At 50.4% G+C, this 69,908-nt stretch overlaps 2 protein-coding genes across 18 annotated transcripts in view; both read left to right on the top strand.

Moving 5' to 3' along the window:
• Positions 1 to 4,280, top strand: part of SRRM1 (serine and arginine repetitive matrix 1) — a 16,630-nt gene extending 12,350 nt beyond the window's left edge. For 15 of the 17 annotated variants that reach the window (XM_062628727.1, XM_062628726.1, XM_062628733.1 and 12 more), the window contains 5 exons: positions 742 to 846; positions 1,197 to 1,658; positions 2,516 to 2,702; positions 2,920 to 3,114; positions 3,312 to 4,280. In XM_062628727.1, coding sequence (XP_062484711.1) covers positions 742 to 846; positions 1,197 to 1,658; positions 2,516 to 2,702; positions 2,920 to 3,114; positions 3,312 to 3,416 — 1,054 coding nt within the window. In that variant the 3' untranslated portion in view covers positions 3,417 to 4,280. The remainder of the gene's footprint in view (positions 1 to 741; positions 847 to 1,196; positions 1,659 to 2,515; positions 2,703 to 2,919; positions 3,115 to 3,311) is intronic. The other 2 variants (XM_062628725.1, XM_062628724.1) reach the window with 2 other exon arrangements.
• A 14,160-nt stretch (positions 4,281 to 18,440) lies between these two features.
• On the top strand, positions 18,441 to 45,451 carry CLIC4 (chloride intracellular channel 4). Its single transcript, XM_062628722.1, has 6 exons — positions 18,441 to 18,611; positions 34,229 to 34,338; positions 38,746 to 38,871; positions 39,137 to 39,243; positions 40,392 to 40,573; positions 41,360 to 45,451. The coding sequence occupies exons 1-6, from the start codon at positions 18,540 to 18,542 to the stop codon at positions 41,522 to 41,524; spliced, it is 762 nt and encodes a 253-aa protein (XP_062484706.1). The 5' UTR covers positions 18,441 to 18,539; the 3' UTR covers positions 41,525 to 45,451.
• Positions 45,452 to 69,908: the final 24,457 nt, after the last annotated feature.

The raw sequence follows: 69,908 nt of genomic DNA, 5'->3' as shown, positions 1-69,908 counted from the left end.
TTTTGAGCAAACTCTTTAACTGTAAAAAAGGGTTAACTCATTGCCCTGGAGAACAACCACCAGTGTATTTGAAATCAAATAATTTATATAGCTGAGCTGCTTTGCGTTTTCATTACTCTTGTTTTGTGCTTTATCCAGTCATTTTGTCTTAATTGTGTTTTTGAAAAAGGAATGTTTTACTTTACAAAAAAATAATTTCCTGGACTTTCAAATGGAAGAAATATTTTGTATTTGATGAAAATGTCTCCTCGCTGAAGTTTGCTGTAAACCTTGCAGAGCAGAAAATGCCTTGTTTTATGCATAATCCAGATAGCTGCACTTTAGCAACAACTTTGATTTTTTTCCCTCTATTTCAATAAGTAATTTTGGATCTCAGAGCCATAGATACAGGCTGTGTCAAGAGTACAGATTCACACTGTCTAATCTGGTCCAACATCAAGACTGCTGCTGAGGGCAGTTCTGTGCTGCTGGACACAGCTGGGCATTCCAGGTTCTTTTCCTGGGGTGGGATATAGCAGTCACATCACTGCGTTACAACAAAGAGGTGGTTTTGATTTTTTCCACTCGTAGTTCTAATAGAATCTCATGTTGAAGTGCATGCACAGAATCACTTGTACAGTGAAAGCAGAACAGAAATAAATCTCATGTTGAAGTGCATGCACAGAATCACTTGTACAGTGAAAGCAGAACAGAAATAAATCTCATGTTGAACGTCACTGAGCCATCCTTTTCTCTCTGCAGCAGGAGGAGGAGAAGCCCCTCACCCCCGCCGGCACGGCGGCGACGCACCCCTTCCCCTGCCCCTCCACCCCGGCGCCGGCGCTCCCCTTCGCTGCCTCGCCGAAGGTAATGTACTGCATTGTATCACAGAGTGGGGGCTTCTGCTTTTTTGACTGCCAGCTAGGACATGGAAATAGAAATGCCACCATGGAAACCGAAATGCCAGGGTAGCAGTTCCCTGATTCCCAGCTTAATGAGGGGAGTGTAGTTTTGCTGGTGAGACTGGCTGTGGTAGGTGTGTGGCCTGGTTATCATTTGATTGCTGTAGCAGATACTGAATAACACCCATTCAGGTGATTCTGAAAGTTTGGTATTAAATGAAGTTTTAAAGGGTTTTTAGAGTTCTTTTTCTCTGCAAGGCACTTGTAACTAATTCACATGCTCATGTGGCACCTGAACATTGGTTTTTTCCATAGGTCTCCATCACCACCCCCACGCAGACGCTCACCTTCTCCACGGAGATACTCTCCACCAATACAGAGGCGATACTCTCCTTCACCACCGCCGAAGAGAAGAACGGCCTCTCCTCCTCCCCCACCTAAACGGAGGGCATCCCCTTCTCCACAGTCCAAACGCAGAGTCTCCCATTCACCACCACCAAAACAGAGGTGCTCACCCACTGCTAAAAGGCGTTCTCCTTCGCAATCTTCCAAGCACCGGAAGGGATCTCCTCCCAGTAGGTCCAATCGGGAAACACGTTCTCCTCCACAAAACAAAAGGCATTCACCTTCACCACGGCCTAGAGCTTCTCATACCTCTGCAAGCCCACCACCACCGCGAAGGGGAGCTTCAGCTTCACCCCAGAGAAGACAGTCTCCATCTCCAAGCACTAGACCCATCAGGAGGGTTTCAAGAACGCCAGAACCTAAGAAGACAAAGTAAAAGAATCTATCTTTGGTGGTGGTGGTTTTGTGAGGGTTTTATTTTTTTTTCTTTGGTTGGATGGGTTTAATGCACTGGGACTAGCAAAGAATTGTGATAAAAAGGTTCTCATGTCTTTAGGTTCCTCAAGCATTGGTGGCTCTGTTGGGTTCCACAATCATAATGCTGATTTTCAGAAGCTTATTAGGTTGGAAGCATCTACTAGAATAAAGTGCAGCACAGGGAGGGCACTGAAGAGGCTTTATGCAGAGTGAGAGGGGTCTTTTCATAGCACAGCAAAGCACTGGGATTGAGCAGGCGGAAAGAAGTTTGTGAGTTTTGTAGCTAGCTTTGTTTAAAAGTCAGTAATGCTTCTCATTAGCTCAAAGCCATTTCAGAATTGGTCATCCAAGATAAACTGCTAAAATTCTAATTCTACATGTTTTTATTTTGGTGTGTTGCTGTTCTTACAAGCAGGCAGTCAAAAGTGCTGCTGGCCTCTTAATTTGTTCAGAACGACAACGTAGCTGCATGGGATATCTTGCACTCTTTCTCCATTGGATTAAAAAATAGTGTTGCTTTTCTCTTGACTTAGTGAGGTTATAAATTAGTCATGTGAAAAGAAAGGGAGTAATCATTTGTAATAGTATTGTTTGACAAGCTCTCAAGTTGCATTAACCTTTTATATTATGGATCCATGGTGGTATTAGATTATTCTGCCCTTTGGAACACATGCTAGTGAAGGAACTAATCGTGTTTTGAAGTGGCAGCTTAACCACCTCCTAATCACATACGTTCATTTCACATTTTCGTTACTCTTTATTTTCTTGGTTTGCCTCTTAACATCTCTGATTGTGGCTCTTGTGTTTTGAAGGGCTCCAACGCCAAGTCCGCGATCTGCAAGACGGGTGTCTTCATCACGGTCTGCATCAGGATCACCTGAGCCAGCACCCAAAAAACATCAAGGACCTCCATCTCCCACTCGGTCTCGTTCTCCTTCTGCAAACTGGTCACCTGAAAAAAAGGCTAAAAGCCCAACTCAGAGCCCATCACCTGCAAGGGTACTTGTTTGTTAATAAAAGCAGTGGTGTTTTGGGTTATGTGACAAGTTACTTTCATGAAGACTTAGCTGCTGAACACCTCTGAGGTTATTCATGGGGTGGGGGAAATAATCCTTGGAATAATTTAATAATTTAAAACTTCTTAAAAAGACTTTGTAACATGAATTTTTCAAAGCTGAGGACTGAGTTGTAATACCTGTTGAATTGTTTGTTACAGAATTCAGATCAAGAAGGGGGTGGGAAAAAGAAGAAGAAAAAGAAGGATAAGAAGCATAAAAAGGATAAAAAGCACAAGAAACACAAAAAACATAAGAAGGAGAAGGCTGCAGTGGCTGCAGCAGCTGCTGCTGTAGCTGCAGCAGATACCACCTCAGCACAGGACGACCAGGAAGCTGAGACAGAACCCAAAAAGGTAGGAATTTGGTACCTTGTTAAGAGTCTGGTATAAGAGGATAGATGGGGGTGGATACACCATGCTCTTCATGTCCTAAACTTGTTTCAGAAATGGAGCTTGGTGTCTCTTGGTGCTAGGGGATTTGCAACACGGGGTGGGGGGCTGCAGCCTGGGTCGGCTCTCAGTGTGTGAAGAAATGCTTTCTCTATTTGAAGGAAACAGAAAGTGAACCAGAAGACAACCTTGATGATCTAGAAAAACACCTGCGAGAGAAGGCACTGAGGTCGATGAGGAAGGCGCAAGTGTCCCCACCATCCTAGGCCGAATCCTTTGATATAATGTACATTTTATTTGGTTTGTACTCAGAATTCAATTTCAAATTGCTAAATGTGTTTGAGCTTTAGAATATAACATTTGTTGTAATAATTGCTAGGTTGAGGTTCACCATGTACAAAGGGCATGGATTTACATTACAAGAGGTGTCCACAGTGTACTAGTGACATTCTTTCATTGGCAGTCAACATAATTTCATTTAGAGTGAGACTTTTTAGAAGCAGTAGGATTTTGTTTTGAAGGTTTTAAACATGACCATCGGTTCCCTTAGTTTCTTTGAAATTCAACAAAGCCTTTAGTGAGGGTCTCATTTGACTTCTTTTGTATCCACTTATGTTATGCTACTAACCTCTGTGGTTTGTAAGCTTGCCCAGAAGTAAAACCACTGCAGAATTACCAAGGAAGTACTGATCTTTTAATGCTCTCTACTGTTGCCTGTGTAGTCTCCATGAAAGCGTATCAGGAGTAGCAACATAGAATGGTACATAAATGAAAGCATGTTGTTTACCAGGACACTGTGGGTTTATACTGATGTTAATTTGGAACACTGGAATTTCATTTGTATTTTTATGTTCTTTTTTTTAAAGGGCAGTTTCCATGATCAGCAGTCCCAGAAAAAATTCCTTCAGTTCCATGAATTTTGTTTGTGAGCTGTCATTGCCCCACTCATAAATCTTGTCTCGTTACGGTTCTTCTCAATGGTATAAGCAACTTTCAGAGTGCTCTTTGAAAGGCTGAGGAACCCAAACTTTGGATATTGTCATGTTTTCACTGTTTTTTTTTGTTTTTGTTTTTTTAACTAAAGCTATATAAAGCTTGTGGATTAAACAAAATAAATTTCTAAATTTAAACAGATGTTGGCTATTTTTATATGAACATTTACATTTGCTAATCAGCTTTCTTTTGTACAGGGTTAATGAATACACAGATAAGAAAAAGTATTTGATCCAGTATGCTGGCTTCTGAAAAACTGGGGCTTTTGGTTTTTAAGTGCCCTGGGGCAGCAGAAACAGCCCTTGGTTAATTCAGCGATGTTCCTGTTGTGTCTGCACCCGGCCAGCTCTGTGAGGATGGATAAGCTTGAAGCAAGCAAACAGAACATTTGCTGGTGGAAATTGCTCATTGGAGCAAGTGAAGTGTTTCAAGGTCTTGCACAGAGTTCATGGCAGGTTTGAGTAATGTAGCTGAGGAGCTTTAGATCTGTCCGCACTGGTCTGAGTCCTGGTGCCTCGCTGCCTTCCCATAACCATGTTTGAAACGCACTGAATTGCTGCTGTTGGATTCTTTTAAAGTTTCAAGCTCTGTTTCTGAAATCCAGTCAATTCTGAAGTCTGAGGTTCCTCTGGAAGGAGGAATGGAACGTGCTCTTGGAAATTTCTGTCCTGCATCTGAAGTAGACATGATATGCACAGTGAAGTGTAGATATTTGATTAGTCTTTTTACTTGACATCATGTAGGGGTTTAAAATACAACAGGTTTATGTAGATACTGGATGGAAGGGGGGATCTTTAAAGTAGCTTCCTTCTGCACTTCCTTATATGCTGAATTCTTTGTTTCTTAGCATAAGTATACATTGTATGCTAAAGTGCTTGTAAACTTAGTTCAACACTTGAATGTTGAGTATCAGCTGTTATTAAATGTGTATAATAAATTCCAAGAACTTTCTGGACAAACACATTTTTAAAAGTACATCTGAGTGGATTTGCTGGTTATGAAACAACACAACCCAAACACCGCATTGTGCTGATCCCTTTGCCTCGGTCCTTGTTTGCCCATGGTGTTCCTTGGTAGCACAGGTGATTCTGGAATTCAGACTGGCATCCAGTGGGTGTGCAGCCCTCCCAGGGAGCTGATGCTGAGTCTTGCTGTCATCTGGTTTTGTGAGCTCTGTGCCTTCTAGTCTTGGGACTAACAGAAGTTCCTTAAACACATTCAGTACCTGACTGCATTGCTGCTTGTGCCTGTTTTCCTTTCCTGCTCCAGGACTTCCGTTGCCCAAGGACTGTGCCGCTGATGTGGGCAGGTAAAGGGAGCTCAGCCCAGCCCCAGACCAACGTTTCTATTGGTAGGTGCTCTTTCCTCTTTATTTTATTACATCTACCCATAAAGAATGGTTTAGATTTAAAAAGAGGAATTAAATACACTCTTCAAAGAGTGTAGCTTGTAAATTGTGTTCCTCCTCAGCCGTTCATTCAAATGTTAACACTGCATCCAGATACCAGCTGAGTGATCATAATCCTTGTGAGCTGTTGCACTGTTCCTTGCTGCTCCGCTGCTGTGTAGACATTTTAGCAATGCTGGGGTAACAGCACTCGGTGTTGGTGTCTGTGCTGTGACGCCTGGTCCTGGTGAGCTGTTGATTTACATCACTGGATTTCTGGCCTGCTCCTCTAATCAAGATCCTGCCATCCAGACCTGCCTGATCTGTTCACTCGATCCACTTGGCTAACCTCTCTGCTTCTCGGGCCTTGTACTTGTGGTGCTGTAGTTCAGGGAGTAGCCATGTAGGAGGCCTCGTGCAATGCGGCAGAACCTCTGGTGCCTGATCTCACTTGCTCCTTTCTGAAGCTGCTAATGCCATGTGTTTGCTTGTTAATCAAGGCTGCCTTCCTCAAATGACAGATACACAGTTTAGATAAGGTTTTTGCTGGAATAACTGTATCTAACTACACAAAAAAATAATAAATTGAGGTTTAATTGGGCTGTGTGACTTGGGTGACAGTGAGTCCACAGGAGTGAATGTAAGGATGGAGTGAGTCACTGCAGGGCGATAGCTGGAGTTCACAACAAAGAAAGATGTGTTTGTTGTGTCAACAGGTGGGACAATAGCAGGTGTGTGCTGGGGTTGGAAGTTTATAGAGACTCAGTGTTGGATTATTAATTTTTTCCACTTCTGTGACTCTGGAAATGTGCCTGGGGAGTGAGTTCTGTGCTGACTGGCTCCTGAGCTGCACTGCAGCAGCTCCACGCTCTCAAAGTACTTCATGAAAGATGCTCAGGACAGGGGCTGTTCTGCTGCTGGTTCAGAACGTGTGGTATTCCCTGAAGGCTGATGCAGTATGAGGGGTGAACACCAGCACTGAGGCAGTTCTGTGCTCAGAGCCACAGCTGTAAAGCTTCACCCACTAAAGCCAGTCCTTGCTGAGCCCCACCTCACCTAACATGAGCTTATCTCCCCTGAGGCCTGGTGAGTGCAGGCTCTGACGGGGGCACTTGGAGGAGCAGCGGGAACATCACATGTGCTTTTGCCCTCTTGACTTCATTCCTCAAACATCAAACCTGCAAATACGTGGGTTTCGGTGTAAAAAGTGCCGCTGGAGGAGCAGGAGCTTTCGCCTGCACTTGAACAGTGCCTTGATGGAGTTTCAGTTTGACTGGTGTGTGTGTTAACTAGTGTTTTAGTCTGCTCAACCTTGAGTTGTCTGCTTGAGCTGTCTCCTACGTGTCCAGTGAAGCAGTTGCAGGCCCAGCAGCGCTCGGGAGCCTGTAATTGCAGTAGAGACCTTGGTGGGTGAGGGAGAGCTGCTGTGCTCAAAGTTACCTTCCCAGCTTTCTCGGCTTGGCTGAACAGTGACTTGGTTTCCCTCTTGTACAATCTCTTTTCCTCCCCTCTTTTACTCAAAGAGCTCCCCACTGGAATTGTTTGTTCCTCTTGATCATGTCTCCTTGTAATAAATTACTGGGAAAGCAGCAGATCTCTTTAAGGATAATAAAAAGATTGTTAAAGCTGAGAACAGCAGCGTAGGCAGTTGTGTATTTCCAGACTTTAACCAACAGTTTGACTTTTGAACTGTACTTCAGCTCTCCTGGAACAAGCCTTTAAGGGGTTGTAACCACTTGAGTCCATTCAGCTGTGGCATGAAACATGGAGCTGGAGATTGTTCCCACTCTGCTGGTGGAGGCTCATGAAGTCCTGTGACAGTGGCTCTCACCTGAGCTCTTTCTCTCTCAGAAATCAGTCAGCTGCTTGAAGTGCAGCAAGAACTTGCCTCTTCCCTGCTGTAGCACACTTACAAGCGTGTAGCCTGCATACACTGTCGGTCCTGTAACCCTGCCTTTGTCCCAAGCTGGGTTCTCATTGAAAGCAGCAGCTTTTCATAAACATTGATTTATGTTTTCTCTTGTTCTGACTTGACTCAGTGGCATTTCCTTCTAGTAAGAGCAAAGCTTAGCTAACATCCATCATGCATAAAATCTGATGGTCCACTAGTGCTCATTTGTGTGTGCCTCGGTTGCTTGGAGGCAGTTGGGGCACAGAACCATGGCTAAAGCCTTGGGAAGATGGCTGGGATTTAATTTAGCTGACCTTAAAATAGTGCAGCAACCCCACTGCACAGCTGGAGGTGACCTGACTGTTCTGGGGCGTGGGCTGCAGTTATTTGCTGTAGATTTATTATTACCCCATTTGGGTGGAGGGAGACAACACCAGTTCTGTAGGTAACTCAGGCACTGTGCACACCATACAGCTTGGGCATCTGGAGGTGCTTACGAGAGGAGGGATTCAGCTTAGAGCCTCTGTGTGTGTTTTACCTCTGTTTTTGTGCCTTAACACTGCAGGGTTCTGCCTTGTGGCTCCTGGAGGAAGCCAAGTCAGGAGCTGCTGCCCTGGCCCTGCTGGTACCCACAGGGGCCTTTCACCCAGTGGAGCTGAGAGCAGGGGAAAGGGCAGTGCAGCAACCAGATCCTGCCATTTACATCAAAATCAGGTTTAAATGTGAATAATCACTGTTTAAAATTGTATCTGTTAAAGTCTAATTTATAGTTACCTGTTGAGGTGTTACTTGGTGGCTTTGATGGCCCCGTGCTGCTGCTGGAGGCAAGAGCAGATGAGCTGGAGCCAGCCTGGCCCATCAGGATAATTCTTACCTCGGGACTAGCAAAGCCCCAGCCCTGGCCTGGCACAACGAGGGTAGGTCAGTTAGATTTTGTGCCTGCACTTTGTGAGTGGATTTGCCCATCTCACCAGGCTGGGGGTGAACCAAAAGCTGCTGCTTAAGGAGAAGGATCACAGTTTGTCATGGGGCTGAAAGCACTGCAGGAAAGGAGGGTTTGGGTTCTTGTTTGTTTCTGGTTTTTCATTTGAAACCAGGTGCTGCAGCGTGCTTCCTGTGAGTGAGGTTTGCTGGTGTCTTGTATAGCTGCTGGGGGACTGTGCCTGAGGAGCAAGCAGGGAGCCAGGCTGAGTGTCCTGGGGAGGGAAACGCTGCCAACGTGCTTCCTTAGCTGGGAGTGCCGTGTTTTGTGCTGGGCCGGGTGACGCCTCATGATGGGGTGGGTGAAAGTGGGACAAGAGGGCACCGTGACTCACAGCGACAGCAGCCGCCTCGTGCCAGGCCTGTTCCTGTGCTCGGCCCCGTTTTGCTTTTGTTTTCTGCTCAGGGTGGTTTGAACAACCCCAGAAACCACCTGGGTGCTGCAGTGACCCCCAGACTGGGGTGAGCATCAGTGCTGGGAGCACAGCTCCCTGGCGGCTCATGGGGGGATGACTGAGCCTGCAGCGCGAGGTGTTCTAAGCACATAGTTACCTTTGGGGTCTGTGTTGGGGTGGGTTCCTCAAGAACGATGCTTTTTCTCACCCAGGAGCAATCCCTTGGGGGTTGCAGCCAGTGCAGGCCATGGGCAGGGACAGGGGTCATTTGAACTCCCACATGCGTTTTCCCAGCACACGGTGTGCTGAGTCGAGCAGAAGGGATGGAGGGTCTGCCTCCATCCTTCCTCCTGCGCACAGGCAGCTGTGGTGGCCATCACTCACCAAGTCAATGCCTCCTCTGTGTGTGTGCTGCGAGCAACAGGGAGAAGGGAGAGGAGATGGGAACGAGCAGGAGCTGGCAGCGTGGCCCCAGGGAACAGTGACAAGTGTGTGACGCAGCCTGTTTGGAGATAGACCTTGCTGTTCCATTAAGGTAATAAATCAGGGGTGCAGGAGGTGCTCCTGGAGAAATGGAGAAGGATGTTGCTGAGCAGACACTTGAGTGCTCAGGTTGCTTTTTCCAAGTGCAGGAGGAACAGGGCTGGTCCGTGCATGTGAGCCCCGGCCACTGATCCTGGGCAGGCATGGGTGATGCTCTGAGCTCTGGATCCCCAAACTAGGGAGCTTGGAATCCTGCTGTTCTACTTAGCTGTTTTCCATCATTTCTTGTGTCTTAGGAAAGCAACAGCAGGGGTGGGGGAGAAATGTTTGATTCCATAGCAGCTCTGTGCTAAACCCAGGAGCAGAGCTGCAGCTTGTGTCAGTTGTGGCTGCACTGAAATAAATGGAGGTTTTGAAGCCAACATCAGCTCAGGGACTGGCCCTAGAGAGAAATTGCAGCTTGTGGGGCACTTGTCCACTTGGCCAGATCTTCCTTTGAGCTTTCTCCCCATCCCTGACCAGGGCTGGTGCTGTGGCCCCTTTGCGTTCCTGCATCTGACCCGGCACATGTGGTGAAGGGGGTGAACATTCCCAGTGGGACATCCAGTGCCTGGCTCCCGGCACTCTGCGGGAAGCTCATGGAAGGGTGTTTGCCCGGGGCAGGGGGCAGCAGATTGTTGTCATTCCTCATTCAGGTTTCAAAGATAACTGTCTCTGTGCTTCAAATGGAACTGGAGTGGCTGTGAAACATTCCCATCCCCTTTGTGAATAACCTCCTCTCCAGGAAGGGGGAAGCTCCCGTTAAAAATGGACAGTCTCCCTGTCAGCTGGGTTCATTCAGCGGCTGGATTTGTCTGTTGATGTGACAAAATCACCTTTGCCACTGCATTGGTGCTATTCTCATGAGACAGAAATGGCTCGGAGCCTTTCCAGCTTATCAGACAAGCCCTTTGCCAGTCCACGTGCGCCAGCATGAGGGGGCAGGGGGGAAACTGGCAAAGCAAAGTTGAGCTCACTCTTATTTATTTCTTTTCACTCTATTACAAGCAAGAGAATGAACCCTTCTATTATTTATGCAGGAGGATAAAGGGAGCTGTGCCAGTGGCTTCACGAGGAGGCAGACTCCACTTTCAACTTCAACTCTTCTTACCCGAGGAGGAAAGCGGACACCTCACTGTCATCCAGGGCAGAGATAAGTGGAGAAAAGGGAGTAATTCACAGCGTTTGTGAGAGAACAGGAGGAGGAGACCGTCCCCAGGGGGCAGGGCTCAAGTCTGAGTCCCAGAGCCACCTCAGGGTAAATCCTTCCACCCACCCAAGGGTGATAAAACCATTTCAGCCGGTGCATCCTATGAGCTGGCTCCCCTATGGGCAGATCCCAAACCTGAATAAAGTTTAGACCGAGGGTGGAAATGGAGCAGTGGAATGAAGCTTTGCACTTGGAGGGATAGGAGCAAGGGGCAAAAGAAATGCCCAGGCTGTGTCGTTTACCCCCAAACCAGTGTGCTGCAGCTCCCTTTGGCCCCGCCACTGCAAGGACTTTCCGTGCGCTGCTGCGGCCCGACCAGGGCTCTGAATGCCCCTATTGTGAGCTCCGAGGCTGCCGCTCGGCAGGGACGGGGCCAAGCTCCCAGCTGCTCCGGAACGCTGCAGTGCTGCTGTGGGCTGACATTCCCGGGATGAGCCAAGGGTGCCGAGCCCCGGCACTCCCACCACGCGCCCTGCCCCGCAGGTCAGAGCCTGCTCTCTGGGCTGTAAGAGGTGCAGGTTCCCCACGGCTCTGTTTTGCCGTGGATGCGCTCCACCCACCTCCATCGACCACAAACCCTCTGGGGTCGGGGTTTGTACAAAAAGTTAGCATCTATTGCTGGAAGCGAGGCCCAAAGGAAGCAAAGAACCCTCTTGAGTCCCCACCGCCCCAACCCGACTCCTCTGCAGTGATTCTGCCCCTGTGCTTTGCCATGGCTGAGAGGGGTGCTGAGCTCTGCCTGTGCTGGACACCAGTTTTCCAGCTGGATGAGCAGGCAGCTGGAGCCTGGCATGGTGCTGTGTGGGTCTCCTGGATATCAGGGAGGAAGCAAGGCAGTGTTTGGATGCAACCGGCAGCGCCGGTTTATCTTGGCCGATTGCAGGTGAAGATTTGGCTGCGGAGCCGTGGTAGCACCCCCTTGTCCTGCTGCTCCCATGTGCGTTGCTGTCGCAGCACATCTGAGCCCGTGTGGCAGCCACCCTCAGCCCCTGCCCCGGCGCTGCTGGGAGATGGAGATGTTGAGGATGCTAAAAGCAAGGGGCAGAGCTCCCCAGGCAACATGTGGCACACAAGAGCTGAGATGGAGCCGTGCTAATGGCTGGCAAGGAAATAACCCCTTGGAGCCTTGTCCTTGGTGGGGTGAGGATGGGACCTCTGGGAGTGCTGAGGTGGAAATCAGTGCATCTGGATGTAACCAAACCTTGTACAGGTTTGCTGTGCTGGAAATAGGGACCTGCCCTGCTGGGCTGAAGCAGTTGGGGATGGCTCCAGCCCTCAAACATCCCCCCCAATTTTGTGCTGGAACTTTTGCCTCTAAACAACTCTTACCTCTTACCATAACTCAGTAGGAGCCTGAGGAGTGTCTTACAGTGCTCATAACACAGAAGAACCACTGGGCTGAAGAGGTGAGTATTATTAACATTGCAAAATCAAACCCTGTGCTCAGAGATCCGGACTTTCAGCCTGAGCAGGCGGAGCCTGAGCTGCAGAGAACCGGCTCCTGCACTGGGAAGGTTTGGGAGAGCTTTGCTCGGGTCCTGCCCCGTAGGGCTGTTGCTCTCCCTGGCTGCGGGGCAGCAGCAGCCGCTCCTGCGGGTGTTAATCCATGACTCAGGAGGTCTGTGTTCAGTTCTCTCCATCCCGCTGTGGGTACATCGGGGCTCTGGGACGTCATTCCCCTGGCACCGCTGTGCTGCCTCCGGCTGCAAGGTTTGGAGAAGGTGGAGGAGTTTCTGCCGCTGTGTTTAGAGAGCTGCCAGCACCGCGGGTGCTGCTGCAATACAAACAGCTTTATCACAAAGATTATTTCTAAGCCCTGGTGGAACTGGGAGATCTTGGCTCCTCGTCCCCACCACGTTTTCTTTGCTTTCTCAAGTCCCTTGGAAAAATGCTGCTCCTTCGGCTGTGACTCAGATGGGTGGAAATAAAACCCACATTCATCATGGCCCTGCCTGAGTCAGAGCAGCATTTGCGCCATCAGTCCGGAGCAGGTTGGCTCCATGCTGGGTGTTCCTTGTGATGAACGTAATCAATCTTGGATGTGGACTTTGCCCCCCAAGAACCTCTTGGAAAGCTCGGGGGGAGAATCCAGATGCCTCTGTCATGGTGCACAGCTTCACCCCATCACCGGGAGGTCCCTCTGTGGCAGTGTGGGGCTGAGCAGCCTGCGCAGGACTTGTGTTCAAGCTGCAGGAACATCATGTAGCTGCTCAGGGATCCAGCCTGGTGCCCCCTGAGCCCATGTGTGGTGCTGCCCTGAGCAGCCCAGGGAGGAGATGGGGAGAAGCAGCTGCACCATAAAGGGCTCTGTTGCCTGCAGTGCAAGGGCCACAGTTCAGTTTTGAGGCTCACAGCATGGCACTGATGTTCTCCTTACCTGGGGAGGAGGTGAGTGATGGGCACACGTCTCCTCCTGGGCTGGAGCAGGGACCTGCCTCCCTCTTGCACGTTGTGGCACGGGGAACGTGTATGTGCTCAGGGCAGTGAGGGGGAGGTGGAAAATCCTCTCTCCTGCAGGAGCATCTGGCACTCACCGTATCTCCCACACCAGGTCCTGGCCACCCACCCCACGGCTGCCCCAGGCTTGGGTTGGTGTTAAGGGGGAGAAAAACGGGGCTGGGAAACAGGGTCTCAGTTTATAGCACAGTAAAATGAGCCGGCGCCTTGAACAAGCTGTTGCTTTGTCCTCACCTTCCCCTTGCAGGCTCCAAACAACATCAGCTGCATGTTTGGCAGCTGCTCACGAGCACAAACCAGCTCCCTTCTCTCCTTCAAGGGCTTTCCCTGCGCTTGAAGCTTTGCTGCGGAGCAGAGATCAGCAGCAGAATCTGTATTGAGAAGAAGTGGTTTGTGTTTTTAAAGGTGACAGTCTTGCAGTAAATTGGGATGGATCAGCAGGTGCCTGCACTGATCAGAGGGTTTGGGACCCCACAAGCCTGCAGATAAAGAAGTTTTGGTGTTGGACTTTGGTGTTTTGATGGGTTTTTTCTTTTCTTTCCTCTGATCTTAGCCTGTCCCCAGAGAGCAAAGACCCTGGCTCAGTGTCAGTGCTTTAATTGGGCTTGATCAGCGGCAGATGCCATTTGCAGGCTGATGAAAGATGGGGAAGGAGCTGGTGCTTTCCTGCTTCACTCACACAATGGAGCCTGCAGGACACGAGGCTGCTTTTGACACCACATCTTCCCCCAGGGTCTCTCGCAGCGCTTGCAGACCATTAAAAACCCACATCAAACAGCTTTTCTTCCATTGGAGCTTCGTGGCAGCAGCCAGTCCGCCGTGTTGAAACCCAGCTGGCAGCTGCTGGGATGGAATGAAAAGAGTTCATTAGGGGAGCCCCCGCTACCCCTGGCTTCGAGGTGATGGAAGTTGAGCAGGGAGCCAGGGGGGTGGCACTTGGGTGCCTCACTTGGCTGCGATTTAACCACTGAGCCAGCCGGAGCCAGGCAAACTTGGGGGTTTCAGTGAAGGAGAAGCAGGTTGTGTGCTTGAACCAAGTCACGTTGTCAGCTCAGCTCTTTGAATCACCCAGACACTAACCTGAATAGAAAACACAGTGAGCTTCAGTTATTGACTTCTGTATATAAGGGTGGGGGAATGGCAGCCGCAGGGAACAGTGTATTCCCCCCCCCCCACACACAGTAACCTCTCAAACCAGCACTGCAATAGATTGGGGTTTTCTGGAGGAGCTCCTGGTGAGTGTGCCTGCACTGTGCTGCTGGAGCATGTGTCCCAGGAGCTTTCCCAGTGCCCAGGCTCAGCTCCCAGCTCCCTTCACTCTTCACTGAGGCTCAACTCAGCCTCTTGGTCCTTTCCAGGTCTCTTTCTACACAAGGGTGAAGCTGGAATCGTTGTTTCCTGATGCTCCCCATAGCAAAAAGGCCAATGTCTGGATGCTGAAAGTAGGGCAGCGAGAAATACCCAGGGAGGTGACATGAGGCACAGCAACAGCCTCTGGTTGAAAGAGGAGAGCAGAGGCTGGCGTTCAGTTACCCGTGCTGTATGCGTGGGCCTGAGAGCCAGCTTTCCTTTTGCCCTCCTTGGGTATCACCTCAAACGCAGGGACATGGCAGCCGTGAATGCTCGCAGGGTTTCAGTGGCACTGAGGGAATCGAGGTGAAAACTCTGCCTGTGTCAGCCTTAAACCTGCCCCTGCCGTGCCCCAGCGCAGGGAACCCCGCAGACAATGCTGGCTTTGTCTGCCTCCCTTCTCCTCGGCGCGGGGAGATGCCGAAGCCAAACGTTTCACCACAAGATGCATTAATTGCCATCCAGCTCCCTGGGGTACGGCCCAGATGCCAGGAAGCAGGGAAAAAGTAAGCACGTTATTGCATGGAAAGTGCATCCGTTGTTAAATGACTCCAAGTTGCAATTACTGCAGCTAAAAGTTCTTGATTAATGTCTCCTAGACCTGTGCTTGGAGCGGTGTCAACTTGGACCGTGCTAAAGAAGAGAGACCCAGAAACTGTGGGGTGAAGTCAGCTTCCCACTTAGTGATACGGGATGTGTCCTCTGCTCCTGTAACCCTGCTCCATCCCTGTTTGTCACCGTGTTCTTCACCCGTGTCAGGCCTCACACCCTGTGTGTCCTCAGCTGCTCATTCAGCGCCTCGTGGGCCCCGCTCCATGAGCCTGCAGCTAATGCTTGGGTTTGGCATCCGCCTGGATGAAAATGAGCGATCCAGGGACAGCTGGTTGGGAGCTACAGCAAACTGCAAACAGTCTGACACAAGCAGCAGTCTGGTTCCCCCGCATTCCCTGTAAATCTGGCAGGCTAACACCCTTGATCAGCTCCAAAAACAAACACTGCTCAGCACGGGGGGGGGGATAAAAGAACATTAGAGTCCAATAGAGCTGTAACAGAATCATCCATCCTCAGTGGCAGGACATGGATGGAGCCCAAAGTCGCTTGGTGTCTGGATGAGCTTAAGGAAACTGGAGCTGTGGAGTTGCTCTGCGGAAGGGGCACCATGGCAGCAGAGCATTAGGACACGCGGTCTCTGGGTCTGCAGTTGCTGCCCTTCTGCTTTGAGTCTCCTGGGAAGGACTTTGCAGCATCCCCGCCTGCGGACAAGCCCGGAACCCAAATTAGCACTGGAATGAGAGCGCTGGTATTTTTAAACCAGGGCGTGTGGTTTCTGCCTTTCTTTTAATAGGTGTCCGGGGGCAGGTTCTTCTCACAGCTCCATCCACCCCTGCCTCCGAGTCCCAATGCACCCCGCAGCACTCGATGGGCCACGGAGCTGCCTTCTGCCTTCCAAGCCCTCCACAGTGCCCTCGAAGCAGGTTCCATTGGGAAGCTGGATGCTCGTGCAGCACACGGTCCCACTGAGCTCCAACATGACCTGTGTGCTGAGCTCCTCCAGCGCCTCAATAGCTTCCTGTAGAAATAAAGAGCCATTTCTGAACCCCGGGCTCCACGTGGCACCGGCTGAACGTGCACGGTGAGCGCTTGCTTTGATATGTTTAACATCTGATGCTCCAGTTTCAAAAGCCCTTGGAAAGTTTGAGATGGAAAATTGCTGCAGAAAGGCCAAAAGCGCTGGAGAAGTGAAACAATAATTCACTGTTCTGCTGCTCTGCCAAATGGAAAGAAACCTTCTCAATACAGCATAAAATAATACAGAGGGAGTGACCTCCTGATCTACGCACAGGTGGGGGCCAGGGTTGCTTTGTTCTGACCCCCTGACTCAGGGCAAATTTAGCTTTGAATAACTCACTTGACTTTCCTGACTCCTTCCTCACAGCTGTGAAAGGTGGGTAATGCTCGTTTCCCTATGGATTGTGAGGAAGACTGGTTACTTATTTTGTAAAGCTTTGACAGATTAATTCTTAGTATAGGTGGAAAAACACAACTCTTCCCACATAACATGAGCAGCAATTACAGAGCTGGGAAAGGCTCAAGAGCTTTCAGCATTCAAACCCCTCCCAAGCCTCCTTAGAGAAAGAGGTTTCACCTGAATGGGGAGGCTGAGGGGTTTGGTAGGAGGCAGCTGGAAACCAGGGAAACGTCATCTAAAAGTCAAATAACTGAAAGGATGTTGAGCACCAGAGAGGGCTGGTGCAGCTGGGTAGAAATGAAACGAACTATTAGCTGCTCTGCAAGACACCAGCATGGGGACTGTTCTGTTACAGGAGAAATTCCGTGGTGGCTCCTTTGTATGGTGGGTACCGCATGAAACGGCGCAGAGCACCTCACAGACCTCAGGGCTGAGGCTCTGCAAGCGGGAGAGCTCTTCCTTTGTACTAAACCTGCTGCTTTTTCTACACGGCGTGGTTCTTTGCCCCGGGGAGGCTGATGAAGCATCTCAGGGTTTACCAAACCCTGTGATGCTGGTGGAGGAGGATGGTGGAGCACAGAGAGGAAGGTTTGGTGCTCGGCTGAGGGATACCTGCCTCAGCTCCAGGGCTCCTGCCTTTCCCAGCAGACTCTGAACTGTCATGCAGTGGAGGGGAACAGCTTTCACAGGGAGCGGCCATGCAGCAACAGCCCCTCGTGACAGGTTCCCCAATCTACTGGGGACATCGGGCCCAGCTGGTGTCAATTTAGACCTCAGGGCAGCTTCCAGTATCTGAAGGGGGCTGTAGGGATGCTGGGGAGGGACTCTTCATTAGGGACTGTAGTGACAGGACAAGGGGTAATGGGTTAAAACTGAAACAGGGGAAGTTTAGATTGGATCTAAGGAGGAAGTTCTTTCCTGTGAGGGTGCTAAGGCACTGGAATGGGTTGCCCAAGGAAGCTGTGAATGCTCCGTCCCTGGGAGTGTTCAAGGCCAGGTTGGACGGAGCCTTGGGTGACCTGGTTTAGTGTGAGGTGTCCCTGCCCATGGCAGGGGGTTGGAACTGGATGATCTTAAGGTCCTTTCCAACCCAAACCGTTCTGTGATTCTGTTTCTTACTCCGTTGTGAACACAGAGCCCCAAGACTGACACTTGTGGAAGGTCTTTGTGCCAGTCCCATCTACGGGATTCCCTCCTCTCTATCCCACCTACGTTGCAGGGGTGGTGTGCTCTGCGGTACAGGCTGCAATTAATTTAAGGGCGATTACTCAGGGAGGTTCCTGGACAGGGCTGGAGCGCAGGGTCCCGCCTGGCTCCCCGCGGTTACAGTGACACATGGATTCCCAGCTTCGCCTGTCCCACCCCATGATCAGCCGGATTCCTTGGACTCCCTGAGCGAACCTTCCCCCAGCTCCCGGGAAGCGTGCAGCGGCGGCAGGAACGGGAATGAAAAGGACTTTGTTCCACGGGATGCCCGGCCCTGCAGCGCCGGGGCTGGGGCTGACAGCAGTTTTTCCTGCTCTGGATGAACAATTCCAGGGCATTCAAAGATGAGATTTGCCTAAAGACATCTGGTTCTGCAGAGCCGGGGGTGCCTGGAGAGACGGGAGGTTTTGTTATTAGCAGCGAGCACTCTGTCGGTAACCGCCCCATCGGGCCTGCATTTGGGTGCTTATTACAGGGCGCTTGGTGCCAGCGCTGGGGCACAGACAGCGTTTGAGCCGCCGGGGCAGGAGCTGGGCCCGAGGGAGCCCCGGTGCCACCCCGGGGCCTCTCCAGCGCCGGTGCGAGCTGAGGCGGTCGGAACAAAGCCGTGGCGCTGCCGGGGGAGCAAACCCGCCGTGCGTGCCATGGCGGGGCCCCGTGCGGGGGCTGTGACCGCCCGCTGCCGTTTGAACGCGCTTTGCAACGGGCAAACGCCCCGAGCTTTCACACACCGCGGGCCTGCGGCCTCCGCCAGGCCCGGGCCCAAGCCGGCCGCTCCCACACGTTCGCTCATCGGGCACCGCTCCGGCCCCACCGGGACCCGCCGCCCCACACGGGCCCCGGGGCCCCTCGGCGCCGACCCCGCCCCATCAGGCCCCGCCCCGCCGGGCTCTGGCCCCGCCCACCCCCGGAGCAGGCCCCGCCTCCCTGGTCTGGCGCCCGGGGCGGGGCGGGCTCAGTCGCGCGCAGGCGGTCGCACGGTGCCGGTGTCGCGGTCCCGGTCCCGGTGGCGGCGGCGGGGCTGGAGCATGGCGCTGTCCGTGCCGGTCAACGGGGTCAAGGAGGGCGACAGGGAGCCCGTCATCGAGCTCTTCGTCAAGGTGAGCCGGTGGCGGCGGGGGGGGGTCGGGTCCCGTCCGCTCCCGCCGCGGCTCCTCTCTCGGCGCGCGCTCCGGCCGTTGCGCGCCGCCGTTTTCCCGCCCGCGGGCTCCGCGTTCGCGCGGGGGCTCCGTTTGGACCCCGTTTGCAGCCCGCGGGGCTCCGCTCAGGGCGGTGCCGGGCCCGGCCGCGGGTGCCGCCCCGCCGCGCACAAAAGGGCCTTTGGGCGGGGAGGGGCCGGCAGGGACCGGCGCGGGGCCGGGTGTGCGGGCGGGCGGCAGCGCGGGCCTCGGGCAGGGCCCCTCGGGGAAGTTGCCGGAAGATTCTTCCCCAGCGCCCGGCGGGACCGGGACCGGCACCGGGCGTTGCTCACCGGCCCCAGCCCCGCGCCCGGAGCAAAGCCGCGAGTTCCTGTCCCCCAGCCCCGCGCTCGGGTGGAGCCCCGCGGGTGGAGGCATCGCCGGGGCTGCTCCCAGGCGGGGAGGACGGGGCTGCGTTGCGCTGCCCTGGTCCGGCGCTGATACCGCAGATCGCGTTTGCCATCTCGGCATGATTTGCGTTCACGTACTGCGGTATGATGCAATGTTTTGTATCCTCCAGGGCTCTAGTGATGCGGCATCTTGCTTTTACCTCATAGCTAAAGTGTGGGGAGTAAGTGGTGTCAGCCTCTGCTCTCTGTGCTTCAGCTCACTTGGAAGAAAGCCTCTAGAGAAGAAGTATTTTACTTCTTCAGATGAAGTTTCTCTCCGTTGCAGTGAGAAAATAATGGGAAATCTTCAGCTGGGATCTTGGGCATCACTTAGTGTAACACGATCAACATGAAAACTTCCGGTAGATTAGGTGGAGCCTTGAAAATAAGTCATTAAATAGAGATTTTATATCTTAAACGGCACTCTAAAAATAGTGAAGTTTTTTCCATTTCAGACCCCTAAGTAGCATTGGGAGGCAGTAACGGGAAAAGCATTACAGTGGAAGATTCCAGACCTGATTTTACTGCGAATATTGAGGTTCTTGGTGTCGAGGTTAGAACTCCCTGGTACAGCAATTAAGTTACACATCGCTTGGAATTATTTATAGCAGTACTTGTTCTGTTTGCCAACTTCTCTTCAGCTGTCCTGAAGTTTGTTGGCCAATTTTTCTTCTTTTTAAACAAATGAGAGCAGTGATTGATGGCAGGAGGATCTGGGGGGAGAAGCTTCATTCATCTGTTTAATGAGGATGTTTTATGCATGAGGAGTAGCATGGAAGAAGGTGTAAAATGAGTTGTGAGAAAGATGTGTTGGTTCTAAATCGGTATTGGACCAATAAACATGTAAGAGGATGTGAAAGGGGAGTTTTTCTGTCTCTCTCAATTAAAACTTCTTTACTGGCATGGGTTTAAGGAGGCTGTATTTCGAATTATCAGTATTACAGCATCTCCCTCAAGGAAGCCTTTTCCCAGTGCTAGGAGTGACTGCTGCCAGCTGTGTGCTGTCTGTCTGCTAGAGTTCAGGTTAAAGAAGCAGTTCTTCTTGTCTGCCTTTGTGATCTTCAGGTAAAGGTCATTTCCCTGTAAATTCCTGCAGAGGAAGAACACTCCCACCCAGCAGACAGACCAGAATAGTTTCATCTGGGTGTTGCTGCCTGTCCCACGCTTTATTGAAGCCGTTCAGTGTTATCAGAACAGGTTGTCAAGGTCTTCTTTGCTGCCTGTCTCCTTGAGACGGTCACTTCAGAAAATGCCCAAGAACATGTATGGTTGTTCAATAGAACTAACAGTGGCTGCTTGAAGAGCAGCAGATTTTGGCTTAGTGATTCCCCCCCGTGTAAATGGGAGGCTCAGTGTCTGCTTTTCAGTTGCATGGTTTTTACTTAGAAAACATCTGAAGTTTCTGAGTCCCTCTCAGAGTATTTCCCCATGCATCCCCATGATCACTTCCCAGAGAGCCCGTGGGGTCTGGCTTCTACCTGTGCACTGTTAGTCAGCAAAGCTCTGCACCGAGAGGTAGTGGAAAGGCTTCTTGACCAAAAAGGAGCCCTCTGCCAAGTGCCTGCGGCTGAAGGGTGGTGACTGCATGACCTGTGTACAAAGGATTGTAGCAGCCAGACCGAGATGAAACAAAGGTATGGATTAAAGCTTGAGAAACAGACCTGTGAAGCAGGAGAAACTGTTTGGCTTCCTGCCCAAAATGTTGGGCTCGAATCTTGTTAAATTGTGATCAGTAACAAAATAGGATGGGCACAGCATGGGGAGGAGTGCACACGTGGTTGGGTTTCAGCTGTGAATAACTACGTAGGGCTGTTTGTCACCAGCAAATTGCTTTGATTTAGTCAAGAGCAAGTGTATCTTGCTGTAAGTATGATCCTCATAGTCTGTGATAACACACGTGCAGAATTCAGGTACTTGGGTAAGAAAATGCATTGCCATGCTGAAATGGAGGTGAATGATCTGTTCCCTGGTCTGCTGTAATGAGCAGCTTCAGCAGGTTTCTCGTTGCGGTGCTGGTGGGCTGCCTGTGGTCTCTTGAGCTAACTGTAAATGTTTCTGAAGCCTTTCCTGTGGGAGCTGATGAGGAGGAGCCGGTGATGGATCCTTTTTCGTTTGGATGCCTCCTGCGCTCACATGTTTTATTAATGAGGGAGGCCGCTTCCATTGTCTCACAGGGATGTTTTTATGTGCCCTGGTGGCATTTTAGAGTGAAGGCTGCTGTTATGAGTGTGCACGTGGAGACATGAGCGTTGCGATCTGAATGCACTTCAGCCACTTGTAAGAGCTGCAATTCAGTTGAGTGTGTGTGGATTTTATTGTAGATAAAACATGTGGTGGACAGACTCGGCCAAATAGAACCACTCATCTGTGGAAACCACAGGACAGAGCTGAGGAAGCTACTCATGCAGGTTCTTTAGGACAGTGTACAAAGGAGATGGGGATGGAAGCTGCTGCAAGCTCAGCCCTTGGTTTTAAAGGACAGTCAGGGTTGTGTTCTCCTGGTGGTAGCAGGGTGAAGACACAGGTATCAACAAGTTAAAACAAGAAACCCCACAAACAAGAAATCCATAGTTGGAGATCTGCTGGCATGAGACTGGCTATGGGAGATGCGGGTAACCATTGAGGAAGCTGCTCTCCCCATATGACATGGGTATACTTGCAGATCAGTTAGACCTTGGATTTCTGGCAGCTTCCAGTAATGTCATTGTGAAACTGAGCACCTGTTTTGAAAATCAGAGAGCATCCACGTCTGATTCCCTGTGAGCGGTGCTGTCAGTAGAAAACCCCTGCGTCTTCCCATTGAACAAATCCCCTGCTCTGAACGCTCCCAGTGATCATCCAGGAGCTTGGCTGCTCTTGTCTCTCTGAACTAAACAGGCATTTGGCAGGTGAGTTGTTGTGGTCTGGGCTCTGGGTCTGCTTTGTTCAGTTCAGGGTTGGAGCCGGGGTCAGGAGCTGCAGGATGTGTGCTGGGGATCAGCTCAGGGCTGGGTGGGAGGAGTGAGTTGTGTGAATCATACACGTTCAGGTCTGCCGTTGTTTCACGGTTGACTGTGTGTCCTTACATTGCTCTGGAGCAGTGTAGCTGCTGTAGGTTGGTTTATTACAAACCATCCCATGTTCTCATTCATCTTTTTTCCAACTACAATATAACTGTAAAATAAAAAGGACCATTGATGTGAGGGAGTAACAGGAATAGAGACACGCAGCATTCCTCCCAGAGCAGTCTTGCCAGGGGCAGGCTTATCGCTCGATAATCCTATTACATCAGTCTCCTCCTTAGGTACCAGGTCATCCTTTTCAGGTTTGAGGTAATAAGCCCAGCACCTGAGAACTTGCTCGGTCTGCCTTTGATGGGTTTTTGGTAGAGACAGCAAACTTCCGTGGGTGGCTTGGTTCTCGTGAGCAAACACTGGAGCATTGTAAAGGATCCCTTTATAAGCTGAGGCGTAACCGTCTTCTTATATCCTGTGCTCAGCTGTTTAAACCCTGCCTTTTCCTCCTTTGGCCAGCAAACTGTATTCCCTTAAATTCTGCCTGGGAAAGTTCTCGTCGCCAGGAACATCCTTGGCTTTTTGATTTGAATCTGATTGCCAATGCAGAAACTGGTGCACTTGGTACGGTGCGGTTTAGTGTAAATGCGCTTTTGCAGCCCATTGGAAAGTCAGCTCCTTGGAAAACTCCTGGCAATCATTTTCAAAGGGATTACACAGATGGGTTAGCTTTTTCTTCAGTCAGAAATTGCCTCTGAGTGCACCTGAGCAGTAATGGTCTTATCCACGGACATCTATCCTCCCCTTTCCAATGCCTAACACATAGATCAGACTGTCAAGAGAACTTGGGGTTTTCTTTGCAGCTGAATTCTGTCTGGCCCAGTGTTCACAGCTGGGAAATGCCTCTGGCTGTGCCCTGAAGGCCTGTAGGGGAGAGAGAAGGTGATGTGAGGGGCATATATGGTGGGATGAGCTCTAGGGGCTGGAACCTGTCCAGTGTCGGGTAAACGTCAATGGAGGATCTGAGCCCTCCGAGTCTTGTTCCTGATGCTCTTGTGTGTCAGAGCGTGATTGTGTGCACGCAGTAAGGAATTCCCAGAACACATCTCCAAAGTTCTCCTGAAGGAATCTGAAGGGAATGAGACTCCTCCTAACAGAGGTGTCTTGTCTGTATGGAAAGATAGCTGCTGGCTGGGAGGTGATGTGTAGACATGGGGAATACTGATGTAAATTCTGTTTCACTGTTTGGAAATGGGTGGAAAGGTCTGGTAATCTTCCAGTGGGCAGCACCGTGGCACTATTAGCTTCCTAAGGAGTTGGTAATCATTACCCTGAGCCTGCAGTGACTCAGTCACTGTCTAGTCTTTCACTGGTTATCCTGACCTAATCTTGTGGAAGGAAACAGTGAGGCAAGAGAGTTCTTCATTTGAAAAGTATGACTGTGTCTTACAGTGTGAACAGGGTGAGCAGGGAAGCTGGTTCTGGAGCTGAGCTTGTGGATGGCTGATGGCCGTGTTCTCTTGCAACGCGGTGTTTGGGAATTCTTTGGACTCCTAGCTAAATAGTAAGCTGTGTACTTTGGAGAATGACTTTTGTACTCTGAGGCTGCAAGTTTGATTTTTAAAGGTGTACATTGGTTAAAAGGGACAGAAAGTGCCCCGGGCTGTCGTTCTCTCCCCAGTATATTCAGATTCTCTTTCAAATGAGACATTTGCTGTGATTGACTACCACAGGGCTCACACGCTTTTGTGACAGCCCTACATCAGTTCCAAGTGCTGGCTGGGCTGGACAGACCGCTGAGAAACCCCCAGGAGCTGCTTTTGTGCCCGGATAACTGCACTTGGCATCAGTTGCTTCATCGTCTCCCTTGGGTTTTTGGATGTTCCTTAATGCCCTGCAGCTGATAGGCCCCTGCGCAGTGCAGTTGTGTAGAACCTTGACTGGACAGTGTGGGGAAAAGCGAGGTGGCTTTGTCTGCCAGTGGGGACGTGGAGCTTCAGCATTGGGCATGAGACAGCAGCCTTCAGGAGGGTGCTTGGGCTGCAGGCTGATTGCCCGCGTGTGTACTTGTTACCCATCTGATTTGGGTTTTATGTTCACAGCTCTCTGCAAGTAACCCACAACCAACCGATTTATTGTCCTGGTGAAATCTGATGGGCTTGTTAGCATGTTCTTCATTTCAGGTACTCACTCTGTGCTCATTTGGTGCATTAAGAGATGTGAACATTTTAACAGCTAAAACATCCAAACCCCAAATCATTATGTTGCCTTGACAGGAATTTAAATGGAGCTTTGGCTTCAGGAGCATTGAATTCTTTATTTAGGATATTCTTTTCCTAAAGAAGATAAGGTTGGGTTTTTTTTAACCTTGTTTTGAGCTTGTTTCTCTGTATTTCAGGTCAGATGTTCATCTGTGACACAATGAGATTTTTAGGGCTCTGAATGCTGTGTTTGTTTATGCTGGGGTGAAAGACATAAGCTAAACCCCATGAACTACAGATGTCTTTGTGTGCAGGTTCTCTGAGAGTTCAGACCTATTCCTTGTATTGTTGGCTAGACAAAGGGCAAGGAACTTTGCACGAGGAAAGGAAATGACTTCGTTCTGTACACTGAATGTCCATATTAGGTATAAACTAAATATAGGAGTGTAATCCAGGAGTGAAGTCATAGCTGTGTATTTTCATGGGAAGAGCTAATGAGATCAGGCAGTGCTACTGGACCAGCCTCAGGTTTTGGCTCTGGTCCCCCATTACTGTTTGGCTGCAGTTTGATGGTCTGTACTTGGGAGAGCTGCTTTTTTAAATAGAAGAAATCGTTTTTTACGTGGTTACGTCTAAAAATAAAATCAAAGCAAGCAGAAGTATATTTCTGTAGCCTTTCAGAGTGATGCATTAACTGCCCGGTGGGACGCACTGTACTGGAGCTGAATGAGATAAGGCAAGATGTCCCAGAGGAGGAAGTTCTACTCTGCATCTGGAGACCTGGGATACCATCTCCCAGGGGATGTCAGGTTCAGTCACAGGGGGTCTTTTAGCAACGGACTTGCGTGTTGCTTGCACTGGAACCAGAAGCAGCGGAGTGCAAGCCTTCCTCAAAACCTGTGTTCTCTAGTGCTCTACAATGAAAACTCCAGTGCCATTTTCAGCCTAAAAGTAACGTTTTCCCTTGCTAGAGCTCTTGAATATGCTGTTAGCAGGGGATGAAGGTTCAAAGCTGCAGCTCTCTCGTGAGTTTTGAGGATTGGAGTCATTTCTTTGTCCATTGGCACGTTCTTCAGTGCCGTTGCTGTTTGCATTGGAGGCAGTTGGGGTTTTAGCTGGATTCCTGATTTTCTCAGAGTTGGGAAGCTCCCGGGTGGTTGCTGTTGGACCGGCACCTTGACATGGCACTCACTTGTGCATCCTGCCCATGGTGGGGCTCAGCCTCAGCCCCAGCCACCTGAGGACCTGGTGGCTGGACAAGGAGCAGTGCCCAAGGTGGAGTTGGAGCAGCTCCTCACGGCTCCTCTCTGCTAATGTGCCCAGCATTGCTCAACAGCAGGAAACCTGGAGAGGGGCTTGGGACAAGGGATGTAGGGACAGGCCAAGGGGAATGGCTTTAACCTGCCCGAGGGGAGACTGAGCTGAGCTCTCAGGCAGAAGCTCTTCCCTGTGAGGGTGCTGAGGCGCTGGCACAGGGTGCCCAGAGAAGCTGTGGCTGCCCCATCCCTGGCAGTGTTCAAGGCCAGGTTGGACACAGGGGCTTGGAGCAAGCTGCTCTAGTGGAAGGGGTCCCTGCCCGTGGCAGGGGTTGGAGCTGCAGGAGATTCAGGTCCCTTCCAACCCAAACCAGGCTGGGATTCTATGATATTACCCCTGGAAATTAGGTTATAAGATGCCATAAGCAGGGTTCTTTATGTCCTGCAGAAGGGATGTGTGTTCAGAGGTTTATTTGATGAACTCTTACATGCCGAGCTGAAAACGTTGCTTCAACTTCCAAGCCCCAGTGACAAGGTTTGCAGTTCTCTGCTGTGATTTTTATAGATGCTTCATTATTGGGTGGGGGGAAGAGGGAAAGGGTTGGAATTAAGTCTGTTGGGCTGTAGCCAAAGCGCCCACAGTACTTTTAACAAATGTACTATCTGTTCTGGGAGAGAACCATTGCTCTCAGGCCCCTGAGCAAGTTTCAACCTCTATAAAAGAAACCCTTAGTACTATATAGTTAATTGCCTGCTTACAGTTTCCTGCTAGAATAGTGCAAGAACGTGTCACGCTGTTACCCAGCAAATTTCAGTCAGTTTGGTGCTGTCTGAAGTTTGTTCCCACCGGATCACTTTGTTAAAGGCATTGCCACTGGTGTAGCAGGGACAGCAGAGAGGAGATGCCAGGCTTCTGCCCTTCCTGAGTAATCTCATTTTCCTGTGTCAGGCTTGGAGGTGGCCCACAATAATCCCCAGTTTTTGTATTCAGGTCATTAAGTTAATTTCTTCACCAGAGAAAATGGTGAGGATTTAATGCATGTTTTGATTCTGACTCTTCATCCGATTCTCCCAAAGGATGAACATGGGGTAATTTCTTTTCTCCAAAGAACTGGAAGCACTTAATTAACTTCTGCTTGAATAGTGAAGTTACTTTAGCAGGTCATGAACATCCCGTAGCTTTTTCCCAAAGATTTACAGTGAGAATTGGGTAGCAGTGAGCAGGAGTTGCAGGAAGTGCAAGACAAGGCCGCAATGATTTCATTAGGAACGGCATCGCAGGGCTTAAAAATAGCATCATCCCCAAATGGTCAGCTGCTGTTGGTCAGATGTCTGACAGTGGTGGCTTATCAGAGCAGTAATGACAGAAGAGGCTGCGTTAGGGGCTGATGACCATTGCTTTCCCTGGTGTAACAGCCCCATCTGCGGTCAGTGCAGGGAGTTCAGTTAAGTTTTAAGGCTTTTGAGTTTCCAGGAATTGCAGCCGAAGTGGAAGCTGGGTTGGTTACAGGCTGCACAGCGACGGGACAGCTCGTCAGGAGGCAGCGGTAGCTGAGGGTGCTGCTCCTTGGGGTTTGGTGTCAGTCAGCACATCGATAACACACACTCGTCATCTAGGGCTCTTTGTATGCGCAGTTAATCCAGGGTGTAAGCAGTGGCCTTATGCTTTTTGTTCTCTGTTTTTCCTGTGTTTTACTTACAGGGTTGGCTGTTCGAGGCAGTGGCGATTACTTAACTTGTTCTAGAGAACTAAAACTGGGGGGGGGGGGTGGTGGTGGTTGTGATGGGAGAGTTGAAGTCTAACTTGGTTCAGTGTTACCAGACTTTTTAAAGTTCCCTTACAAAGGTGGAATAAAGGGGTTACACTAATGGGTGTAGTTCATACGAAGATACAACTGTGCTATAGGTGCTGCAAGCTTAATTTGGAGCTTTCTGAGGTCAGCTGTATCCAGTCCGGAGATCAGTGTACACTCATTTTAGGTGGCACATAATGGAGGGGCTTGCTTATCTTGTCATTTCCTTTAGGAAAACAAGTTCCCTTCTGTGTTTCAAAGCATCCAGAAGGCACTGGGGAAACCTGTGGTGGAGGTTAGTTAATACTGCCATTGGAAACAGGATCTCATAGGGAAGGCTTAATGTGGTAGGAGGGCCCTTCTCATGCTGTCTGTGGGGCTGTAGGCTCATCTCCTGGCCATATAACACAAGGAACAAAGGGAAGTTGGAAGGAAGAGCTGTGTGAGGTGCCGAACTGCTTGCCTTGAGTGATGAGAACGATGTTAGATGCTTTATTTGGAATCTTCACATCGCGGAAGTATCGCAGGAGTTACCTTGCTTGTCAGAGATGTTTAATAGTGTGAGTAAATCTTCTTCATGGTTGCTGCAAGCTTATTTTGTTCTTGGACTGAATCTTTAGTGACTTTTTAACTTACATTAGCAGTAAATGAGGAGGATAGATGTGTGTCATAGGTGGTTCCCAGCCCTTTTTCATCCATCCTTCACGTGGATGTGGTGATAACAGCTCTCGCTGGCTGGTTATTTAAAGCAGGCGGATGTTTCTGTGGTGTTTATGGCTTGAACACGCTCGGTGGTGTATTGGGAGAAGGGAACAGACGTGCTGGAGGAGTTGTCCAGGGTTGCTGTGGGGTTTGTGCTGGCACTGCTGTTCTGGTGATGCGTTTGACTGATGGAGGGGGCACAGGAAAGGGGAGTTGGCCAGTGGCAGTGTCCCTTTCATCTCATCACCCCTTGGGTTAAATCTGCCTGAACCACATTTAGGTAATTGCAGAGTTCAGGGCTCGATTCCAGTTTGCTCCCTGACTTGTTCCTCCCATCAAACCACAAGCCAACTCCCTTCTCAAGCTAACACATCCGAAAGGTGAGAATGAATCGAACACTGTGTATTGCAGACAGCGCTTTCCCAGTCCAAATCCCTGCAGCTTGCTCCCTTGTCACCCGTTCTCTTCTTTTGAATGATGGCTCATGAATATTTCAGACATTGGAACCCTTTCAGATGTTTTGGCTTGCAGAGTGAATGCTCACGCAGAACATCCCTGCAGCTCATCCATCAGCCTGGACAGGAACCCCAAATGGTTGGGAGAGTGGCACCGTACGGAGCAGCCCTTTGGTGTTACCTCACCTACTGCTAGGGTCCTTTCATGGACATAATTCTTTCCAGCTTATTGGCAAATGCTGCTCCACAGACAGCCTGGAATTCTGTTTATTCAGCTTGGCAAGATAAAGGTCTGAGCAGATGCTGCAAGGATTTAGACTGATGTTACCAAGCCGTTTTCAGTATTCATGTGTGGAGCATTAAACCACCCCTTTCTGTATTCTTTATTGTTTCATCTCTGGAGTTTGAACTTGCTTCGTGTTTTTCTCTGTGCTCGTTTACCCTGAACCATTTCCTCTCAAAACAGTCATCCAAGTAGGATTATTATTAATGCCCTCATTTTGGGATGAGTTTACTGTTCATGAAACACGCAGGGGTGCTTGTACCTGCTGGTTTGAGGTAATGGGTGTGTTGTGCTGTTTCTCTCATGTAGGTGTTTCTCTTTTAGCTAGAACCAAGGTGTTTTAAAATTGCAGAGCTCAAAATCTGCCCATAGCAGCCTCCATTGGTTTTCTTTCCCCAGCCTGATCATTTCTTGGAGCACTGATCTTGTAGGCTTTGCAGATTCCTGATTCAGGGAAGCGAGGGCTTTGGCTCTGTAATCAGACAGCTCTAGTGGTTCTGTTTGATGAAAGGCATCCTGGAAGATGCTTCTGGAATGAGTTTTTCCCTCTTCATCCAAACTTTATTTTCTCCTGCCTCAGGTAGGTCAAATCTGGGAGAGATTCCCTTGATAGTTTTGGGTAAATTAGGAAATGGGCTTCTACTGTTCTGCCCTTTGCGTTAGTCTCATTTACGTAGGCAGAGACTGAGCTCTATTACACTTCTCATCAAGTGCACTTTGACTTTACTGTTACTTCTGCAGTCATTTGGGGCAGTCTGGGGAACCTGCAGTGTGTTCCTTTTGCCTGCTGGCTCTTCGGAAGCAGGACTCTGGGAGCAGAGATTTCCAGGGGTCTGTTTTACTCTGGAGTCGCTCCCGTCTCTACTCCATGAGGAGGGCGCTGTGGCCTTCTAAACGCTTCTTTGCCTCCCAGTTTGTCGTGGCTTCATTTCTGCCTGGAGAAATACAGGCAGGTTCTTGGGAGTCCATTTGTGTGCGCCTGTAAAGAATGATTTCACATTTGTTTTCCCTTAGCGTGTTCAGCTGCTTAAACACATGTATGGTCATGTGTTCTCTTACATGTATGATCACTGTCCTCTCACATGTATGGTCATGTGTTCTCTTACATGTATGGTCATGTGTTCTCTTACATGTATGATCACTGTCCTCTCACATGTATGATCATGTGTTCTCTTACATGTATGGTCATGTGTTCTCTTACATGTATGATCACTGTCCTCTCACATGTATGGTCATGTGTTCTCTTACATGTATGATCACTGTCCTCTCACATGTATGGTCATGTGTTCTCTTACATGTATGATCACTGTCCTCTCACATGTATGATCATGTGTTCTCTTACATGTATGATCACTGTCCTCTCATGTATGATCATGTGTTCTCTTACATGTATGATCACTGTCCTCTCACATGTATGATCATGTGTTCTCTTACATGTATGATCACTGTCCTCTCACATGTATGATCATGTGTTCTCTTACATGTATGATCACTGTCCTCTCACATGTATGATCATGTGTTCTCTTACATGTATGATCACTGTCCTCTCACATGTATGGTCATGTGTTCTCTTACATGTATGATCACTGTCCTCTCACATGTATGGTCATGTGTTCTCTTACATGTATGATCACTGTCCTCTTACATGTATGGTCATGTGTTCTCTCACATGTATGATCACTGTCCTCTCACATGTATGGTCATGTGTTCTCTTACATGTATGATCACTGTCCTCTCGCATGTATGATCATGTGTTCTCTTACATGTATGATCACTGTCCTCTCACATGTATGATCATGTGTTCTCTTACATGTATGATCACTGTCCTCTCACATGTATGATCATGTGTTCTCTCACATGTATGATCACTGTCCTCTCACATGTATGATCATGTGTTCTCTTACACATGTATGATCACTGTCTTCTCACATGTATAATCACGTGTTCTCTCACATGTATGATCACTGTCCTCTCACATGTATGGTCATGTGTTCTCTTACATGTATGATCACTGTCCTCTCACATGTATGATCATGTGTTCTCTTACATGTATGATCACTGTCCTCTCGCATGTATGATCATGTGTTCTCTTACATGTATGATCACTGTCCTCTCACATGTATGATTATGTGTTCTCTTACATGTATGATCACTGTCTTCTCACATGTATGATCATGTGTTCTCTCACATGTATGATCACTGTCCTCTCACATGTATGGTCATGTGTTCTCTTACATGTATGATCACTGTCCTCTCATGTATGATCATGTGTTCTCTTACATGTATGATCACTGTCGTCTCACATGTATGATCACTGTCCTCTCTCACATGTATGATCGCTGTCGTCTCACATGTATGATCTCTGTCCTCTCTCACATGTATGATCGCTGTCCTCTCTCACGTATATGATCACTGTCCTCTTACATGTATGATCACTTAAATTCTCTGGGTTTTATGGGAAAACCAGTCACATTTGAATGCAATCACTGCTTCAGGGGAAGCAGTTTCAGAAAGAATTTGAGCTAAAAAAAGCTTCTTGGTATAGAATTAATGCAATTTTGTTGAATTATCTGGGTTTGCTCTGGTGGTGATGAGGATTAGACACTGAAGACCTGAATATTACGGCCTGAATTCAAAGATAAGGCAGAGAGGTTTCTGGCTGCTAAGAGTGGACCTAAGCAACAGTCATTACATGATTAACCCTGGCATGACCGGTCATGGGGTATTTCAGGGTATTCTTGAAGATTTACAAGGTTTCCAGCTCTATTCCAGTGCAGAAAACCAGAGTCAGAACTGGCTCAGAGACACATCAGCCAAAGTCATCTCCCTCTGAACGAGATCTTACGTGATGGAAGAGGAGGCACATGAGCACCACCAGCATGGTTGTAGCAGCTGTAGCTCCGAGTGCATCACATACAAGGAGGTAGAAAATGGGCCTCTCGGGCAAACAGTTACATAGCAGAATTCCTGGGCTCCAGAGCACTGAAGCCAAAAGTTTCTTGGCATTCTGACTGCATTCCTTCTCCAGGATGTGCTCAGAATAACTTGGGACTTTCTGGAGCAGAAGTGGGACAAACGTTTGAATGTAGACGGGGAAGTCTGTGCTCAGTTTAGCTGTTCAGCTGCAGCTTTGGAAGTGCATTAGGTTTCGTTCAAAGTGCTGTATGTTAGTGGGCTGTAACACTTCCCTCTGGTTCACATAATCCCCAGAGCCTGGCTTGCTTAAACAAAAGCAGATGCTGTTTGTTGTTTGCTCATCTTGAGCGTTACACTTGTGTTAGAAGAGAAGCAACGTTTTGGTACAAGTTGGCATTACAGTGTGAGTGCATTTGGCCTTTTTTGGTCCTCACTGGTCACTTTGGTTTTGGCTTAGGAAGATGGACCTCAATGGAAGCCACGGTTCCGTGCTGTGCTTTAAATTCTAAGCAGCTGTTTGTTCTAACTTCTGAGCTGTTGTTGTGGCAGCAGAGCAGTTCCAAAGTCTGTTTGATATAAAAATGTTTAACATCTCTGTCATTGTCATGATTTGTTTTTCCTGTGCCCTTGACCCGTGTTTTGCCGATGCTGCTGCTTGTTCTGATCACCCCAACAGGTTGCAGAGCCCGGGCAGACAAAGGCTTGGTTGCTGTTGTAACTAACTCCTGGGTTTAGGACAAACCCTGCAGTTTCTAATAGGGAATCTTCCTATTTGCTCCTGTTTTGTGCACGGGGGAACCATTTTGCTTTTACATCTGTTGTGGCACTGAAGCTGTTTCAGTAGCTGTTGAAGTTGCCATAAAACTTGAAGACTGAGACAAGTTCTGAATCAAAGAACTGCTTCTGCTTGGAGGCGTGAATTAGCCTGGGCAGGACAAAAATAGATTTTCCTTAGGTGGGATGAAGTGTTGCCTTTTCCAGTATTGTTTTACAAAGGTAGATAAGTGTAAATCTACATTGGCATAATTTACCAGTGTAAACACAGTAATATGACTATAGGCTCATACAGCTATCTGGAGGGATGGCATTGCAGTTAAATATTAACAGCTGTAAAAGCATACAGTTACTGGAAATGGACTGCAGAGGGAAGTCTTTGTGAGGTAGGAGCACACTGCTCCATGTGGTGGGTAGAATCCTTACAGCAGTTAATGTGCTCAGTCCTGTGTACAGCCCTTCCACTTGGGTAGCTGTGCTTCTGAATGCCCTGTGCTTACTGAACATAGCTGGTTTCTGTCATTTCCGAGGGGTACAGCCAGCATATCCTGCAGTAGGTTTTAAAATGGCTTAGGGAACTGCTAATAGAAATAATGAAAGAATTACCCAGGCTTTGATAATTGTACTTACTAAATACAACTAAGCAAAGTCCTTTGAAACTGGTCTGATGTGAAGGGGGAAGATACTGTGACATGTGTGGCTGTTTTAACTACCGAGTCAGTCTTCTTTTCAGAGGATTGAATTTTATAACAAGATTCAAGGTTTCCATGCCTAATTCTAGCCCACTAAAAACTAAAGTTTTCCAACTCAGCAATACATACTTCATTGTCAGAGCAATCATGAGATGCATGCCATCACTGGCTGCCCTGGAGTGGCTCACTGTTGCTCTGTAATGGACCTTTGTTGTGGTAGGACAAAGACTTATTGATCTATTGCCTATAAAAAGTGGCTTTGGAATATTACTTTATTGTCAGTGAAGTCTCTATGTACTTATAGTTATGTCTTTCCTTACAACACCTGCAGTACAATAAAGATCCATAGTTCCTGGTTGCAGTTGGCTCGCTGTAGCATCGCACAATGGGGGTATAAGCAATGAGCTGGAAGATGACTCCAGTTGATTAGCTATGGCTTGTAGAAGAAGGCAAATATAATAATAAACAACAAAGAACAATGCAGACATTGGAAAGCTGCCATCAGAAGGTGTGGCTATTCAGGCTGGTGTCGTTAGCTGCTCTTTCTGGACCCTTGAGAGCAGTTGGATCATCCTCAGTGTGAAGGACAACTTTATTTTGTTGCCTGAGGACTTGTTCTGGTAGATTTTGTGAGCAGCTGCTACAGGCCATGACAAGTAAATCAGTTAGTTGACTTCAGAACTGTGCAGATTTCACTGGTAGGAAACCCTCCTCATGTCTGCAGCAAAAAGTCATTGGAGGGTACAAGTATTTAAGGAAAAAAACCCAAACCACAAACCACTCCCCTAAAACACCGCCAAAAGGATGCAGAAATATGCTGGGGATGCTCATTTTTGTGCATTATATGGAGAAACCTTGGTGGTATCTGGTCCAGGTGCATCAGCAAAGGAGTGCTCCTGCAAAGTGGGGCTGGGTTTGACTGAGCTTGTTAGGTCTTTGGAAGAGTTAGCGATGTGAAGACTGCGCAGGCAGTAAACCCCTGGCTTGTTACTTGTTACTTTAGCCTCTCTTCATTAAAGAGGTTGCAGTAATTGTAAGCATAGCCCAGTCCTACCTTCTAATGAATTATTTGTTCCCTTCTGCAGGCTGGCAGCGATGGAGAGAGCATAGGAAACTGCCCCTTTTCCCAGAGGCTGTTCATGATCCTTTGGCTGAAGGGAGTGGTGTTCAGCGTCACGACAGTTGACCTGAAGAGGTAAGAAATGCTTGGTTTCTTTGACAGGCAAGAGCACGGTGTGCTCGGTGTAATAAATGTTTGTTTGTGGCTTCTAACTCTTGCGTGGCTTCTTTTTGGAGAGTAAAAAGAAAATCTGGCTTCTTGAACACCAAGAGGCAACCTCGTTGTGAAAGGTGCATGCACAGATGGTCGCTTGGTTTTGTAACCGAGGTTGTATCTGTACCCAAGAGAACGGGTCTGATTGAATGCTCTTGTTTGCCATGGTGCTCTTGGGTGAAACTAACAGACATGAAGTCTCTGAGAACAGAATCCTGCTGACTTCATGTTTAGATCCTGCAAGTAAAGACTGCTGAGTGGGTATTTGAGATCAGCCAGTCCTGGATCAAATCTCCAATGATTCTGTGATAAGTGCCATCAGTGATGTGCAGCCTACTCCCCTGTTTAAAGGTTTTGAAATAATACTGTTTATTACGCAATAAGAGCAACCACAATGTGAAACTATCCATCCAGGAGGTAAATATGAGTGAAATAAAGTGAGGTGGACTGTAAAACATTCTGCCTTTGCATAGCATAGCCAGATACGTCCTGATGCTGTGTGGCACCTACGTTGCAACTTCTCCATCAATGAAATGAATGCCTTGGTGGTTGAGAAGGGGAAATGTGAATCCAGGAGTGTTAATTCCCTGAGCTTGGGTGCGCTTTTCTTAGTGGTGTTAAAATGCTCAGTTCAGCAGGGGCCTTGTGTTTGGTTTTGGTGTGAAGCCCTGTTTTCGGAGCACTAATGGCACGTTAGTCATGGAACTCTGTGCAGAGAGGTGGGAGTGCCAGTGCTCACAAACCTTATTTCCAGAAAGCAAGCCAATGGCAATACTCCCAGCGGATCAAGTGTAATAGGTGTCAGGAGGAAATCACCCTGCCTGGCTTAACCTCTTCTCCTCCCTTGAAGGAGGAGACTTGTTTTGATGCTTTTAAATCACTGAAGTTGCTGTCTCAGTGCTGGCCACCAGCGTCAAGTGTTTCCATGTGCAGTAAGGCTGAGACCACTCGGAAGGGGAGGAAATGGCTTTTGTTAACTGGGTGCAGCGCAGAGATCTTCTCTGGCCAGTGTGGGATTTTACTGCAGATACAACTGTTGCTGCCAGTGCACATAAACCAGCTGTGTCACATCTTCCATTCAGCACTGCCTGTGGTTTGGGGAAGCCTCTGGAGTAGAACCAGAGCTTGGGTTCTGCTTGTAGCTTGGGCTTCCTTATAACAATGGTGTTATTTAACCATCTGCAGTTATTGGGGTGGTGGTGGGGGGGTTGACAAGGTTGAAAGAGATATTTTATACTTGGAAGCATTTTTACTGCTGAAACAGCTTGAGATGTACCATTAAAATGCCAAAGATGCCTGCTAGACTTGCCTTTATTTGTGTCCCTTTGGCAACTTGGAGTTAAGTTGGATGGGGAACGGGATGTAAAACTAACTTTTAGAATATAAATTGATTGCAGATGGTTAAAATCATCTTTTCTTACGCAAGGAAAGCTTTTCCCCCTCCCATTTTTTTTTTTTTTTTAAACCTGAGAGGGGAAAACACAAAATAAGTACAAAATAGGTGCTAAATGTTGCCCTCATACTCCTAATGCTGTCACAAGAAAGTGCTGTTATATTATTCAAGCCAGTCACCCCCTCTTCTTTTTGTTCCTGGTACAGACACAGACTTGTTGAGGAAAGGATAGTCACGGATGTAAGCAGCTGAATTAATTTCACTACAAACCATGCTTTTGCCTTCCAGCCCAACTTGTGCCCAGCAGTAAGGCAAGCTCTGTCTTTTGTGAGGCTTAAAAGGTCCCGGTTGGGTACAAAAGTTCACAAGTAACTTGGACACAGGAAAAACTGAGCGTGATCCCGCTGACTGTGGTTTGTGTTTTTCCTTCCATGACTGCCTCAGACATCATGCTGTGCTAACAGAAGAAGCTTTTGCAGTTCTCCGTTCCACTCCTAAGACCCAAAAATATGTGCATAGGCAAAAGGCAGTGGGACGTGCCACCCTTCCAGAGCAATGGTGTGTTTCTTCCTCTGGGTCAGTCACACAGAGGCTTAATTCTTTCCCTTTCCAGAAGCAGGGTTTCAGTGCTCAGAGACTGGACTTGTTCAGTGGACATAAACCATTTGTTGGGCTTGTAGCAACCTTCGGAGCCAGCTTGTGTTCAGTTACGTTTTGAAATCCCATTTTAAACGTCGTGGTGGTGTGGTTTTACAGTTAGGTTGACAGACAAAGATTAAGAGATTAGTCAATATTACAGCCTGCCCAGAGGCGAATGCAGCTTCAGCAGTGTAAGATGCTGCCTGGGGACTGGAGACAGCGGGGTTCATTGCTGGCATCTGTCTCCACATTACACGTGTGGCAGTACTTGCGCAATGTAAATCGCGGTAGAGCACATTGCATTTGGGGCTGGCTTTTGTCTGATCATCAAGAAATGATTTGCATGCTGAGTGCTCTTCTGGTCTGTGGCAAAGCCATGAAACGCTCATACCTTACCGCTGGTGCTAAAGAGCCTGCCCACTTCATTAGCTGGTGATAGCCAGGTATTGATTACATGGCCCTACATCAGGACACGATCGCATGCCCTGGTAACCTCAGGGGCAGGTCCCAGCTGTATGGAGCTGTTTGCAGTGTTGGTTATGGGAGTTGGGGGGGTTTGGTTGGTGGGGTTTTTGTTTTGCCTTTTAAAAAAGGTGTCCAGGTTTATCCCTGGATTAAAATCAATATTTTTAATTGCCTCCTTGTTCAGCTCTTAAGGGAAGTTATGCTCTTAGACTTATAAGGACACCCCTGTGTACTTGTGGTGCTATAAGGGCTGTGGCTTGTATGCGGTAACCCAGGGTTTGCTGATGGCAAGAGCAGGAACTGGAAGTCAAACCCTCTATTACCTTTGAGCTTCGGCTGTGGGGTGTCCCTGTGCTTTCGGGTGGCCAGGCTGGCCTGGCAGGAGGGGTTAATAAGGTGCTCTGGGATGCTTGAGATGCGCTCTGGTTCTTTGGCTCGTTCATGAGACCAGTTTGTTTCTGAAATGAAACCTTTCCTTTGACAGCATCACTGCGGATCCGGTGGGCCCGCCTCTGTTTGCTTTGAACATAACATTCCTTGTGGGGAATTTTATCTGGCCAACAGAGAAATTGGAAGGGAGCCACGATGACTTCCTGTAATTGTTGTGGGTTGCAGAGCTCTGTCGAAATGAAATGTAAAGCTACTTAGAGCATTAACCGATGACAGGCTTTTAAATCCTAAAAGTAAGAGGGCGATGGCAACTATGAGAGAGAAATAACTTCTTGGAAGCTTGAAAATGGTTAAATTCTTGTATTCACGCGACTTGTGTCACCTGGCTAAAGCAGGGGGTTTACTGTTGAGTATGAAAATCAGTTTTCTTACTGTTTCACACACACTGCCCGGTGCTCCTGTCTCCTCAGCGTGCTTTGGCACTACAAGCTGTTGCTGTTTGCCTGCTTAAAGGCTCAGCAGTGGGCAGGAGGTGAATCCTGGCTGGGGATCCTGGGTTTGTAAGGAATTGGGAGCAGCATTTCTAGAGGATAAACCCATAAACTGTGCTTGGTTAGAGTCTGAGCGCTCTCCCTGCGAGTGCTGCTTCCTCATGCTGCCAGAGTGCCTGTGGCTGTGGCTGTTAGTGGTCTGGTTTCTCTGCCCAGTCCAGCCAGGAGGGTTTCATGAACTGGAGGTCCAGCATCCACTAAACCCTGTTCCTGGGTGCTTGGTGCTGCCTCAGAAGCGTGGTCACATCGTGCAAAGAACAAACGCAGTTGAAGGGTTATGGTCTGGTGTGGACTTGTTCAAACAGTAATGAAGGGGCAGCTTTCTCTTGGCAGACTTCCTGCTGGATCAGGAAGCTTTAGGCATCGTTTTTAAACAGGATGTTTAAGCATCTGTCAGCTTGTCTAGAACCAGATTTTGTGTGCACATAGTAAATGGTTTACACATACTGCTCTGTATCAGACTTGCTTCTTTCCAGCAAAGCTCTGTGTAAAGGGGGAGGATTATCACTGATCGCAGATTATGCTATATATAAACTGTACTGCAGATCTTGGGAAGGAGAGAGCGTGTTGGTGTGCTGGGTGTATATATATCCCCCTGCTAGACAATGTTTTATCAACTTGAGAAAAAACATAGCCAGAGGTAGGAGGAAGCAGTGGGTCTTAAGCATCTGAACTGAATTGGTATCAAGTGTACATTCAACATGCTGATCAAGCTGTAAACGTGCTTTTAAAAAAGAAAACTGGTGATATGTGTGTGTATGTGTATATATATGTATGTATGTATATACAACTACAAGGATGTGCAAACCTCAGGCGGTGCTTTTGTGACTGTAGCAGTGGAAGCTGGCCGCGGATGTCCCGTGCTTACTCGTGCCTTGTGTTTCACCCCAGGAAACCAGCAGACCTTCAAAACCTGGCTCCAGGCACTCATCCGCCCTTCATCACTTACAATGGTGAAGTGAAAACGGATGTGAATAAGATTGAGGAGTTCCTGGAAGATGTTTTGGCTCCACCCAAGTAAGTGTTAAAATGATAGTTTGTCCCCTTGGAGTAGAGGGAATGTTCTCAGAGGGGTTTTCTGCACTGGTTGCGGTGTTCTTCGTCATCAGTAAACTGAAGACAGACACTGAAAGCAGCTCAGAGTTCTTGCTTGTCAAATCTTTCCTCCCTTCATTTCCCTCATCTTTATGTTAGAAACAGTTTTCTTTTGCTGGTTAATACATGATGAGCGTCATTCTGCCAGGAACGATGTGCTGTACATCTTCTTCTTTCTACGTTTTAGGTACCTAAAACTTTCACCAAAGCATCCAGAATCCAACACTGCTGGAATGGATATATTTGCCAAATTTTCTGCCTTTATAAAAAATTCCAGACCAGAAGCTAACGAAGGTAGGTTTGGGCAGATACCTGCAGCCCTTGGGTTTTCCAGTGCAGCTTTGCTGTGAAGTGTCTCAGTGACAAATCTTCCATCATGTTGAGGGGCACTGGAATCAGACCTGTGGTTTAATGCTCAAAGATTCCAACGCTTCCAAAGAGAACTTACTGTCTCCAACCACAATTCCAGCAGGGTGTGAATGGTTTGTCAGTGTCCTGGCACTGCAACTTCCCTACGCAACAGCCACTCAAAACTCTTGAACTAAGTAGAAGTGATTTTAACACCCAGAACCGAATTCCATGCCGAGTTTGCATCATGCTGCCGTGGTGGTGGTGTTGCCAAGCCTTTGCTGCAAGGCCTTTCCACACCCTTGGGTGTTTGAGGGTTCCCATTCAGAGTTCTGAGTAAAGTTCATGTTGCTTTATTCAAAGGGTTAAGACCTTTCTGCGTGGAGAGAACATAGAAGGACAGCTATCAATAACAGCAAAAGAATGCACAATTAGACCTTTAATAGTTGAGTACAAATCTTTTGACCTCGATGTAGGTGGAGGGAAGAGAGTCAGGGAATGGGAATGGTCTTCTGCTGTGCTTCGGATGGAGAGGTGTTTGTGAGCAGCTGAGAAGTAGTTTTGATTCCATGGGGTGTGCTGCCCTCTGGTGCTGGATTCCACACAGCTCCTCAGCAGCCTGTGCCTGCTCCGAGCTGGTGGGGGAGCATGAGGCATTAAACAGATTATGTGCAAATGAATATAAACCCTAGCAGAGCTTAATTCCGATTAGCTTAAGCCACTCAGGAGCAGTCTTAAGAAACAGACGTAAGCCACTTTTTAAACCAAAAATAAGCACCTGTGGACAGTTGTATTTTCAGTTGGTGCGAGCTCGTGTATAAACCAGCGTCTAAATAACCTGCATCAGAGTGATATTTCAAGGGATCTAGTTCAGTTTGGGTGTCACTGGTGAGCACGAAGGCAGCTCCGGCAGCAGTGCTGCCACAAAAACTGCACACAGGTTGAAAACCTTTCAGTGTCTCTGCTGGGTCATGCAGTGATTGGGGTTTGGGGTTCAGACCTGCTGCTAATATCAAGATCCTAAATTACAGTTGGCTTTGAAATTTGGGGTTTGGTTCTCTTTCGTGTTTTAAAAACTCTTCCTTCCTCTGCAGCCTTAGAACGTGGCCTCCTGAAAACCCTCCAGAAACTGGACGAGTATCTGAACTCTCCTCTTCCCGATGAGATAGATGAAAATAGCATGGAGGATATAACAGTTTCTACCCGCAAGTTCTTGGATGGCAATGAGATGACGCTAGCAGACTGCAACCTGCTACCCAAACTGCACATTGTCAAGGTAAATGCTTTATATGTTGTTATGTGACAATGAAGGACGAAATGTTGATGTTTATGACATTCTTGAGTCCAGCTTCAACTCTTTGTAAGCTCCTGTGTAAGCTTAACTACAGCATTAACAGTGGGTGAAATTGCACAAGATTTGGGTAATTCCCAAGGGCTTTGGGGTAGAGCAGGTGAATCCAGTGGAGGTGTGAACCAGTCATCCATCAGATGGTGATAGGCACAAGCCAAAACCTGTTTTACTGCGCTGACCAGTGTGGTTCGCAGAGGTTGCAACATGTAGAAGAATGAGGCAGAAGAAGGAAGGTGAATGTTATGTTAATGGTTGAAGTGGACATCTTCTCCTATCTGTAGAGGAAACTGCTCTATTAACAGCAAAGGAAAGGGCACAGTGTGAAATACAAGGATTGTATGTAAAAAAATGAAGTTGGAAGCCTGGAAGGAGGAAGGTGAGGTTAACTGCAGGAGGGAAGATGTGCCTGTGCAATCCTGACTGGAGTTCCTTTCACCATCTCCAGTGATCCTTGTCAGCTCTGTACTGCAGATGGAGCCACAGATTAAGTTTCTGCCTGGGTGCAGCAGTGTTTCCTTTGGGGAAAAGAGGGATAGGAACAAAGGGAGGCAGGGTGCTGCCAGGTCCAGGCCTCTCCCAGAGGAACGTGTTCTCCTGACTAGAAGTGACTGTGTACCATGTTGAAGGACAACGTAATGGGCGAGTGGCAAGGGATGGACAAGTGGTTGAAGACGAAGGATGTAAATTCATAATCTAATTCTTTTGTTCTAGGTGGTGGCCAAAAAATACCGCAACTTTGAGATTCCCAAGGAAATGACAGGGATTTGGAGATACCTGACGAATGCTTACAGCAGGGATGAATTCACCAATACCTGCCCTGGAGACAAAGAAATTGAAATAGCTTACAGTGATGTAGCCAAGAGACTCACCAAGTAAACAGCACTTGCAAAAGAGATGACTTCTTGCATATTCCATAACAAGGCTTCTAACAGACTGCTCTTTTCGTATAAGATAGCAATTTTTTTTGCATGAACTTGCAGTTATTCAAAGTTATGGTGGATAGACCAGGTACAGTAATTACCTAAAGTTTGCAGACTTAATTATAGGCTTGTTTTTCCTTACCTCCTTTCACAGCACGTATGAATATCATTAATGCAGTTATGTTAATATTGCACCGGGGTGACTCTAGGTTCTTCACTATGAAGGGTTCTCTTGCCCCTACTGCTTTCCTTTGCAGACATTTGGTCCCTGTCTACGAATTGGTTTAGGAATCTGTCTGGCTATATGGTACAAGGAGTATTTATGTATTTTGGAATTTATTGCTTTTCCAGAAGATCTACACACAATTGTCATATCTGACACATTGAACTGTACCTGCTTGTCTGTCTGTTTTCCATAGAGGAGGGAACTTGCTGCCCAAAAGAGCCACTTGCAGAATGTTTGGCAACGCTTTTTAACAAAGAAAAAAGTACTCTTGGATTTGAAATCTCAGCAGTGGTTGAGGATAAGCTCAAGTGAGCAACTCAGATTTGAACGTCTTCAAGCACGAGGGAAGTTTGAACCTAGGCTGAGTGCTGTCGCAGGAAGCTCGCGGTTCAGAGTTATTTAGTTGTGTCTTCAAGAGCTTGATGACATTAAAAAACCAAACCAAAAACTTCATTTGTTTTAAAATTGGCAGCTTACGCTTGTCCGGAAGAATGCGTTCCCCTTAAAACTGCAAGTGGCTTTCTTTTTGGTAGTTAAGGGCCTTCATTTTGTATAGGTCTTTCTGGTGATATTTACTGACAAAATCTGTGCTGTGTAACCCAAGTACCTGTAAAAGTTAGTGTTAGTTGGAAATAGCTGCTGTCTGTGGTGAATAGCAGTGCAATGATTAGTGATGGAGGCTGAACCCTGACAGCCACTAAAGTGGGGTCTTTGGGCAGCTTTGGAAAGCTGTTTCTTTCCTGAAGAAAGCTAAAGTGACCTTTAAAGATAACATTTGCCTTAAATTCTAGTATGCATTTTTTTCCTGAAAGCAACTCCATGAATTACTCTTGTAAAGCAATGGTGCGTGGAGTCCCGTCCTCTCCATGGAATCTCTCCTGATTGCTGGTCTGTGCACCTGGACTGCAATTCTGCGTGGTCATAATCATTGCACTACTATAACAGAAGCTTTTTACAGCGACACTGAGGAATAGCACTACAAGTTTTTTAAACACAATTTTCAAATCTTTCTAAAGCAGGGAGGAGTTTTCTTGTTTAGAATTGATGATTTTGATGCATGGATTAAACTGCTAGGTTATTTTTAAAAGACCATCATAAACAGCTCCAAAGAACACTAGACTTATATGCCTATTTTTTTGTAAAGATACTTTTGTATTTAACTGATTTTAGAAGCTGGAAAGTGCTATTCCTGGTAGGTTGTCATTGGAATATTTAACATTCTGCAATAACATGGAAATGCTCACATAAACACTTTTATACACTAATTTTTTTGGTAAGCACTGGCTTGATGAAAACCAGCCTGACTTTTCTAAGCGTCCCGCTTTTGCTACTTTATATACCCATGAAGTTAGTTTGTCGTAGAAGAGGTAGAGTACAAGATCCATATTTGTATACATGGCTTGTGGTGCCTTGTCTCACCTTCCTAGAGCTAGAGTTCCTATATAAAGGCAGTTAGCAGTTCTGTTACGTGTCTTTTGAAGATGACCGTAGATACACTTAGACCCTATTAGGATTTATTACAGGGGTGTTTAGGCACAGGAAGACAATTCTGCAGTGACCACCGTAGCCTTTTAATGATTACTGTGTTCTAACGTCACGTTCTCCTCCTGAATAAACATTCTCGGCCATAATAAGCCTCTGTAGGGGTTCAGTCTTTGCTACAACGTGACATCTAGAAAAGGGAATTACTTCCTTATTTGCTAAATAACGTTTTTAATGACACATTGGGGTAAAAAAACACCCAACCCTGCTCAGCCCCCATTGGTTTGGTGCTCTTTGCCATCATCTAGTTAACCTTTAAAACCAAGAACATAGGAAGCAATGTGATTGTGGCATATCCTTGTGAAGTTTTAAACTCTAAATCCTACATCAGGATGGCCCTTGGAAGCTGTAGGGATTGGGCCTTCCTCCTTTTAAAAGCAAAGTAGCCCTTGTGTGCACACTGCAGACCCCAGGCGTTTTGTGTGTGAGCATGAGATGCTTCCATGCCTGTTGTGATGCTCACACTGCCTGTGTGTCAATGCAGACACTTCCCTTGTTAAATACCAGGCTTGTTGTCTCTTATAGATAATATATTCTCTCTACTTTTATAGGCAATCTTCAAGCAATTGTAATACGTTCTGTTCGGCATTAAGTACTTTAATGATTGTGTCTGAAAGCTTGTAAACAAAGTTAAAGCTCTCGCTGTAACTAATGTATTTCTTATCTCAGTACAATGGAGTACTGAGGGCCTTTCCCTTGTAGGTGGAATTCAGATGAGGACCAGGTTCGTGATTGAGGCAGTTACCACATGAGAGCTCTTAACTGTCCTGCGTGAAAGGAGTGGGTCCTTGTAGCTTCCTCCTGCAGTCGTGTGTGTTGTGGCAGGGGCTGCCCAGCCTCTTGCTGGCTTCAGCAGGGGCCAGGGCTCCCCCGAGAGCAGCTCCCACCTCTGTAGGTGATCCCTGAAGGAGCAGAGTGTAGCTGGGGTGGTGTGGCACAGGCTCAGCGTCTGGTGTGGGCAGAGCACTTTCATCTGGCCCCAATCACCAGCGCTATGTTAATTAAAAAAGCCCTTTCATAACTATGTAAATTCTTGACTTCTGTCAACTTGTTTACAATCTGATCTTTAAATGCATTTTTAATTTCATCAAACAGCAATTAATCTACCCCCTGTTTAAATTTAAAATGATGCTTCTAGCCCCTTCTGCAATTTAAAAACAGCAGTTACCCTTTCAAGTAGGCATTCCAGTTTGCAAGTTGGCTGCATGTATTAGCATGCTGAATAACTTACTTTATTCTCAAGCTGAAATATGCTGAAATTCCCATTAAAACAGGTGACTTGTGTATTTCCTGAACATAAAGGGAAAATCCATCATCGTCACCCTGGTTTTGCGTGGGAGAACAGATCATAGTATATGCATGGGGTTGTTTTAATTCTTAACAAAGCATCCCTTCTTGACGAGGTTGCTTCTGTGTAGGAGCTGCCTGTGAACTCCTGAAGCCATTTCATGGACTCCAGAGCTCTTCTGTGCTTCTGCTGTTGGCTGCTGTCTGTAAGTGTCCCTCGGACAGTCACAGCCTCGCTCCTACCTTTGCATTTTCCCATCAAATTGGTGTTTTTTCCGCAAGGGGCATGTCCCGACCCATTGGGAGTTGCTGCAGCTCCATGATAAGAAGCGAGATGTAATCAAGTTCTTATGCTAAAGTAGCAAATTAGCATTTCGTATCAAAGGAGCACAGGCATGAATAAATTGAAGATGCTTGAGCCAAACCCACTGATGCCTATCTCAGCGTAGAACAAAAAGTGGCTAAGTACAGTCAACTTCTCTTTACTCTTTGCCACTCAGAGCACTATCTGAACACATCAATTAATATTTTCAGAAGAAGGCTTTATCCCAAGTGAAAACTATTTCATCTGCCTCAGAAGCTGTGCCACCAGCTATTACATTTTGTTTCTGGAGGGGATGGGGGCTGGGAGAGCAGGGGAGCAGAACAGGCTATCGAGGCTCCTGAGACAGGACAGCGGCGTTGGAGCGTTGTTTGCAGAAATACTTGAAGAGTTGATACACTTTGTTGTAGTTTGCTTTTGTCTTTCACTCTCTGGAACATCTTTTACAGATATACCAGTATCCTGCTGGCAGCTATTGTTAAATAAAATTATATTTTCACTACCAAGCAGATCTTTCTCTTCTTTCCCAAGCCTGCAGTTCTCGCCTGTGTAAGCTCTGACCTGACCGTGCTCTGCTGAACCACAGAGCAAAACTGTGCAGAAACTATAGTCTCAAGTTTTGGCTTTCTGGTTCTTCAGTGTAGCGTGATTTACGGCAGAAGATGTTGTTTCTATCATTCTAACCCATTGTTGTGCTCTTAAAGTTAAGAACTGTCTTAAAATTAAGCTGAGAGATAATGACTTCTCTACAGAAATGGAGTGTTTCATCCGCGTTTCCCACTGTCTTTGCTTTCAGGTATGTCTCTTAGTGGGTGTTAACCAGGTCCTAGGTCTGCAGAGCAAAGACCACCAGCCACTGGGGAAGTTTACTTCAAAACTTCCTGAGCGTTATCATGTCGATCTCTGTCTTCTGAGTATTTGAGGCGTACCTGGGGTCTGAGTTGTGGAATGCAGAAGACATTCCTGGAGCCTGTAATCTGGGATGCCATCATCTGGGTTTGAGTGTGTGCAGGAAGGTAACAGACGTGTTTGTAGCTAATCCAGCAATTAAACCCTTGGTAGGATTACGTACTGGTATCACTGTATGCTTTTACTGACTGTGGGGTTTGTGATCAAGGTGGGTTTTGCAGTCACCTTGCTGGAGTTTGGGCACATACTTCCACGCAACGCAATGGGGTGGACCTGAAGGTGGTCAAATGTGAAGAGCATGCTGAAAGGGAATGACGTTGAGCTGTGGAGAAGATGCCAGTCCTGCATGGCAAACACATTGTAGGATATGTGAAAAGTATTGTGTGTAATTATGATTTGCTGCAAGAGCTGCTTTTGCCTGGCTGGGAACCTTTATATGTTTGTTAGATTCTGTTCCTAAGACACCTCACTCAGATGACTGCTCGGTCTGCCATGGAAGGCTCCTCCTGGGTGTCCTAGCAAGAAACAACTGGATTTGGCCTTCAGTAGAAGCTGTGGAGCCCGCTTCCAAATGGTTCTGTGTAGCTGCTGACTGTAAGCAATGGGAAGAATGTAAAAGCTTGAGGGGACCTAGGTGAGGCTGAACGTTTCATCCTTGTTTCTGACCACTGCATTCGCCCTGTTCTCAGGGATAGCTCTGATCTGAATAACCTTGACTTGAATCCAGGTTTCATAGCTCTGCCTTACCCCTCCAAAAATGTGGCCACATTCCTGAGGAAAACTGATGTGGAGATTTGTAGGGACCTCCAGTGGTTTAGGATCTGGATCACCTGAACTGTGCGAAGCAGTTGATACCTGTTCACCTTGGCTGAGTGAGGGCTCCGTAAGGGCTGAGCACAGTGAGAGGGTTGCAATGACTCCTGTGAAGTGCTCTGCCTCTCTTCTCCCCTCTCCCAACCCAGAAGTTAAATACAAGTGATCATTTTCCTCCTGTTTGCTCTCTGCCCTATTCCATGTTAGTCTAATGGTAATACTGGAAGCTGCTGTTAGTCTCTGGTACCAAGCCAGGGGAGTCTGGTACCAAGCCAGGGGAGACTAAGTGATTTCGAGTGGCTGCTTCACCTTGAGATGTGTTTTTAATGGCACTAGCCTTGAAGTATTGGCACCCTTTTTGGAAGTACTGTTTTAGATACTCATCAGCTTATCTTTGTGACGTTTCACTATGAGGCTCCTAGAAACAAGCTAGAATTTGGTTAGCATAGTTCTGTGTTTCTACATAGGGTATTGGACACGGTTCGGATTGATCTGATGTGTCTTGGTTTGTTCCTTCAGCGCTTAGCTCACTTCATCAGAGCTCCAGTTCTCTTATCCCAAAGAGGCTAAAACATGCCATTTGCCAAAAGCTGCAGTATAAACTGTGCTGTGGAAATTCCAGGAACAGTTTTGTAATTACTTCCTCAACTGGGTTTTCTTACAAACAGCAGCACAAGGCAGCAGCACAAAGGCGGACGAGACCCTGACAGAGTATCATCTGTTGCGTACTTGCTGGTGTAGGAATAAACCAATTTGTCAGAGGGCAGCTGAGATTTTTACGGAAGGAAAAAGAACCCCCGACAGACGTTTGTGTTGAGAAAAGGAACACATTGGACGTGGTTGCCTGAGGGCTTTTGGACACTCATTGCAAGGAAGGTTGAGGATGAGCTGAATGTCTAAACATTTTTGCTGTCTTTGAAAGTCTCCAGGAGAAAGGGTGGATGTCGTGACTCATGAACCAAGAGTATGCTCCACTGAAGTGGTTCCCAAACTCTTCTCAGTGCAGCGCCTTGAATGGGCTTACTTGAAGCAGGGGATAGTGTTAACTGTGAATGGCCCATGAGAAGGTGAGTGACCTCTTAATCACAAATGTTCGGGAACTGCTGCTTGAGGCTTTACTTCCTTCACTGAATTCATCCTGCAAGAGCAAGATTCACCTTGAGCTGGAGAGCAGTTCACACCCAAACACTTGGGTTTGTAGTGGTCTCCTGCAGTCCATAGGCATTGGTGCTGAGACTCGGAGCAGTGTAATCTCTACTGAGCGAAGATGCAGCAAAGGTGCTTTCCGACCCTACTGATTCTGTGAGTCCAAAGCTCTTCGGTCTGGGTTAGCGTTTGTCCAGTCCTGCCAGAAGCATGTGTTGGCTGAGCCCCCTGAGGTGGTGATCACAGAGATGGGGGAGGTAGATCAGCATCAGGAGATCATTCCTGAACAGTGCTAACTGCAGGCAACGTAGAGCCCAGCTTTTAGCTGCATGTGAGAAATAAGAGGCAAGGGAACCCTGCTCCCTGCGGATCCTCCTGCGCCTGGCCTTGCTGAAGTCTCACGGCCGCTGCTGGATGGCTTCCAGAGCTGCAAAAAGAGAACTCATGATTCTCTGAGTCAAGAGAAGAGCTGCTGTGTTCTTGCCACCGGACAGAGAGATGAAAACGGTTGCTAAACAAAGATCAAACGTGAACTTTATAAATAAACAAACAAAATTGATGCTAAGGGACCTCTCAACTCCTTTGCCTGCGGCACAGGGCTTGGCAGGACCTAGGAGAATGACTTTGTCAGTTTGCACATGGAATTCTTATTTTAAAGAGCCTGATGAAAGTGATACTGCTGCTCTTAATGAGTTGGAAGTTTATGCTGGTTAAAACGGCCCTTTCTGCCCATGCCTGGGCTGAATGCAGGGTGGAGGAGAAAGCATTTGCGGTGCTGAGCTCTGCATGTAGAACATGGCCAAACTTTGGCTGCTGTGTGATGTGAAAAGCTGATGGTGCGGAGCTACTGTTGATAGTCCAACTCTTGAAGGCAGCAGGTTTATGGTGTGGTGAAGGGCAGCTCAGTCAGCAGCTGGCCTGATTAAGAAGCATTTTGCACCTCCCGATCCAGTCCTTCCCATTGGGAAGATGGACTGTGGGTTGCAGAAATGGGTTTGCTCAGTATCTCATGAGAAGTTGGTGGCAGCAATGGGAGCAGAACCCAGGTGCAGATACCCATTATTTCACCTTTTTTTCCCTTGCATCAGGTTTGAAGAGTGACATGAACTGGGAACAGGAGCTTGTTGGTCAGGCTCTTGCCCAGCATATAAACCTGACAATCCTGAATCCCTCTTCCCAGCATTAAGGATCTTCCATCCTTGACAGCGTCTGCTCCTGTTCCTCCTTCTGTTCAGTACCCCCGCTGCAGCCTTTGCTGTGTGATGCTTTAATCTGGATGTGGAGCTTGGCTGCAGCTGGCTCCTGGTTTTAGAACCGAGCAGCCCAGTCCAGATCCTGATCCTCCTCCTGAACAGCTCACTGCCCACAGCTGGAGTCTCCTTAGAGACCAAGTGGCTTTAACACAGCAGCAGAGCTGGGCCCTGTGACCAGTCCGCAGTCGAGCTGTTGCTCTGGAGCTGCAGTCACTGGAGGCTGCTTCTGGGGTGAGGTTCTGGTTGGGAAGAGTCTAGCGAGGAAGCAGGGTGGTCTGGACACTGGTTCCTTGGACTTGACTCTGGGGACCGTGCGATCGTGTCTTGTCTGTGTTGGGCAAGTTGTTCCCATTTGTAGTGTCTCGGTTTTGCTCTCTTGACAGGGGAATCATTTCCTTTCACAGATTTTGGTAGTGTTTTCCATCTGTAGCTACCACCGAGGAAACTCAAACTGGGAAGTATCACGGGCAGTCATCTCCCATTTGTCTGATGGAGGGCAGAGCTCAACTGATGCACTCACTGGCAGCAGAGCCAGCCCAAGCACATGTGTAGCTCCCGAGTCCCAGCGCTGCTGCACCTGGTCCTGTGTGCCATAGGGTGAGGGGGGAGCTGGGGGTGCTGCAGCACAGGGGGTGCTTGAGGACAAGGGCACGTGCCCTGAGGAAACGGGCTTGCTGAGCTCTGCTGGTGCCGTGACTCCTGTTGATCTGTGTACTGAGGTTACACCACCCTGACAAAGTTGTGCTGGGCTCGAACCGACGCTGTGGCTTGTAGCTGGGACTTTGCATTTGATCTGGAGGGGTTGATCTGTCTCCGTGCGCTCCGGCTGTGGCTGAGACAAAGCTGAATGATGAAGCTTGTGCTGCTTTTCTTGTCATTCGGGGCACTTGGACAACTTGAGCTGCTGGTTGCATGCTGGTGGCGTTGGCTGTGACAAGCGAGCGTGGGAAGCCAGGATGCACCGTGCAAGGACATGGGATAGGGAAATGCCACGAGCCTTTACAGCTCCGGCTTGTCTGTGTGGTTATAAGGTGTAGGCAGGCATATGCTGCTTCAGCTACTTCTTGGTTTTAATCTCCTCGGGCAGTATTTCTTTTAGGGACTGGGAGTTCCCGTAGTTTGTGTTCGGGGTTTGCTGTTTTTAAGGCAGCGTTGGCTTTTCATCTCACTGCACCCACTCAGCAGTAAAGGACGCACAACGGCACGTTCACTGCGGCGGGTTGGTGGGTTTGTAGTGTTCGGTGGGAGACGATTCAAGGGGTACGACTGATTTCAGAGCTTTTCGTGGACGTGGAGCCAGAGGCAGCTCTGCAGTAAAGCTGCTGTGGGCAGGAGTGTGAAATAATGCTGCTGTACCCAGTGGGTGAATTCCCTGCTGGGATCCTTATGGAGAGAAACTGTGCTCCCAGGACTGCGGTAGTGCCTGGGTCCCAGCTACCTGCCCTCCGGGCATACAGTGTGTGACAGACCAGTCCAGTTAGTCTGAGGTCCTTTTGTACCAGCGGGCACTGGGAGATGCACATGAGCAAACTTTCTCACAGTGTGACTAGCCCACAGGGCAATGCAACCCATAGATATTAGCGTGCAAAATCCCTTCTCAGGCTCCCTCTGTCCTTCCCCTCCAGATGAGACTTTTCCTTATGGCCAGTTACTCCTTACAGCAGAACTCACTCAGCTTTCCCATGAAACCTCCCGCTGCACACGGGTTTTTATAGTGGTGGCTGCACTGGGCCAAGCCTGTTGGCATGGGATAGAGGCTTTGGGGGTGAAGGATGTGGGGCAGTCTGGGGAAAGGGCACAGTTACTGCTCTGTGATGTGCTGTAGGCCATGAGGAACTTGCTGGGAGCAACTGAACAGGGGCTTCTTGGGCTGAGGCTCAAGAGCTGGGGTGCAGGTGCTTCACTGTGGGTCCAAATAGTGAAGCCTGTGCTTAAGGAGGGAGAGGCTCCTGAAGGTGTTGGATGGTTGTAAGAGAAGGATCCCGAGTATCATAATGCGACTCAATGTATTGGAAGTCTTTGAAGTCTTCTCCTGACATCCATCCCGTACCAGCATCTTTCATCCTTCGCCAGCGCTTCCCCAGCTGAAGCTATTAAAGGGAAACTACAGAAGCCATAAATCCCGGCTGTTAACATCTCCAGTGGTAGGATTTCACAATGAGCCCGAGTTCCTGCGAAAGATAAGAGAAGGCCTTGAAACCAAGGCAAGTTGAGACTGGTTCCCGAGAATAGCTGAGCTGCACAGCTTCGTTGGGGGTCCCTCCAGGTTACTGACTCCTGAGCGCAGAACCCTGACTGCCTGCGTGCCCTTGTCACCGGGTGCGTGTCTGCGTCGTGCGGTGCACCCAGGGGAGATCCCTGCTCTGACCTGACCCAGAGGGGTGCAGCTCCATGCGGGGTGCTGTGTGTACGTTGAACACCCCACCGCAAGCTGTCCTGCTGCGGTTACGCTGCTTCCAAGGGTTGATCTTACCACGTCCGCGGGGAGTGGAGCTTATCAGCGTGCCCATTTCAGTGGAGTGCGGGCACATATCAGGGCCCCTTTGCATGCCGAGGGTGCAGGGGTGCCTCTGCCAGCGTTTGCAGAGGGGCCAGGCAGGAATCCAGGCGTCCTGGTTCCCTGGGATCCCTGCCTTGGCCATGCTGTGGGCTGGAACAGGCGAGGTCTCTTTGTATCTCCACATCGAGATGGTAGCCGGGAGGCTCCTGATTTATCGGGAGCGTTGGTTCAACAGAGGAGAAACACAGCCTGTGCTGCCAGACAGCAAACAGAAGCATTCCTGGGAATGCTTCCTTGAGCGAATGGGAATGTTGTTAGTGGGCAAACTGGAATCGGCGTTACACTCATAACTCTATTTACACCCTTCCTGCGATGCTGATCTCTGCCCAGCCTGGGGTATCTGCACAGGGTTCACTCCAGTATAGACGCCTGGCTCTGCAGGATGCCGGATGATCCCACTGTCTGCCAGGCGCCTTCCTCAATGCTGCTTTTCATGGGAGGCTGTTTTTTCTCATGTCTTCTTCACAGCACTGGTCTAGCAAGTCTCCTCTTTGTACCGGCAGGCCAGGAAGAGCGATGGGTCTGCGGGGCAAGAAGTCCAGTTACCCACATGAGAACGGCCAGAAGGGCTCTGCCCTCTCCATGTCAGAGGCTGTTTTCCCATTGGCATTGCTTGCTCCTGCAGTGGCACTGGGAGAGAGAAAGCCTGCCCTGGGAGTGCTGAGTGTTTGCTGTGGATGTGGCTGCTCCTCAGCCCTCCCAAGGATGGTTGTTGGTACCATCTGGGTGAAATGGCCTTGGCTGGGTCGCTGTGGGGGAACCTGTCATGGTGTCAGTGCTGGGACACGGCTCAGCAGGACCCAGAGGCAAAGCAGTGTGTGGGGTGGAGAGACACCGAGCAGCTCATGTCACATCTGGCCAGCATCCTCCTGTGAACTCCCTTGGTCCTGCCAGTTCCATTGGCTCTGCTCTGGTGTCAAAATCAGTCTCTGAATAACCCTCCCTTTGATTCTCCTGCTCTGAATTCCTCCCCAGCATCACCCACTTAAACCTGCCCCTCTGGGGGAGCTGCATCCCCGCCACTTGCTGCGCTGGGGACCCAGCACGGATCTGTTGGGATTGGCCGCTAATGCCCACACAGACCCAAGGCTTGGAGGAGGCAAATGCTGCGACCAGGGATTCAGATCCATAGTTCCCAGTGGAGCCCTCAGCAAGGCAAGGGAGGCTTCGGAGCGGCTGGTGCACAGCACTGGTGCCCCTCGTGCTCGCTCAGACTTCGGGAAAGAAGCCTCAGTGTGAGCGACAGCAGTGAAGTCATTTTTGGTTTTCCTTTTTGAGCTGAAACCCCAAATCCTTGGTGTTTGGTGCCCTGCTGGATAACCAGAGACAGGATAAGCCCTTCGTGCACGATGTTAGTGCAGAGGTGCAAACAGCCCTTGGCCCATCATCGCCTGTTCTGAGCGGATGATGTGGATCTTGGGAATGGGGACTCCTGGGTCAGCTCCTGGCCCTGAAGTACTTGATGTCTGTGGAAAAGCCCTGTTAGACCAATGGCTTCATGAAAGGCTGTTAACCTTGCATTTCTGCAGCATCCACGTCTTTTATAACCTCTTAAGTTCTCGAACAGGGGAAGGCAGCAGCAGGGGAGATGCACAGGAAGAACCCCTGGATGTACTGGGAAGATGGAGAAGAGAAACAAGCCCAGGAGCTCCCAGTGGAGCGCTCGGGCAGCCCCAAGCCCCGCGGGTGCTCGGTGCCCTGGAGATACCGCACTGGGTTCAGCGGGCAAAGGGCTTCAACCAGCCCCTGGTGCTGAGGAGCGGCTCGGGAATGCTGTTTCCCAGGCGGCCTGCGGAGGTCAGCCTCGGCGCAGGGAAGCTCCGGGAGCCAGGGTGGATTCCTGGCAATAGATGGGGCAGGAATTAAACCCAGCGCTCCTGAGCCGGTGCCTGGTGCTGCACCACAAGCCCTTGCTGCTGCCTCCACCTGACAAGGGCCATGTGGGAGCTGTGGGGACTTTTTCTCCATGCAGAAATACATAGAAACACTCTTTTCTTCCTTTTTTTTGTGACGCTGAATTAGTCCTGCCTGTGCCAATACAGAACTATCTGAATGGTGAGTTCGGAAAAACCAAGGACAAGGAGTCTACAAGGGCTTTCCTTGAATGTGTTCCATGCTGGACACTGGGGGTACCCTCCAGTGCTGCATCATGGGGGCAGAGCTTGGTTTAAGACAGGTCCTCACCGTGGTCTAGCCCACGGGGCAATGCTGATGCCCTTTGCTCTGGCCCCAGCCATCAGAGGGTAGCAGGTTTCCCTCTCAGATGCGTAGGAAACTCCCACTGTGAAAGTCCAGGAGTTTCCCTGTTACCAGAGCAAGAATTCCTCCCATTTCCCACCTCCTCAAGCCAGGACGGCACAAACGCTGTGGATGCTGTTGGTAACCACGACAGATGCTCGAAGGCTCTGCTGGTCCCCACTGAGTAACAGTCCTGGCTTTGTGCTCCTCGGGCTCCAGCACAGCCAGTGGTATGTGGAGAGGCCGGATTCACGTTTCAGACGAGCTCATTCTCTTTGCCATTAGCAGGTTTCTATAGATGCCACAGAAAACATGTTATTAAGGCAGATGAAAGGCCAAGGAATGAGTTTGCTTTGCTCCTGCATGCCCATGGGGTAGGCTTTCTTCCCCTCCCCCATGTTACTTTACCATCCTGCATCAAAGGTGCTTGGAGCAGCAGCGAGCTCCCCAAAAGGCCCTGCCATGGCGGTAATGGAGCAAACCACAACGCGCTTCACCGCCTCTGAAGCGCCAGAGAGATGCTGGGCTGAGCCGAGCCAACAGGTCCGTCCTCAGCTTCCTGCAGCCTCTTGTTCCACCAAGGAAAAGGGGGCACCCCCGTCCTGGAGCCTCCTCCACCTGCCCCACTCCTTTGCTGACTTGTGCGTTCCTCCTTCTGTGTGCTGTAAGGATTGATGCTCCCGTCGGAGCTTGGTGCGACGGGGCGAGGCGGGACATTCCTCTGCTGCCATCGCTGCTGGTGACTAAGGGAGGCCGGAGGTTGTGGCTTGCCCCGGCCAGTCCATGTGTGGGCAAGCTCCTCAGGGAGTTGGCCACAACTTGTGTTGGGCATCCTGAGGGGATGGGTTCTCTTTGTTGCTGCAGACCTGTGGGTTTGCTCTGGAGGGTGAAGGGCAACAGGTCCTCTGTGGGGTGGCAGCGGTCTGGAGATGGACAGGTCTCTGCTCCCTGCCTCGGGAATGGGAAGGTGTTGCTGCGCCGTGGGGCAGAAGTAGCTGCCTTGGAGTGGCAGGAACAGCCGCATCTCCGGGGCAGTGGGGAGCACGGTGGAGGCTCTCGGGCAGCTGCTGTGGCGGTGGCCTGTCTCTGTGCCAGGTTCTGTTGGCTTTGCAAGGGCTGGAGGCAGCTCTGCCTGTGCCCAGCATCGCTGATGGAGCTCTCGGGCACCTCACATCTCGTGGCTGAGTGCACGACCCCTCTCTTCAGGCCCAAATCAATCTTACAGCCACGCTGGATCTCCCATCTAAGAGAGGAACGTGGCTCCTGCCTTGCTCAAACCCAGCATGGGACGCGGTGGGAGAGGCTGTGCCAGAGGCTTTCCTCAGGGTTTCCTCTGCCTCGCGCTGTCCTGCGTGCGCTGCCCCGAGCCAGGGCTGGAGCCTGCGAGGTCAAACCTCAGCGGTAAGCGGCTATTTCTGGAATCCCATAGAAGAGAGGAGAGATGGAGCCTAGAGCAGGATGCACGGAGCGAACGGGTGCGTTGTCTGGAGAAACACGGGCTGGGAAGAGGCACAAATGGCCCCACGCAGATGTGAGCCATGGAGGGGAGCTGCTGTCCAGGGCGAGCAGACAGGAGGTGCAGATTCAGGTTAGATTCAGGGAACCTCTTGGTGCCTGGGCAGGCCAGAACCACCACCACGGGGTGAAGGATGTGTTAGAGAGCTCCAGACAGATCCTTGTCTGGGTAAACCCAGCCTGGGGCCAGGGAACAAGTCTGGTGGCTCTCCGGGCTCCATCCCTGCTGCTCCCTGGTGTGGTGGGTGTGCAAACACCGGTGGTGTGCATGCAGACACTGGTGATGGGTGTGCAAACTCTGGTGTGTGTGCAAATGCTGGTGATGCGCGTGCAAACACCGGTGATGGGTGTGCAAACTCTGGTGTGTGTGCAAATGCTGGTGATGCGCATGCAAACACCGGTGATGGGTGTGCGACTGCTGATGGTGTGTGTGCAAATGCTGGTGATGCGCATGCAAACACCGGTGATGGGTGTGCAAACTCTGGTGTGTGTGCAAATGCTGGTGATGCGCATGCAAACACCGGTGATGGGTGTGCGACTGCTGATGGTGTGTGTGCAAACGCTGGTGGGGTGCAAATGCCGGTGGTGTGTGTGCAAACACTGGTGGTGTGCATGCAAATGCTGGTGGTGTGTGAGCAAACGCTGGTGGTGTGCGTGCAAACATAGATGGTGCGCGTGCAAACATGGATGGTGTGTGTGCAAACATGGATGGTGTGCGTGCAAACATGGATGGTGTGCGTGCAAACATGGATGGTGTGTGTGCAAACATGGATGGTGTGTGTGCAAACATGGATGGTGTGTGTGCAAACATGGATGGTGTGTGTGCAAACCCGGATGGTGTGCGTGCCAAGCCGGTGGTGTGCGTGCAAACATGGATGGTGTGCGTGCAAACCCTGATGGTGTGCGTGCAAACATGGATGGTGTGCGTGCAAACATGGATGGTGTGCGTGCAAACATGGATGGTGTGCGTGCAAACATGGATGGTGTGCGTGCAAACCCTGATGGTGTGCGTGCAAACATGGATGGTGTGCGTGCAAACATGGATGGTGTGCGTGCAAACATGGATGGTGTGCGTGCAAACATGGATGGTGTGTGTGCAAACATGGATGGTGTGCGTGCAAACATGGATGGTGTGCGTGCAAACATGGATGGTGTGTGTGCAAACCCTGATGGTGTGCGTGCAAACATGGATGGTGTGTGTCCAAACCCGGATGGTGTGCGTGCAAACATGGATGGTGTGCGTGCAAACCCTGATGGTGTGCGTGCAAACATGGATGGTGTGCGTGCAAACATGGATGGTGTGCGTGCAAACATGGATGGTGTGTGTGCAAACATGGATGGTGTGCGTGCAAACATGGATGGTGTGCGTGCAAACATGGATGGTGTGTGTGCAGATGCCGGTGGTGTGCGTGCAAACATGGATGGTGTGTGTGCAAACCCTGATGGTGTGCGTGCAAACATGGATGGTGTGTGTCCAAACCCGGATGGTGTGCGTGCCAAGCCGGTGGTGTGTGGGACGCCCGCTGCCCCACTGGCACCACGCGCGTTGGCTCTGTTCAAAAGCTCACTCACACGTTGCTTTTGTTGCGTTTTGCCATCTACTTCCAGTCTCGAGCGCTGCAAAACAGCTTCTGGGATTGAGCAGGATTATACAACTGAAGCTGCTGTGGGACGAACTTCAGAGAGTTTTCTGTCAGTGTTTTTTCTTTTCTTTCCTTTTCCTTTACCAAAAAACCTCCTTTTGTGCACTTTGGACCAAACTTGTCATATTTCTTAGAGTCTCCAGTGACTCCTTCATGCTACAGACTTTCTGGAGTCCTCCTTGTTAGACCCAGAGCTGCGTGATTCATTGTGTGCTGGCGATTTAATACTGCATGTAAAACGTTCCCGGTTCAAATTTGTTTGCTTTCTTTCCCCCTCCCCTCTTTTTCCTTTCTTGGCTTCTCACTTACCTCCTGGAATGTTTTTCACGAGATATAAAATAAATACATTCCCAAATATGTCCAGTAGGAAACAACCCACTTGGATTTTTCAGCTGCTGTTTTAAGGCCTTAAATCATCCTGGTGCTGTTCAGGCTTCCCAAGGGATGCTGTGCGCTGGGACGCTGTCTCCCGTGGTCCTCTGAAGACGCACGTGGCTCTGTGAGCAGCGCGTGGAGATGGAGATTTTTAGTGCCAAAAGGGCCCTTTTTGGTTGTTCAACGTGCCTGAATCTTTAAAGGCACCAGCCCTGCGGCTTCATGTCCCATCCTGGTTAATCTGCAGGTGATTCACTGAGTCTGTCTGATGTCCCCTGTGTTCTCCACAGTCATTCCAAGGCTGGGTGAGCTGCTTCCAAGGACAAAGTCCTGATGGGCAGTTAAGTTATTAGATGAACCTGGGAGGAATTAATTGAACCCTTTAATTACAGGTTGCCTTAAGCCTGCCTGTAGCTAGGTCTATCTGTCCTGCCCAGGCTCCCCTTCATCTGCATTCCTTAAATACCTGGTAATGAATTCAAGTCCCTCTTAGCCATGACCTGAGAATCAGTTTTTCCAAGGAACCCAGGGCTGGGTTTCCTGGGACTTGGTGCTGGTGATGGGCTCTTGGAGCAGCTCTCAGCCCTTCCCAAAGCACTTGAGGAGTCTGATTTCCAAAGGGACCCAGCAGGTTCCATGGGCCTCACTGCTCGCAGCAGGGATGGACTCGTATCACCGCAGCACGTGGAGGCTCCCTGACTTCCCGCAGGCCTGGAGCACCTCCTGTTCTCACTGTGCCCTGGGGATGCGTTAGCCCGCGGGGTACCAACGATCCTGTGCTGTTTCCCAGAAGGCATTTGCCTGCATCCCGCTCACTTCCCGATGGAGCGTCAGTTTGCATCACAGCTTGACCTCGGGATGTAAATCCCTTCACTCTTCTCGTTGAGGTGGCGATTTGGGCTCATGCTGGAGCTGTTATCTCTGTGCTTGAGTGACTTGAGCAGCTCCTGTGTGTGTGTGAAGAGATTTCTATGGCCATGCAGTGCTCCTGCTTCCATGCCTTGTGTAAGCACATGGGGGTCTCGTGTGGTCCTGGCTGCCAGCACTTTGCTCACTGGAGGAAAGGCAGCGATCGCTGCGTGGGTTCTGCTTGACTGATGTGTGCTGGGGCAGGCTCAGCTTGGAAGCAAGGGGCGTCCAAGGAGCCCGCAGCAGCATCCCAGGAGCTGCTGCCATTGGCCCCACATCAGGCACCTGCCACCCAAAACCACCTCTGCAGAGAGCATTTCTGGAGCTTTGCTCCTGTTTTTCCTCCTCCAGGTGACCCCGAATGAGACCTTTGCAGACGTGGGTTTGCCATCCCTCTCTGAAGGACTCAACACCCCCATGCTGGGACCCTCCAAGCTCCTGGTCCATCGCCAGCCTTTGGGCAGCCAGGAAAGGGGAGTCCTGTCCTGTGGTGTCATCCAAACCTGCCACAGCTGGGGCTAGGGAGGGAAGGTGATGAGTGGGGATGTGGTTTGTACCAGCTTGGTGGTGGATCAGAGGCTGTCGGTTTGGTTCGGTTTCTTTTCCCTTGAGCTTTGTGAGGAGCCTCAGCCTCTCAAGACCGTGACCACCTTTTGTGTGCCATGGGGGACATTCCCGAGTGGTCCTTGTGCAGGTGCATCCGCTGCATCCTCCCAGCCCTGCTGCGGCTCCCACCGGCGCCATGGGGCAGCCGCAGCCTCCGCGGCTCCGGAGCCGCGTAATTCCCGGCTGAGCCACAGTGGGGGCTGCAGCTCCCGCCGGGGTGCGGCTGGAATTGCTTCAGCCGCCCCACTTCAATCCACCCCTGGTGTGAGTCAGCGCCCCGAGGGGCTCCAGGGGAGCTGGGATCACTAAATATAGTGCGTGGGGCTGCGGGGAGCCGGCGCAGGAACCTGCCCTCCCCGCGGGCTCCCCATGCACCGCAGGCAGGGAGAGATACCCCGCGATGGGCAGTTGGGCAAAACCTGTTTGACTCCGTGCTGGGCCCAGACACGGAGCCCGTCTGTGGTCAGCTGCTGCAGCTCCTCCGTGGCTGAGGCAACTTCTCAAACCACTTGGATCAGCCGGCGTCTGCGGCGCTGTCTCGTGGGGCTCGGCAATGGGTGGATGAGCCCCGGGGAGATGGGGTCATCCTCCCACCCCAGGCATCTGTGCTCTGCTTCCAGGTCAGGGGCTGCAGCCCCACGGCTGTGCCCGTGGCTCCGCTGCAGTGGGGGGACCCGGTGTCGCTGTCACCCTATGGTGTCTCCCCCAGCATCGTGACTGTTCTTCATCGACTCTTGTTCCCATGTACAGAGGGCAAATACTTGAGCTTGTCTGTGAGCGGAGCCATCCCTGCTGTGCTCTGGGACAGAGAGGACCCAAACCTCCGCAGCACCAGGGTAATGGAGAAGAAGGCTTCAACCTGGGGCTTCCTCCATGCCCAGCCATGCTGCGTTGGCCAGCACTCTTGGCTGATGGCAGTGATGTAGCAACTCCCCAGCACACATGTTAGTGGTTTTGAGGGCTAAATTGGACCTTGAGAATTAGCAGCCTTGTAAGTCAATAACAACAAATCTTAATGAATGCAAGATGTCCCTAGGAAATGAAAGCTCCTTCCCTTGACTGGGATCCTGTGACTGGGAGCGCACCAGTAAACAAGAAGGAATGCTTGAACTGGAGATGAGCAGGAGATACAAAGTCGACATCTAGATCTGTCAAACACACCCGAGCTGTGGGTGGTGGCGGGGGGGAGCACAAGCCACTGCAGTTGTGAAACACAGAGACACGGCCGGGTCTGCTGCTCAGCCATCCCTGCATGCTCCTGGGCTCCGGCAGCCGGCTGTTGAGCGCAGGGTTGTGCCTCCTGCCCCTTGCCATCACTGTACAGGGTGGGAAGAAGCAAGCTCCAATCTCCCCGTGCCCCTCCAGCACCTGCTTTGGTGTGTGCAAACACTGACCCAGAGCAACCCTTGGTACGGCCCACGGAGCATCACCAGTGATGTCCTCACACCAACACATGACTTTCTCCTATGCCCGTGGTACATGTGCCGACCAGCAAGTGGCTGGACCTCAGGGCTGCCTCTGGGCAATGGGACCTCTTGGGTCTGGTCCCTCAAACCAACCGTTTCCCCCAAACCTGCAGGAGCTCGACACCTTCAGGACCTCACTGGCTCAACAAACGTGGAAATGGGCTGGAATTGTCCCATTGCCAAGTGTGTCACATCCAGGCACCGTGAGATAGCCACTGGTGGGAGGGGGGGAAGCTTGGGACACCAAGCGGGCGGCGGGTTGGGTGCTGCCACTGTGCAGGCCAGGCATGCCCTTGGTGGGAGCAGGGAAGGGAACACGGGAACGCCGCGTTGCCCAATCCACACGCATGGAAATGAGCTGCTTTGTGCGCAGAAAAGAGCCGTCGCTGCGCAGAGGTGCTGGGTGTGTGCGTGTGGGTGTTCGGGAGCAACCTTGGATGCCTGGAAAAATCTCCTTTGTGCATTTAATTAGCGGTAAATCTGATTTACATGCGAGCTGCCTCTTGGTCTGAATCTGCTTGTTGATTAGCAATTGCAGCCAGTTCATATTGTGTACTTTGTTCGCCCAAGACCACAACAGCACTGCCTGCACCTAACAGATCTTTCTGCCTTTGCATTTCAAAGCCAGGCTGGTACCAGGGATATTGCACAATGCGCTGGCGCTGCCCGGTCCCCCCTCAATGTCCCTGCGAGCTGGGGATGGTGCAGCCACTTGGTTCACATCAGCTCCTGGTCTGGTGTGTATGGCCAAGGAAAACCAGGTTGTGGTGCTGAGCTGGGCTGCACAGCTGATGGCAGTGAAGGGGACGACTGGGGACCATAGGCTGGTGTGCTGAGCAGATGTGATGCTGCACCGCGGCTCTCAAACCACACTGGTTTTGCTGTGTCTCAGCTGTGCTGGGAGTGGGTTGGGGTTCTCCAAGTTGAAATACTCTTGTTGCATTCTGGTGCATGCAGGGGGGATGCCAAACCTCTCGGTAACACCCTCGCTGTGTTGCTGGGGAGAGGAAGGCAATGGGTGTGTGGTGCTGGGTATGGTGTGTCCCTCCTGCCCTCGACAGGGGAGTGCTGCCTGGACATGTGTGCAATTGTCCTGTGGTCAATGCAAACCAATCCCAGAAACCAGCAGCATGTGGGCTTGGGTTCAGGTTCCTTTTTTCCTCCTCTCTCCCCTCCAGTGATGTGGGGTGAGATGGGCTGCGCTCTCCTCTTGTCCTGGTCAAGCCCAGTGGGCTGTCAGGAGGAGCCAGGTCCGGGATGGTGGGATGGGTCTGTGTTCCAGGACATGGGCAAAGCATGGCTGGTGTGACATGGGTGAGTCTGGAGCTCATGGTCCTGCCAAGCTGGAGACGGCCAAGGGCTCACAGACAGCGTCTGCCCTTGTTTGCAGTGATGCTCCAGCTCTTTCCGTGCCGGAGCCCTGGGAACAGGCTGCATCCCACATCCCTCCTGCCTGACTCAGCGAGGTCCCCACTGGCCTCTGCCAGGCAAAGCTCCATCCTGCTGGGAGGGGAGGCTGGAGCTAGGGAGGGAACCAGCTGCAAACCCTGTGGGAATGAGCAATCCCATCCCTTGCAGCTGCCTGGGCTCCACGCGGTGGGAAACGGCTTCTCTGGAGTGGAGGGGACCAGCAAAGAGGCTCCCTGCTCCCAACCCTGCATCCCTGTGGCTTTGCTCTGCTTGCATGGGAAGTCGGGATGCTCCTGCTCCTCTGGAAAGGTTGTTTGGACATCCTCAACATCCAGCCACCCCTCAGCAACGTGCTGGCTGAGAGATGCGATGTCAGCTCCTGTCAGTTCCTGCCTGGGTGTTCCAGGAAGGCCAAGGCCGATGTCTGGGCTTGCAGTGGAAAATCCAAAGACCAAAAGGCAGATCCGGTGCCGCTCTCCGGGCAGCCCGGCCCCTGCACAGCACGTTCCTCACCAGGGGCTCTCCGGGCACCTTCAGCATCTTCCTGTGGCGGCAGGCGGCAAGGCTGGAATTTCCTCCTCGTGCCCCGAGGCTGGGTATGGCTCCCACCAAAGGAACAGCGCTGCCACTGCGTTGTGTTTTTCCCCCCCCCCCCCCCCAATTTCGCCTTTTATTTTCTCACAGATGTTTTATTTCCCCGTGGTTTTGGCAGCCCCAGGGTTATTGTAGGGCTCCGGAGCCCGGCTGACGCGGGAGGGAGCAGCAGAGCCAAGAGAGCCGGTGTCTCATGGGCAGCAGATGGTGGCCTTTGGGGCAGGAGCTGAGCTGGTGTTGGGGTCCATCACTCACGGGGTGCCCGAGCACATCCTGATAACCCGTGGGAAGCAAACACAGCTCTGGGGGAGCTGAACTGAGTGAAAAGGCACTGATGTGGGGCTGGTGGCCGCGGGGTGGGAACTGGAGCGAGTTCTGACTCTTGCAAAGCTCCTTGTGCCAACACGAGGTTAAAAAGGATCTTTACATTGGCAGAGGCATAAAGATGGTCCTCAGCAAAAATCTCGTCCTAAAAACCTGCAGCCTAAGCAGATAGGAAGGAGAGAGAGCAGCCACTGCCCTGCCCTCCCTGCCCTGCCCTGCCCTCCCTGCGCTGCCCTGCCTGCACTGCCTGCACTGCCCTGCACTGCCCTGAATTGCAGGCAGCCATGCACATCAGTTACAGGGTCATGATGCAGAGGAAAACCAAAGACCCCTCGTACATGCCCCCACCTTCACGCTGAGCAAGGGGCCTGGCTGCATTTTTAATGTTTGGGGGGTTTATACATAATTTATTATCAATATTTCAGGCCTGTCTATTTTGCTTCCCAGACAAGTGGGGTCCTGGCGTTTGCAGCTGGAAATCAAACTGGGTTTCAGTGTCCGACTCTGGGCAAGGCAGATCCCCCTGAGCCTCCTCCAGGGCTGTGCTTCCTTCCAGCTGTACTTTTTCCATCTCCAGAGCTGAACTGCAGGGACCAGTGCTGGCAAATACATCCAGAGCGTTATCCCTCCATCTCCCCTCCCCATCCTGCTCCATCCCCAGGCACCCTTGGGTGGGCTTCGGGGGGTGGGAAGGAGTGACAGCAAACAGCCCCAGGGGGTTTGGAATGGCCTGGGCAGCATCTGAGAGGTGGATGGAGAGGAAATAGGAGGATTGTTTATAATACATGGAGAGAAAGAGAGAGAGAGGGAAAGGAGAGAGTAGGGTAGGGTACAATAGGGTAGGATAAGATAGGATATATCCAAGCCCCCAAGGCTGCTGATGCTGGCAGAAGGGGAGGAGGTTCCCAGCCAGACCACTTTTCCCAGCCAAAGGACAAGCACTTTGAGCATCTCGCTAAGAGCAAAGCTTTGCCCCATAGAGAGTGGGGTTGGATGGTTACCGGGGGAATTAATCCTGGTCGGAAAGCTGGACCTGGCTTGGTGCAGCTCCATGGGCTCACTGGTCCTGTGGTCCCTCCCGCACTGTGGGCTCAGTGGGGATAGGGCAGGATGGAGCGCTGCCACCACCAGTGCTGGCAGATGCCTCCCATCCCTGGGCTTCCATAAATTGTAATTATTAGCATCCCATAAATTATAATTATTATTTATGACCCTTTTCTTTTTTAAACCAAGAATAAAAATTCCTTTGCAATTTTGAAGCCAGAGCCCTACAGGGCTCCTGCAAACGGGCATTAACTGACTCCGGCTGCTGCCAAGGGACCATTTCATGGACAGGCAAACCGAGTGTCCTGGTGAAAGGGAGACTCCGTCCCCTCCATCCTGCTTGTCCTCAGGTTTTCTGCAGCACAGGCAGTGGGAAGCTGGGGTTGAGCCTGGTTTCCAGCCCTTTCCTTTAGGCCCAATTCCTATTTTTCCCTAAGCCCATCCTGAGCATCTCCATGTGCTCCATGTTCTCCAGCCGGGAACATCGGTCCCTCCTGGAGCAGCCCTGAGCTCTGCATCAGCACAGCAGCTTCCTGACTCAGAGGGCCAGGTTAGGGAGCAAAGAGCTAGCATTTATTCCATCCACCTGTATATTTTCCCAAGCCTGCAGATAGCAATCCGGAGCGCAGGAAATGGGCTCTTTAGGGGGTCTGAACCTGCCAAAACTGCGCCACAAGTCAAACTTTTTTACAGCAAAGTTTATTTGTGAGGTTTCAGAAGGCTGAAATATCTCCTGTGAAGGGTGAGGCGCTTTAATGCCATCCTGTGGTTTTATTCCACTTCTGCCTTTTAAAGTGATTGGGCTCAGGAAGAGCGAGAGGATTCATGAAGAGGGGTTTGGGTTTAATCTAATAAGCAATTTTTCCCTGTAGGCAAGTGCTGGAGCTCATGGAGGCGCAGCTCAACCCTGCACTGGGTTACAGAAGGGCCTTTGACGTTTGCCTTGGGTAATTTCAGCTCGATTGGAGCCAAGCAAGGGACCTGATGGGGTTCGGAGCAGCCCCAGACGTGGCTCCCAGCTCCAGGAAAACCAGCATCTGCCCCTGCCGGCTGTGGGATGCTGCCATGGAGCGTGGCCAACACGTGCGAGGTCCTTGGTCATTAACCCTGCCCACCCCTGCTGCTGCTTAACGGGATCCTCAAACCCATCAAGGTTCCAAGAAGGTGTTTTATGACCTCTTTATGTGCGGCGCTGGGGTGACAGCCGCAGAGGTGGTAACCGTGCTCCTAGCTAAGGGTAACACATTAAAAGTTCATTTTATATATATATAAAAATTAATTATGTTTGTATTTCTTGTGGTAGGTAGAGCTGGGTGGCTTTTATTTGTCTGCTCATGGCTCGTGGGCTCTCAGGGCCAGGGAGGGGGCTTCAGCATTCACATCTTATGAGGACCAGCCACATCTCCTGTCGATGATGCTTTTGGCTCCCGGTTGCTGCCTGTTGTGTGAGGGGAACTTCTGCATCCCATATCCCGTCGAGGTGGCACCTCCTGCCTACGTGAGTTCTGGCAGGCAGAGCCTGCGCCTGCCTCCCGGGTGCTGGGATGGGAAACGGCCGCCAGAGCTGGGGCAGGGGCTGGGGACACCCGGGGTGGGGGGCGTGGAAGAGAAGCTTTAACTCCATGGTGCTTCCTACCCCTTTGATACAGGGCTGGAGGCAGAGCGGCTTGTCCCTGCCTGCAGAGCAGCAGCAGGCAAAGCCCAGTGGAGCTCACGTGTCTCCAGCCCCAGGCAGACCCCACTGCCGTGCTGGGACACCAATGCCGGGACACCGATGTGCTGGGACACCGATGTGCTGGGACACCGATGTGCGGGGACACCGATGTGCGGGGACACCGATGTGCTGGGACACCACTGCAGGAGCAGCTTCGCAACCAGCCAGAAGCTGCTTTTCCAAAGGCATCGGGTCTGGAGCTGCGGCACCCTGGGATTTGGCATCCATCGCCTCCGTGGCGGCGTGTGCGCGGCTCCCTCGGGATTATTCAAATCCCTCAGCTTCCTCTAATCCCCGTGGAAGGAATCGCTGATAAACACGGGCTGGGAGCGCTGCCGGTGATCCCTGGGCAGGGGCTGGGCACCCGCGGTGGCACCCAGCCACCGCAGACTGGGTGGCCCTTTCCTGGGTGTTGACTAATGACTCTTGTAATTGAGATGAGGCTTTAATACACCCCAGCAGGTGAGCTGACATAAGGAGGGGGGGAAGAAGCAGAGATAGGGGTGAACGCGGCGTGTCTGGGTGCTCCGGCGCTGCTCAGCCAGCACAACCGGTCCAACCAGCCCGTGGCGGGTGTTTCGGCACAAGCCGCCCAGGGCTGGGCTCGCACCTCCTCACACGGCTCCAAGATGCCAAATGCATCAAAGCTGCTTTGGTTTTATCCTTCAGGAGAACGCACAAAGCTTTCTCTTTGTGAGAGAGGGACTCTTCACCGGGGACTGTAGCGATAGGACAGGGGTGAATGGTTCAAGCTGAAACAGGGGAAGTTCAGGTTGGATCTAAGGCAGAAGCTCTTCCCTGTGAGGGTGCTGAGGCGCTGGCACAGGGTGCCCAGAGAAGCTGTGGCTGCCCCATCCCTGGCAGTGTTCAAGGCCAGGTTGGACACAGGGGCTTGGAGCAAGCTGCTCCAGTGGAAGGGGTCCCTGCCCGTGGCAGGGGTTGGAGCTGGAGGAGCTTTAAGGTCCCTTCCAACCCAAACCAGGCTGGGATTCCATGACGCCACCCCAAGTGCCAGCTCCGTTGGGGCTCGCTGGCTCCCAGTGATGCTGGGTTGAGACAGGGCCTGGCTTGGCTGTGAGCCCCCAGGACCCATGGGGCTGCAGAAAAGATCTTTGCAGGGACCAGTGTGGGCATCCAGGCCCCAGGACACTGGTACAATGGGGCTGTGCCTCGTGGGACCAGCCCTGGTTCCAGAGGGGACATGCGGGGCAGAGGAGCAGCATCCCAGGGCTCTTCAGGCATCACTGGTGCCAGGTGGAGGTGGGAGCAGTGGGAAGTGGTCTGTTCCCCATGCCATGGCTGAGTCCAGCCCTCTAAACCTCACCTTCCAAATGCAAAGGCCAGAAACCTACTTTACAATCACTAAAGAAATCAAAAAGGCTCGTGCCGTGTAAAGGGGCATTCAGCAAAGCCACCAGCTGGTGCATGTGGAAGCACTGATGTAACAGCAAGAAATGATCTCTTTAGGCGAAGACAACGATCTCCATGAAGCCAGCGACGTCTTGGAAATGCCTCTGTGCTCCCTGACACCCGTGCTCAGGTTGGTTCGGGGGTGCTGAGTGATCTGCTTTCTCTCAATGAAGCAAAAGGAATAAAAATCTCCCTTCAAGAAAATTCCTGCCGTGTTTCCAGCCCGTTTCCTTCCCCCCGTGTGGGTTATCTCCTCTGCTTCCAAAGCCACAAGAAAACACAGTTGTATTTTGAAAGCGAAGCCCCAAGGTAAGGGAAGGCGAGGGTCTGCCCCTGCAGCGCCGCGGTTGCTGCCGATAGAAGATAGGAAGGTGGAGAACATTTTTGAAACGTTCTGAAAACATTCCATCATCTATAGGAATCAAAGCCCCATTGAAAGCCACAGAACCCCTCACATTCGAGGGCTTTTAATGAAAACCAAGCATGTTTCATGCCCTGTGTTTTTCTTTGCGAGGATTTCCAGGGGAATACAACTGGAGCGGGGGGCGGACGCGGGAACTTGGCTGGAGTTCCTCCTGGCCCAATAGGGCTTTCACTGTGGGCTGGCTTAATGGTTTAAAGATAATATGGCCTCGTATTTTTGGACTTGTCAACGTGCTCGCTCTTGCCCTGGGTCGACGCTGGGTTATTTTTCACTGGAAAATAGATGATGGAGCCAGGGCAGGAGAACAGACGGGGTCCTGGGAGAGGAGGGCTCCTGAGGCTGGGCTGTGAGCAGGAAAGCAAAGACCAAATGTTGGGCTTAATAGTCAATGGTGTGTAGCTGGGGGAATCCTGGGTGACAGAGGCCAGTGCCAGCCTTTCCCCAGCCTGGGGAAACATCCCATGTGGGGAAACTGCCCAGCCTCTGGAGCAGAAACTTCCCCGCCGTTGGTTTCATTTCCCACCCCCAAAAAATCATGGGTAGAAAACCATGTGCTTTGGGGCAGCTGAAACGCTGTTGTTATGAAACATCCTTTTGGTTTCTTTGGGGTTTTCTTCTCCATGTGCTTTCATTCTCCCTTCGCATGGAAGCAGCTGCTGTCGTGATGACGATGCTGCTGAAGAGGGACCAGCAGAGATTCAGCAATGGTCCCATCCACACTTCCCTTGGGTCTGGCCCTTGGCCCCCAGCACCCAAAGCCCCGGTGCTGCAGGGCGCCCACCTGGGTTGGACCACACAGCTCCGACCAGCGCCGGGCTTCGGGGAGCCCTGAGGGTAGCCCAGGGACCCTTGTGTTCCGCAGCACCATTTAATCCCCTCGTTAACATCCCCCATTAGAACAATTCATTCTTTCACTCTGGCTTAAACACCCAACTTTACTTTACAGCTCATTTCATTTATGACTGAGAAATGAAATTGCTGTATCGATTTCATGGCAGACAGTGAAGAAAAAGGTGGGTGTTCCCGGCTGCAATAAACCCTCCGGCTGCAAAGGCAAACAGTGAAACCTGCCAAGGGGGGGACGGGCTGCAGCCACCCTGGGGACAGCACCTGGAACGGTACCTCCAGGTCCCCCTCTGCAGCCAAACCCAGCTCTGCCGCAGTTATTTTCCTCCCTATCTTAAAGAATTAGCTGTATATGTTTGCAGGGACCCAGGGGGCTTTGCAAGTTGCTAGAATGGAAAGGAAATATGCTGCCTGGTAGCACCAGTGTGAAATATCCCTCCTGGAGCACAGCCAGAGCCCAGGCAGGGGCTGCAGAAGGGTTCACCGGATCACTGGAGCTCTGTGCCGTGATGGAGAGCCCGCCCTGACCCTTGGCTGCTCACTCGCTCAGCATCAGGGTGCAGACCGAGCTTGGATTTGGGTAATCCAGGCCAAAAAGGTGTTTCCTGGTCTCTCCTGCTGTGCTGCACTGTGCCACGGCCAGGAGTTTCAGCCAGCACCCGGTGCTTTCACCACTCCGCTTTGCTGTCCCCGGTGCCACCACAGGGTTGGGCTGGTTGCTCACCCAAGAGATGATGGGGTTTCATAGACTCACAGAATCCCAGCCTGGTTTGGGTTGGAAGGGACCTTAAAGCTCCAATCCCCTGCCACAGGCAGGGACCCCTTCCACTAGAGCAGCTTGCTCCAAGCCCCTGTGTCCAACGTGGCCTTGAACACTGCCAGGGATGGGGCAGCCACAGCTTCTCTGGGCACCCTGTGCCAGCGCCTCAGCACCCTCGAGTAAAGCATTTATTCCTAATGTGGAGGAGCAGCACCACGGAAGCACCCAGCAGGACAGAACCCCCCGGCGGCTGGAGCAGCGCCCTGGGGGGGATGCTCCTGACCCTCTCCCAAGGCCAGAGCAGAGCATCCCTGTGGGAGCAGCTCATCCCATGGTGCTGGTGGTGCCGCCGGGCGCGTCCCCGCCACGGACATGCCCCGTCACGCGTGTGCTGAGCCCACGCAGGCAGGTGCAGCCCGCGGGCGCTCACCTGGGGTTGTGCCGCTCCGGCACCGCGCACACGCTCCCGCCGGGACGCGGCCTCGTCTCCCCTGCCCCGGCCTAATTAAAGCCCGTTATCGCCCCATCTAACGCGCTCCCGAGGTTAATGAGCCCTCGCCCTCCGTCCTTCCCTGCCCCGGCCCTTTGAAGTGGAGCTGCTTTGCTCGCGTGCTGTCAGCGCAGCGAGCCGGGATCCCAGCGCCGTGTCACCAGCATCACTTGTAGCCTCTGTGGGTTAAGCCAAGAATAAAGACTCCCGGGGCATGAGCCTTTTCTGATGTAAACTCCTCTGATCTCCTGGCCCAGCCCAGCCCCTGCGCAAGAAAACACCTTCCCTGCGCTTCAGTGTGCTGCTGTCAGGGAATTCACACTTCACAGGGGACTTTGCGTGGGTTAAATACAGCCCAGTGTATTAAATACAGCCCTCGTGCAGGATGGCACAGGCAGCGCTTGGGGGGTGTGTGTGTGTGTGTGTGTTCGGATGTGGCTGCTGCTCTCAGTGCCATCGGGATGTGTGCCCCAGGGACACGGCTCCACTTGATGACATCCCTGCGGGACTGGGG

Source organism: Pezoporus occidentalis, unplaced genomic scaffold, assembly GCF_034315485.1.
Source record: "Pezoporus occidentalis ecotype Australia unplaced genomic scaffold, CSIRO_AGI_Poc_V1 ctg321, whole genome shotgun sequence".
Classification (NCBI taxonomy): Eukaryota; Metazoa; Chordata; class Aves; order Psittaciformes; family Psittacidae; genus Pezoporus; species Pezoporus occidentalis.
This window is presented reverse-complemented; position numbering and strand designations above follow the sequence as displayed.

Coding starts and splice junctions, on each gene's coding strand:
- CLIC4 (XM_062628722.1), top strand. CDS start 18,540: ATGGCGCTGTCCGTGCCGGTCAACGGGGTCAAGGAGGGCGACAGGGAG. Junction 38,872..39,136: donor GATGTTTTGGCTCCACCCAA/GTAAGTGTTAAA, acceptor TCTACGTTTTAG/GTACCTAAAACTTTCACCAA. Junction 39,244..40,391: donor CAGACCAGAAGCTAACGAAG/GTAGGTTTGGGC, acceptor CTTCCTCTGCAG/CCTTAGAACGTGGCCTCCTG.